At 49.8% G+C, this 71456-nt stretch overlaps 1 protein-coding gene across 1 annotated transcript; it reads right to left on the reverse strand.

Moving 5' to 3' along the window:
* Positions 1-3521: 3521 nt before the first annotated feature.
* On the reverse strand, positions 3522-28521 carry LOC111151191 (LEM domain containing 1). The gene is given in 7 exon segments (XM_022508994.1): positions 3522-3717; positions 4876-4952; positions 22672-22712; positions 22715-22748; positions 24794-24864; positions 27486-27608; positions 28413-28521. Coding segments are annotated over 7 exon segments (624 nt in total). The 5' UTR covers positions 28495-28521.
* Positions 28522-71456: the final 42935 nt, after the last annotated feature.

Consider the following 71456-nt stretch of genomic DNA (forward strand, 5'->3'; position numbering starts at 1 on the left):
CTTGAGAACAGGAACTATACTTTATATAGATTTTATTGATTTTATTTGATTAATCTGATTTATTTGATTTGAATATCTGATTTGATTTGATTTGAATTAAATCATTTGATGAATATTTGATTTGAAAATCTGATTTATTTGATTACATCAAAAATATTGATTTTATTTGCTCTTCTTTTGAGAGTGTGCAGGAGGTATTAAATAATTTATTGGATGAATGAATAGTGAAACATTCCTGGAATCAAACCTGTATGATTGTCTCTTCCTTTTAGATGTGTTTTTCCCAAAGGGGGACCCTTTCTGCAGAGTTCATAGACTCCGGATGGACCTACCCCATTGGTCCTCTGGCCTGACTCTTAGGGTCAGCCTGGCTGAGGCTTGAGCTAGGACTCTCCCTACATAAGCATCTGATGGTGGTGGGCTGCTCAGGGCTTTTTAAACCTTAGTATGTGTGGACATCCTGGGGTCCCGTGAAAGGCAGGTTCCAGCCTAGTCGATGAGGGTAGGTCCTGAGATGTTAATGCTGCTGGCTGGGGGCTCACACTTGGAGTGGAAAGGCACTGACCAGGTGCCTTATGCAATCGCTTTCACTGATTCCAAGATTCCAATTTACAAAAATTAATTGGCAAAAGTAGAAAGTACTGAAGCAGCCTTTCTAGGAGACACTTGGGTTTTTCAATGCTTAATTATATTAAGAACAGAAGTGTCCTTTTTAAAAAACATGTAATCATCACTGTAGGTTGCTTCCTCCTATTCTTATACCCAACCTTCTTCTCCCTTGTCTGTCTCAGACAGAGATTGCTAAAGCGCAAATGCTCACATCCCCAGCCTCCCTTACTGTTCTTTTTTTTTTTTTTTGAAGATTTTATTTATTTTGACAGAGAGAGAGAGCACAAGCAGGGGGAGCAGCAGAGGGAGAGGGAGAAGCAGGCTCTCTGATGAGCAGGGAGCCTAATGCGGGGCTCAATCCCAGGACTCTGGGATTACGACCCGAGCCAAAGGCAGACGCTTAACCGAAGCGCCCCTCTCCCTTACTGTTCTTGTGGAGAGGGATGTGGTTAGCCCTTGTGTTCTGCCTTAAATGCTAATGTGCTAGCCTGAGCTGCAGCACTAATTTCAGCAGTTCAAAGATAACAGGCTAGTCTTTGTGATTCTCTCAGCCTTTCTCATGTGCTTTTTACCTCATGGTCACAGAATAGCTGCTGCTGCTCACTAAGATCTAACATCCCTCTCTCTCCTTTTAAGGAATCTCTACACCCAGTCTGGGGCTCGAACTCATGACCCTAAGATCAAGGGTCACATGGTCTACCATCTGAGCCAACCAGGCAGCCTCCAACATCTCTTATTATCACTGAAATCTAGTCCAGATATTTTTTATCTTAATTTTTTCTACAGTTGACTTACTTGAATCAGAATCATATTATGTTTGGTTATTTTTACCAATGTTATATGTCTTAACCTCCAAATTTCTTATGAGATAAAAATAAATTCTTACTTGTTTAAGTTCCCTTATCAGAGTTTTATGTTTTTGCAGTCGAACTGTAATACAGTATTACCATTTTAAATATTAAAACGTATTCTCTCTCATTAGCAAATTAACATACCCTGCTTATAGAAATCTTTAAAAATGTGGAAAAGTAGGAACAAGGAAAAGAAAATTAGGGAATCCCATCATGGAAGTACTGTTAACATTTTTGTGTATTTTCTTCTGGTGTTGTTTGTACAGTTGGGATAACATATTTTAAAAATACCATTTTTGGGGCTTCTGGGTGGCTCAGTGGGTTAAAGCCTCTGCCTTCGCCTCGGGTCATGATCCCAGGGTCCTGCGCATCGGGATCTCTGCTCGGCAGGGAGCCTGCTTCCTCCTCTCTCTCTCTGCCTGCCTCTCTGCCTACCTGTGATCTCTGTCTGTCAAATAAATAAATAAAGTCTTTAAAAAAAATACCATTTTTTAAAAAGTAAGTTTAAAAAAAATTAAAAAATTTTAAAGTAAATTAGCGGTGGGGGCACCTGGCTGGCTGAATTAATAGACTGTGCAACTCTGAATGTTGGGGTCGTGAGTTTGGGCACTATGTTGCATGTAGAGTTTACTTCAAAGAAAGAAAGAGAATTCCCAGAGCACCTGTGTGGCTCAGTCATTAAGCATCTGCCTTCGGCTCAGGGGCTCAGGTCATGATCCCAGGGTCCTGGGATCAGGTCCTGGGATCAAGTCCCCCATCAGGTTCCCTGCTCAGCGGGGAGGCTCCTTCTCCCTCACCCACTCTCCCTGCCTGTGTTCCCTCTCTCACTGTTTCTCTCACTGTGAAATAAGTAAAAAAAATCTTTAGGGGGAAAAAAAAGGACTTCTCACTTTTAACTATAGAGAACAAACTGCTGGTTACCAGAAGGGAGTTGGGTGGGGGGATGGGTTGAACAGGAGATGGGGATTAAAGAGGGCACTAACTGTGATGAATGGGTGTTGTATAAAGCATTGAGTCACTATATTGTACACCCCAAATTAATATTGCACTGTATGTTAACTAACTGGAATTTAAATAAAAACTTTAAAAAGCAGGTGGGGGGGTTGTGCAGGGGAGGAAGACTTCTCTGTATCTAGAATTAGGTCCTCCAGGAAGTAGAAATATTGTGGTGAAGTGTAACACTGCTTGAGTATTTCTTGAACGCTTACTACCCATCAGGTGGGGACCAAGCTAAGTACTTTGCATGGATTATTTCTTCAAATTCTTCAGCCCCTAAGAGGTCTATTCTATCTCTAATTTTCAGAAGTTGAAACTGACACACAGAGAACTAGGAACCCCCCCAAAGTCCGAGGAGCCAGGCGCCTCCCCAGCTCCGCCTGCTCCCAGAGTCCACGATGCCAACATTCCCTCATCAAGCACTAATTTATTCAAACCTTCTAGTTTCAATGGCGAAATTGCTATCTTGCTCTGACTTGCTTCCCTTTCACGACTGGTGATGCTGGATATGGCTTTGTGTTTGCTGAGCTAGACACGTTCCTTTTTTGTTAATTACCGGTCAGGGGCCTTTCCCATAGTTGACTCTACCACTGGAAGAGTGAATAAAGTGGGACCTACGGGCTTAGCCCTGTAGTTCAAAAGAAAAACGCAAGGCACGGTTTTCTTTTTGGAAGTATGCTCAAATGTGGCGGCGGTTTTATTGATGGCCAGCACGACCCAGGGGACTCATGCCCAAGCTCCTCGACAGGAGTGCCCCGTTCTGTCCCTCGTTCCCACAACAGTGGATGCTGGTTTTCGTTCATTTCGACTTTTGGCATTGTCCTCTACCTCCCCGGCCTAGTTCCTTATCCTGAAACACGAGTGGTGAACCAGACAGCACGTAAGGCCCCCTCGGCTTTGAAATCCTGAGCCTGGGTACGGATTTGTGAGAGCAGCAGCACAGTGGAAAGCGACCTGGCTGTGGGGCTGGGTGACCCCGTTGGAGCAGTCTTTCTGTTCTTTCCTGCAGCTGGAGGGCTTGGACCCGCGCTCAGCTGCTCCCTCCCTGCTCTGTTCCTAAAGCACTTAGCCAAAGAACGGCTTCCTTTCCACCGTTATGTAGACAAAGACGACAATGATGAAGATACCAAGCACAGCGAGCTTCAAGCCCATGGGAAGAATTTCTAGGTTCCCGTACCCAAAACTCCTGTTCAAGGGGCAGTCGGTGGTCTCTCGGGTGCTCCGTCCTCTGCATCTGGTGTTTGATGCTCTCGTGGGTAACCTGTGAAAACATTAGTGGCTCCTAGGGCTGTGGACAGCTATGACTTGAGCACCCCTTTAACGTATGTGGGCCTTGGGCCCCAAGGGAGCAACCGTCGTGGGGCTACAAATTAGCGAGCAGCCCTCTACTTGTTTAAAACCTATGCTGATTTCAACAAGTGAGACTAACGAGGTATCACAGGGATGTGAGATCCCTAAAATCCCCAAAGGCATTTTTTAGTAGTACCACCCGTTTGCACAACGTCTCCCTATGTTGGCCCAAGGCCTGCCGCAGGGACCCGCAGACCCGTCAGCCCCCACTGGAAACGGGTCCAGGTGGACAGGGGATGCCAGGACCCACGCTCTCTCCTTTCTCTCTCCACATGTGTAAGGACTGCCTCTCAGGGGTAGGATGAGAAGTGCTTTCGAAATCTGCTAATGTTGATTTAAAAGGACAAGTGGGTACGTTCTGAAATCTCTTAGTGAGAGTTTATGTATGGACCCACTTGTCTAATCCTGGAAATCTGCCTAACTTTATTCAGACGTTCTGGAATTTTCCGGGAAGACTTTTCTTTCTGAACAACAAATAAAATGGCCTGTCTTGAGCTCTTATTTCAACTACCTGCTCCTTTTTTTTTTTTTTTTCCTCTCTCCCTATTTTCTAGGACATAAATAGGAATAAATGTCTTCAAAGACTACAGATCAAGACACGTGGATTCTGGTCTCAGTTTGTGGTGACTTTCGGTATCCGGCCTCTTTGGCCTATTTCCTTATCTCCAAACTTAAGTGGTGAACTAGATAGTTCTTGCAAAGTCCTTTCAGTTTTGAAATGATGAGCTATGGGGATGCCTGGGTGGCTCAGTGGGTTAAAGCCTCTGCCTTCAGCTCAGGTCATGATCCTGGGGTCCTGGGATCGAGCCCCACATCAGGATCCTTGCTTAGTGGGGAGCCTGCTTCTCCCTCCGCCTACTGCTTTCCTGCTCGTGCTCTCTTTCTCCCCCTCTCTGACAAATACATCAAAACTTAAAAAAGAAAAAGAAATGATGAGATACTACGAATCTTTTCTTTCTCAACAGATTCTTTTCAGCCTCAAGCCCTTCACAGAAATTTGAATAACAAATTTGTCCCCAGGAGTTGTATAAGACAACAGTATCCTCTCACATGCTAAGAAAAGCATTACCTTATTCCCTCAGAATGCTTATAAGCCAGGCAGTTGATATCTAGGGCTTTTGGTTTGGTGATGGAAGTCTCGAGTCTCTAATGAACAGAAAGAAAAGAATTTATTGTTTCCCAGGTCTGGTACAAAGGACTTTATTTTTTTTTATTCTAGAAAAAGCCATATACTCTGAGGACTGATCAATGTTTCTGGTACATCAGGTCTTTAGCCACCTCATAACACAAACTTCCAGTCTGCCTTTATTCAATAATTAGCAAAAACATTCCCATGCCGTGGAGTAATATTTTACTGCAGTGACTCATGCCTTAACAATAGACACTCTGGTAACGAACTCTTTATTTTGCTCTTCTTTGTGCCTTATTGCTTGGAGTTTTTTGTTTTTTTGTTTTTTTGTTTTTTTGTTTTTTTTTTTTTATGAGCAGGCATTTGTATATAAAGAATAATGTTATTGCTCAGTCAGTTGAGCGACCGACCCTTGGTTTTGGTTCAGGTCATGGTCTCAGGGTCGTGAGATCGAGCCCCGCGTGGGGCTCCATGCTCAGCGGGGAATCTGCTTGAGGATTCCCTGTCCCTTTCCCTCGGCACCCACCCCCACCCCAATTTGCACACTCATGTGCACCCTCTCTCTCTCTCTCACTCTCAAGAAATAAAGAACTCTTTTTAAAAATTAAATAAATTAATTAAAAATAAAAATAAAATGAAAAGCAAGCTGGCCATGGACAAAAACTGGAAAGTATGGGGTGCCTGGGTGGCTCAGTCATTAAGCATCTGCCTTGGGCTCAGGTCATGATCCCAGGGTCCTGGGATTGAGCCCCGCATCAGGCTCCCTGCTCAGTGGAAGCTGCCTCTCCTTCTGACTCCCCCCCCCCACCCCCACCCCCAACCCGCTTGTGTTCCCTCTCTCTCTCCCTCTGTCTCTCTCTGTCAAATAAATAAATAAAATCTTAAAAAACAAAACAAAACAGGAAAGTAATTTCAGAAAATGAAAATGCTGTCCTGTAAAAGGTATAGAAGTCAGGACAATCACATTTTCTGTTCTTTTCCCAAAACTTCCTTTCGTTTTGTTATTTTTCCAATAAAGTGAAAAGGTACAGCTCTCTATGCCTTTGTTTCCTTCCTGTGAAATAGAGTTGTAAAGATGGAGTGACTTACCACATGCAAAGTGAGGGGCGCCTGGGTGGCTCAATCAGTTAAGCAACTGCCTTCAGCTCAGGTCATGATCCCAGGGTCCTGGGATCGAGCCCCACATTGGGCTCCCTGCTTAGTAGGGAGTGTGCTTCTCCCTCTACCCCTCCCCCTGCTCATGTGTGCTCTTTCTCTCTCCTCTTTCTCGCTGAAATAAAGTCTAAAAAGAAAAAAAAAAAAAATATATATATATATATATATATGCAAAATGATTAAAACATCTCCTGGCCCATAGTCAGCATTCAATGCACGTTAGCAATAATGATTATTATTAGCAATAATGATTATGATTCTGATCATTATTATTAATTGCATGTTGCTGTTTTTCCTCATGTGTCTAGTTCAGCTGACTGTCCACTCATGGTTATGATGCGGGCCTCATCATCCTCAAACAATGTCCCGGGCAGGTGTTGTGTCTGCAGGACCGATGGTCTCAGCCCAAGGTGGGCTGGGGAGAGAGTATGGCGTGGTGTACCATCATTTATGACTGGTCACCCCCTTCCCGGTACTGGCCACGGATGCCCAAGCAGCTACGGCCTCCACCTCTCACCTCCACTCCCTTGCCTTGCCTTCTTAAAGAAGATGTTCTCTTTTTCTTTTTTTTTTTTTTTTAATTTGACAGACAGAGATCACATGTAGGCAGAGAGGCAAACAGAGAGAGAGGAAGGGAAGCAGGCTCCCCGCTGAGCAGAGAGCCCAATGTGGGGCTTGATCCCAGGACCCTGGGATCATGACCTGAGCTGAAGGCAGAGGCTTTAACCCACTGAGCCACCCAGGCGCACCAGAGATGTTCTTAACAATAGCTTAGTGATACCCAAGCCAGGCCTCTGCTGATGATGGGAAGCTATGCCCAGCACAGGAAGGCCACATCAAGAAAGCAGCCCAGTGCAGACACTACACACGTGCACACCTCTATGATTTCCCAGAAGAGGGGGACAATTGCAGAAAATGGACTTTGAAAATTCTCAAGGATCCACGTGGGCTTCTGGTGATTTGCTTACCAAGAGATGCTTCAAACTATTTCCAAGGGTGTAGGAAAAATCGTTTATAAGCACATTTTTTTTCAACCTTTTTAATTACAGAAAGTTTCAAACAGACACAAAAGTAGACAACAGGATAATGAGCCTCCACGTACCCATCACATGCAACTTCTTTTAAATTCTCCTACATGCAAAAATAGGTCTGTTCAACAAAACATTGGGGGTAGAAGTCTTTTGCAAAATCAAATTATAGGATTTCACAGCTCTTAGGCAATCCAATACTCCCTCCCTTCTCTTCCCTCCTGCCACAAGGAGGTTTAGGTCTTTGATTGCCTCTCCTTTTATCATTTCTGTCCTTGACTATCATTCACACGTAGAGTTCCCCCTATAGCATATGAAATGTGGACATTTGGGTTTTCAAAAAAGGAGTAATTATGGCTTATCAGCTTGACTGTTCATCAATAATAATAATAATAATGATTATAAAGTCAGGGTTATTGATCATGGCAAACAGAGAAGAGAATTATACGCGCATAGTGATGACGACCGGCTAAACTTACACCACGCCGTGCCCATAAACAACAACTAGAGGGAAATAGAAACAATGAAATGGTTTTTGTGTCAGGTGGCGTGTTTAGAGTTGATTCATTTTTCATTTAAAAAAAAATTCCTTTAATGTTGTTAAAATACGGTTTTCACTATAAATGCCATTTGCAATGGAACTAAAAAATATTGGTGTTCATTAAAGCAATGGTTTAGTGAGGATGAAATCGCCCCCCTGGGGGAGTGTAATGCTCCTTTCTCCCTATGCCCGGAGCTAGAATTTGAAAAAAAAAAAAAAAAGGAAAAAAAGTCTGGCTGTTTTCAAAGCATTCACAGCTAAGGTTGTGGCCGCCTCTGCTTCCCCACCCTCTTCATTAACCCCCTGGCATTCAAGTCAGAAAATGTCACCCATCCACATGTTATTGATCACTGCTGTAGTGACAGACGTAATAATCCTGAGATATGCCAATTCGATAAACAAGTGTCTTAATATAATCTTGACAGCTATGTAGTTATTTCCTGTGTACCAAGCACCACTCTAAGCATCTTACATAAATAAATCCATTTAATTCTCAATACCACCCTGTGAGGAAGGTGCTTTTATGGCGCCCATTTCACAGACGACAAAACCGAGGCATGGAGAGTTTAAATCACGTGCCCTTGGCCACACAGCTCGTGAGATGGCAGAGCCAGGAGTCAACCCAGGTGGCGTAGTCTCAGAGCCCCTGCTCATGCTCACTCTACTATCCTGCAGAAGGTGGATAATGAGGCTTTACTAGAAGAGAATTAGAAATATCATGTTCTGAGCATCTGTTGTCTTGGGCATTCAACATGCCCCCAGCCACATATTCTTTCTAATAACTCTGTAGTGACCATTTTATTTTATTTTATCTTATCTTATTTTAAAGATTACATTTATTTATTTGACAGAGAGACAGCCAGAGAGGAAACACAAGTGGGGAGTGGGAGAGGGAGAAGCAGGCTTCCCGCAGGAAGCCCTATGCAGGCCTTAATCCCGAGACCCTGGGATCACGACCTGAGCCGAAGGCAGATGCATAGTGACTGAGCCACCCAGACACCCTATGTAGTGGCCATTTTATAAATGAGAAAATTGAGGTTTATAGGAGTGAAACTATTTGCCTGGGTTACATGATTAGGAGAAAGCACAACTGTAAACAAACCCCCATATTCTGGACCCAGTGCTTTGTGTTCTTGTTTTGTAATATTTCTATTGGGGAAACTCATCATGAGAAACAGAGCAGAACATGTTTGTAAAAACCGTTCTCACTAACTGATAAATGATCAAATCATTAATTCATTTCCCATAGAAATGACACTTGTAGCCATCTGATTTCTTCTTATCTTCGATGAACTGTTCTTTTTTTTAGGAAGATTTTTCTAGATAAACTAATTCTGTGCTAATTCTGGCTTACTTAGTATATCCATGGAATCAGCAACCAGAGTGTGTATGAGATATTATGCCCTACTGTATTATAGGGAACTACAAAACCCTGGGCTAATATCCAGAACCAGACAAAAAAGAATCATTTTGTTTTCTCATTCAATCCTTACTCATCAAAAAATGTATTTGATTTTTGAAAATGATCTACTTTGACTTAAAACAATTCATTTTGGGGAATGAGGAAATAGAAGTATGTTTGCATATCCACGAGACATGTATTTGACAAGGTAGACCCCCCAAACCTAGCCAGAGATGTCATAGCCTGACCCGTGCAGTTACAGGCAATCAAGAGAGGGGGTGTCGGGCACCATGCCGAACGGTGCTAACTTCTTGCCCGCTCCTTTCTCTTCTCTCCCAGGACGACGACGACTACTACTACTTCTTTTTAAGATTTTATTTATTCATTTATCAGAGTGAGAGAGAGAGAGCACAAGCAGGGGGAGAGGCAGGCAGAGGGAGAAGCAGACTCCCCGCTGAGCGAGGAGCCCAGTGTGGGACTCGATTGCAGGACCCTGAGATCATGACCTGAGCTGAAAGGCAGATGCTCAACCGAACGAGCCCCCCAGGCGCCCTTTACCCAGGATTTCTTACTGCTGGCCTCTGGGCGTATCAGGAGGCAGTGCTGTTCCAGGGGTCGGGGATGCAACCCTTTCCTAACTACAACGTGTTACACTTTCCAATCACGCTAGTTCATGGATGCGGTTTTTCAAAAACAGCTTATACTATAGAAACGTTTTCACCAATAGCTTGACAAACTGGCCGTTGTGAACCTGCTCCCAGGCAGGAAAAATCCTTTTGATTTAGAGCTCTTTAATATTGAGTTAACCTCCAAGTCCTTTATTGACTAAAAATGATTCCATTAATAACAGATCCTACAGTAATTTCAGACTTTTACCTCATTGTTTTTACCTCAGCCCTGATTTAATAAAGCTCTCATTTTCAACATTGTGCTCTGTTAACCTAAGTCATGATTTTGAATTAATTAAAAGCCTTCTAAAATAATCTCTACCACATTAACAAAAGGAAGGTTGAAAACATTATGATCGTCACGATTCCTGGTTTGTTTATTTTTTTAATCTCCTAGCAAACCAGGAATAGAACAGGAACTTCTTTAACTTGACAAAAAGTGTCTTCCAATACCTACACCAAAAATCATCTCAAAGGCAATTGCTAAATGTATTTCCTTTAAAATCAGAACCAAGGAAATAATTCTTATTACCATTCTTATTTAATGATGTAACAAAGGAGACTTAACCAGTCCAGTAAAACAAACAAAAAAACAAAGAAAGATATACAAACTGCGCTAAAAAAAAATCTACAGAAAAATTATTATAATTGCAGAGGGTCATTGTTATAAGATCAATATGCAAAAGTCAATTCTATTTCTATATACTAGCAACAAACCATTTAAACATGATTTTTAAAAGATACTATCCCCAAGAGCAACAAAAATTAAAAACCTAACACAGCTACCTGCTAAATCTAATAAAAGATGAACATGATCTACACTGAGAAAATTATAAAATCCTACTGCAGGACATTAAAGAAAATTTAAATTAATGTAAAGTACATGAACAGGAAGAGTCAATGAACAGAATAAAGATTTTGCTCTTTCCAAATTAATTCATAAAGTCAATAAAATTTCAATCAAAATTCTAGTCCGAATTTTTCATGGAACGTGATAAGCTTATTCTAAAATCTATATGGAAGGACAAAAGGACAAGTCAAATAGAGAATCTATTTTAAAACAAAAAGGAGGATGGGGGGCTTGTTAAGGTAATTAAAACATTCTGCTGTTGGCACAGGCCAGACCTACTGGTCAGAATAGAGACCGTGTTGAATTAATCACGGCTTTTGTTATCTGTGGTTTATGATGCTTTGACATCTTGAATCTTGCTAATCCTAGAGAGAAGGCACATGAGCAAGCCTATCAGAGTCAAGTCAACCAACCCCAAACCCATATCCCCAACTACCTCCTTTACCTCTCATACACCAAGCCAATATTTCCCCTGCTGTAATTCAGCCCGGGGCCAGATACTGGCCAATTAGGAACCAGTCCTGTGGCCTGGAGTCCACTGAAATTGTTAAAACTAGCCAATTCTAAAATGCTTACCTTGCCTGACCAATTTCTTCCTACAAAAACCACGATGAATTTGGTGCCCATATCTTTCTCTCACCGCCCCTGGCCGCCCCCACCCCCGCCCCACCGCATCCATTGACCCTGATACTTCCCCACGTGGCCCTGTGTGCCACGAACTCTTTCAGTGGCCGCTCTCTCCACATCTGTCCCCTTGCCATACGTGGTTAAAACAAATCCTGGGTACATTTTGAAACAACCATATATGTATGGAAATTTGATATAGGACAAAAGCTAACAGTGCAGATCAGAAGAAAAAGGACAGACTTCAGAAATGGGATTGGAAACAAGATGGGATAGATACGCTTCTCTCAATTTCTTCTACTGAGTATTGCTCCAAAACCTGGACATTACATATAAAGCAAATATAAGAAGATGCTGAAAGGTGGAGAGAAGCAGAGGGACTAGGGACCTTGGCACCCAGAAATGACACATGGTGAGTGTCCTGGGTCGTGCTTTTATCCCCAGAGGGAGTGCTGGAGAAGGGCAACCTGAAAACCATAATGGGTGCAAATGGAAAAAGCCCCCAGAAAAGCCAAAGGACAGGAAAGGAGAAAGGGGCAACCAAGCATGATGGAAGACTTTTTGACAATCACTGTCGTACCCCAGCCACAGAGCCCACCCCCGTCCCCACCAGGCAAGGTGCAGGGGGGAAGCTTGGACCACCAGCCCCAGGTGTCAAATCCTCCCCCTCCCCACAGGGGTGGAGTCAATGGAGGCCACACAGGAGCCCCCACCCCAATAGTAGCCCAGCAACAAGGTGCCCCACACCCAGACCAGGGTGGCACTGGAGGCCCGGAGGGGAACCTGGACTTCTTTTTTTTTTTTTTTCCCCAAAGATTCCGTTCATCCATTTGACAGACAGAGATCACAAGCAAGCAGAGGCAGGCAGAGAGAGATGAGGAAGCAGGCTCCCCGCCGAGCAGAGAGCCCGTTGCGGGGCTCGATCCCAGGACCCTGAGATCATGACCTGAGCTGAAGGCAGAGGCTTTAACCTGCTGAGCCACCCAGGCACCCCGGGACCTGGACTCCTATCCCCACCTGACAGCAAAGAGCTGAGGCCCCTCTTCCCCCGCTTCCCCACAGTTCCTCAGTGTGGAGTCTGAGGAGGCCTGCTGAAACAAAAGATTTAACTGAGATCCGGAGTCTCATAAACATCAGCCAATGGAGATGACACAGATGTTGGAATTATCTGACCAGGATTTTAAAGCGACAACCATAAAATGCTTTTCATAGGCAATATGAGCAATATGAAATGTTTTGTAACAAAAAAAATTAACTCCTCACAGAAAAGTAGAATATATATACAGAAGAGCCCCATGTAAATTTAGAAGTGAAAAAAAAATGCAACCACCGAAATTAAAAACTCACTAGATGGGCTTGACAGAAGAATGGGGAACACAGAGGAAAGAATCAATCTATGCGAAGATAGAACTGTATAAATCATCCACAACAAAACACAGAGAGAAAACAGGAAAAGAAATAAAAGCCCACACACACACACACACACACACACACACAAACCCAGATAAAGAGATTCTAGGGGGATTACTATAGAAGACTGAGCATTTGTGTCATCAGAGTCCCTGAAGGAGAGGAGAATGAGGTCAGGCTGAAAAAGATATTTGAAGAAATAATGGCTGAAAATGTCCCAAATTTGGCCAAAGACATAAATGTACAGATTCAAGAAACTCAGTGAATTTCTGAGGACAGAACAGACACAAAGAAATCTATACCAAATACTCATCATAATCAAACTTCTGAAGACCTTTAAGACATCACCAAGAAAGTAAAAAGGCAACCCACAAAATGAGAAAAAATATTTGCAAATCTTTTCTCTGATAACAGTCTGGCTTTCAGAATATATAGGAACTCTTATAACTCAACAATAAAAAGACAAGCAACCTAATTAAAAAACGGACAAAGGGCTGGACTAGACATTTATCCGAAGAAGATATATGAATGGCCAATAAGCACGTGAAAAGATGCTCAACATCATTAGTCATTAGGAAAATGCAAATCCAAACTCACTGAGATACCATTTCACATCCTCCAGGACGGCTGCTAAAAACAAGTTGGCATAGAACCACAGGTGTTGTGAAGGGTATGGTAACCCTGGGTCCTCAGATATTAGTGTGAAGGTAAAATGCTGCAGCTAATGTGGAAACTGATTTAGCCACTACTAAAAATGTTAAACACAGAAATACCACATGACCCAGCAATTCCACTCCTAGGTGTATATCTGAAAGAATTGAAAACAGAATTTGAATGGAAATTCAAATTCTTGTCCTTGAATTTTTACAGTATCACTTTCCCCAAGAGGTGGAAGAGGTGGGAACGACCTAAATGTCCATCAACAGACGAATGAGTAGGCAAACTGTGGTCTATTCATGTAATGGAACGTTATTCTCTCAGGCGCTGATACGAATGCAGGCTGTGATGTGGATGAACCTTGCAAACCGTTGGGTGGGTGAAAGAAGCCAGTTGCAAAATGTCACAGACTGACTATTCCGTTCATATGAAATATCTAGAAGAAGGAAATCCACTGAAACAGAAAGCAGGTTGGTAGTAGCCAAGAACCTGTTGGGAAGGACCTGCTTAACGAGTATTGTTTTATTTTGAGGTCATGAAAACCTTTTGAAACTAGGTAGAGGTGATGGTTTCACAGCACTATGAATGCCCCCAAATGTCAGTGAATTGTGCACTTTAAAGTAGTAAATTTTATGTCCATTTAATCCTAGTAGAAAAATTTCTGGGGCATCTGGGTGGCTCAGTCAGTTAAGCATCTGCCTTCGGCTCAGGTCATGATCCCAGGGTCCTGGGATGGAACCCCGTAGCATCCTCCCTGCTCAGTGGGGAGTCGGCTTCTCCCTCTTCTCTCTGCCTGCTGCTCCCTCTTCCTGTGCTCTCTCGCTCCTGCTCACTCTTGAATAAATAAAATCTTTAGAAAAAAAGAAAAATTTCTGATTCTTGTCACTGTAGTGTGAATATCTTTATGTCTTCAGTCTAAGGAAATACACACCGAAGTTTTGGGGATGGCGTAAAAGATCATGATGTTTACAATTTAGTCCAAGAAAAGAATAGATAAAATGATAAAACAAATATGGCAAAATGTTAAAAACCAGTAAACCTGGGTGAAGACCATAGAAGAATTATTTATTAGAAACTTTTTAAAGTTGAAATTATTTTTTTCATTACTTTTTTTTTTTAAGTCACTGAGGAAAGAGTGAAAAAACAGGGCCCAGGTGGGGGATGGTAAAAGGAAAGACTATGCATGTATGGGAGCAGGGAGTAGATAAGAAATCTCTGCACCTTCCTTTCAATTTTGCTGTGAACCCAAAACTCCTTTAAAAAAAAAAGATAAGCACAGACTACTAGAAGATACGTGCTACACTTATGTCTGACAACGGATTAGTATCCAAAATATACAAAGAGATCCTGTACCTTAACAAGAAAAAGTTAACCTAATAGAAAAATGGGCAAAAGACACGAACCGGCACTTCATAGATGAGAAAACACAAGTGATCACAAACATGTAAGATGCTCAACCTTATAAGTAATAATAAGCAAATTATCATTATAATGAAATACAATCTTATACCCACTACTTTGATAAACATTAAGTGTGGCGATACGAAATTTTGAAGAAGATTAAGAATGACAGAGCTCTTCATATATTGCTGGTAGAAATGGAAAATGATGCAAGTCACTTTGTAGGGTTATTTAACATATCTCTAGAGTTGCAGAGGTCTGTGTCCCTGGTTATGCAGTAATTCCACTCCTAGGTGTTTTCATTCAATCAGAAAATTCTTGCCCATGTATACAATGAGTCACATATCACAATGTTTGTAGCACCATTGTTCGTATTAGAAAAACCTGGAAACAATCCAAATGTCCAATAAATAAGGAATGGATAATATATTTTTACAATAACTATATAGCAGTACAAATGAATGAACCAGCACTATAAATATTGGAAGAAGCCCATAGCATAATGCTGAATGATAACTGGAAGTTATAGAAAATATTTATATGATGGTGTTATTTATTTATTGAGTGAGTGAGTGAGTGAGTGAGTGAGAGAAGGTGGGGAGGAGCAGAGGGAAAGAGACAGAGAATCCCAAGCAGGCTCCACGCCTTGTGTGGAACGTGACTCAGGGCTCGATCTCATGATCCTGAGATCATGACCTGAGCCTAAATCAAGAGTGGGACTCCTGATCAAATGAGCCACCCAGGTGCCCTATGATGATGTCATTTAAATAAAATCTAAAATCAGGAGAAAATAAAGTTTGTGGGTACTATAAAGGAAAGGAAAAGAAGGAAAAGTAGCAAATTCTGGATAGTGGTTACCTTGCAGGGAAGGAAGGAAGAGGAAGGAATATGATCAAGAAGGGCTCCATTGGTAGTCAACAGAACGGATTTATTTTTTTAATCTCTGGGGTGGGAATCTACCTGCTCATTATAGAATTCTTTATACCTTTTTTAGATGCCTAAGATCTATCATCATAAAACGTCAAAAATATTTTCAGGTTTGAATTTTTTTTCTGTCCCCTTGGGCAAATTCCAGCTGCCTATCTGCATATATGTCAGCCCATTTGAACAGTGCTCATTTCTGTACCAGGGCTTCTGCGTGTGAATGGAAGGAGCACAGAAGAATGCCTCCTAAGGGCTCTCATTACAAAGCGATCTCCAGACCAGAAGCCCCCGCTTCCACAAGAGAACTCCTGTCCAGGAAGCCTTCTGCGATATCATGGAAAGAGACACTGGGGGGAGCTGTTTCACTACTCAGGTGCCTGGTTGTCCTTCCTCCCCTTTTGGCAACCTGATCTAAAGGAAAGGGCAATAGAATGGAAATTAGGAGGCTGGAAATCTATTTCTGATTCTTCTGCTACCTCTCCGTGTGGTCTTGGGTAAGTCATAATCCCTCTCGGCCTCTTTCCTCATCCTTCATCTGAAAGAGGCCACAGAGCCTCCTTCAAGAAGCCTTTCAAATAGGAAATTCCATGATCAATAATGACCAAAAAATCACGCCTGAACTTATGAATGGTGATGAACAGGGTCTGCTGCTTACAAAACCTTAAGAAGTCCCAAGAGAGCAATATAATCTGGGGTTCTCATATAGGAGGTACAATGGGGAAACTCCTCTCCCTAAAGTGATACATGGAGCCATAGACCCGTAATGCAGAGGATAAATTAGCCAAAGTCAGGTTATATTTGGGGGTGAAAGGGAGAAGCTGAGTTTTCTAAATAAATTCATCTTTTTCTGTAGGAAGAGAACACCGCTACTCATAATTCAGTTTTACGAAAATAATTTTACCTTTATTAACATGTTATCACTGTAATCAGAGTTTGGTTTCACTATCTCTTCCTGCTGCGCTTGTATTTCAAAAACTGGGTTCTATTACACAGAAAGAATCAGCATGTCATCAATAAGATAAAGACATATTGATCATTAAGCATATTTAAATATATCTGCCAGGAGGTTAGTATTTTTGTAGGGAGAATGTTAAATTACATTCCTTGTAAAGACAGTATTTAGCTCCCATTAGCACATTACAGGTAAGAAGAGAGGGCTTATTAAGTAGTTATAGAATATGTAATTTAGTCTTCACTTTGACCCAAGTGGAATATACAACTACTACTGGGAATAAGGATGTTTTTCAATTGATTAAGAAACGGTTACAGCGATGTTTAACATGGGGTCTCCTAAAACCTTTTCATGCAACTCAGCTCAAACTGCATACTTAAGTAGTCCTTTAACACATACTCCCTTGGCACATTGGGCCTCCAGAGGGCAGCATTCAAGGTAGTCAACACACGTGTTAATTACAGGCCAACATGGTAACTTATCATCAGTAATAGGAGAGTAAAAATCCTATTAGAGTTTTGGCACAAAGATATGGAAAAAGACCTCAGAATCAGAAGAAAAAAGAGACATGAAGCTTTCTTTCCCTTCCTTTCCTTCCCCTGGGAGTCAGTGTGGGAAGAGGGGACATGGGTGCTGAAGGTCAGCGTGTCCAGAGGCCAAAGAGATGGAGGGCAGGGGGCTGTGTATATGGAGGGGGACATTGGGGCCCCTCATGGTTGAAGAAGGAGAGGAAGGGACAGCACGAAGGCATTAGTGTGCCGTGTCCAAGGAAGAGGGATGGTGAGAGAATGGCCACGTGGAGGGGTTGGCACGTCCAGTGGCAGAGGAGGGGGTCATGGGAGTTTTGTAGAAGAGGCAGTAGCTGTTATGGTGGGAGACTTGTTACACTGACAAAAATTTTTAAATTGACCAAACATATATTGGGTATAACAGAAGCCAGGTTTCTCACTGTCGTAGGAAGGGGAAAGGGTAGAAGGAACATTGAAATATTGGATTGGAACTGGAGATCAACATGGACTCATGGCTTTTAACTATAGGTAGAGAGAGAGACAAAATCGTTACAGATGTTTAGGTGTATGTGTACGTATGCAGACATTTATTTTTTAGCTCTATTCACTGAGAGGGCCTGGAAGCCACGACTCCCCAGGAGCAATGAGCTTCCTAAATGCCTCGATTTTGGTTTCCAAAACCCACCCTGCAATGAAAGGAACCAAGGCTCCCAGGGCAGGGAAAGCATAAGAAGGGACTGAAACTTCTTGCGCCGGAAATTAAGAAAATCCTCAAGGAATAATGAGGACTTGTTAAAAGGACACAGTACACGTTTTGAAGGGGGCTCCCACAGGCCAAAATGAAACAATTTGAGCATTAAAATGATATCAATGAATACAACCTATGGGTCAAAAGGAATCAACGAGCCCATGCTAATATACACGAACGAATGAATGAGAAGGGGAGCTCTTCTTTATGGTAGAATGTCAACTAAAAAATACAGAAGGAAGGATAGAAAGAGAAAATCTTTTTATCCTTATTTTTAATTTTTTTTTTTTTTTGGGGGGGTAATCTCTCTGCCTGCCATGGGGCTTGAACTCACAACCCCGAGGTCAAGAGTCACATGTTTTACCAACTGAACCAGCCAGGTGCCCCTAGACATAACAAATCTTAATGGGCCATCATCATAATGGAGGCGGAATCAGGCAGTCATCCATGGGTGCTGGGGACAATGGATGAGGTTTGATGAGAAACACTATGTTGGTATCATTTCAGAATAATTCCCCACAAAAGCCGGATCGGTTACCAGGGGGAAAATGACGTTTTATGGAGAAATCTGACAGACGCCAACTTTCCCAGGTGATTTAGGTTGCCGTCACCGGCAGTGGGACAGGATGACATTGTTCCCTGGTGTGATGCTCTGAGAAGAGCACAGCACCCCGTCTGAGGTATTTCTGCCCAGAATGCAAAGCCTCTCTGAATAGTCAAAAGGAAAAATCAGACAGAATGAAAGGCCTGTACTTTCTAAAACAGTCAAGGATAAGGATGACAGGGAAAGATTGAGGCACTGTTCCTCCAGACTGAAGAAGGCTGCTGAGAGGCAAAGTGTGCCCCTGGACTGGTCGTGGACCAGAAAGCAGAAAGACATTTCGAGGACAACTGGTGAAATCTGAGTGGGGTCTGATTATTAGACAGCAGCATTGAATCCGTGTGAATGTCTCTCTTCGGAGCACCACATGGTGGTTACGGAGGATGGTGTCCTTTGGGGGTAGCAGAAGACGTGCAGGGGAGCTGAGAGGCTTCCTGTCTACAGTGGACCCTCGAACGGTTCAAAGACAATGGTAGGGCGTGTGTGGACACGTACATGTACGTGCGTGCACACGCGCACAGAGTGAAGGTGGTAAAAGCTAACCCCTGGATAATCTGGGGGAGAGCAATCTAGGATTTCTTTCTACCAATCCTGCCACTGTCCCTCAGTTTGAAATCCTTTCAAAAATAAATTATTTTTTCGGGCGCCTGGGTGGCTCAGTGGGTTAACCTCGGCCTTCGGCTCAGGTCATGATCTCAGGGTCCTGGGATCGAGTCCCGCATCGGGCTCTCTGCTCCGCAGGGAGTCTTTTTCTCCCTCTCACTCTGTCTGCCTCTCTGCCTACTTGTGATCTCTCTGTCAAATAAATAAAATAAAATCTTTTAAAAGTAAATAAATTATTTTTTCAATGTTTCAAAAAGCAGGGGAAGGATTTAGCATAGATTAAGAAGGCGTCCTTATATACAAGGAGGACACATATGACTTTTTTTTCAAAGGTTGTTCTGCCCCATTCAACACACAGCACTGATATAGAGAATAATCTTTAATTACATCTGTATATTTAATTCGATAAATATACCTGTGGGCACGCTGAAAAACCCTTCTCTGTAGCACTTAGGAGTTCAATACTGACGTTCAGTTGCCATCATATTATTTCCACTAAGTAGTTTGCTTTATTTTGTAGATAATTAAATATCATGTTTTTTCTATGATCGTACTGATGATAATACTAGCTATTATTGTACCTATGTGGCTCTTACTGTGTGGCATCTCTACTCTGTTTCACATATTTTAACTTCATTCTCGCGACACGCTATGACGTTGAGACCATTTATGAGCCTGATTTATAGATGAGGAAATGAAGACAGGGAGGTCAGGTGTCCTGTCTAGGTCAGTGGCAGAGCTGGGATTTGAATCCAGGCAGTCTGGCTCTAGAGTCCAGATTTTTAATACACACATTCTTTGTTTCCAGAGCTCGTTTTTAAGCTCCTCCAGGGCACCTTGAGCACCTATTCTCTTCCTCAGAAAGTTCTAGCACAATGCCCAGTATAGGTAAATAGCTGTTAATTCACAGGCTGAGACCCAGGGGTGGAAAATCTGTTGCAACCATTCCTTGGGTGGTCATCAATTCACAGGGCCCTAAGCATTGTGCCTCAGGAGAAAACGTTAAGGTATGTCTAAGAGACAAAAGAGATGGTACAGAATGGGAAGTCAGAGAAAGGGAGATGGTCCACACCAATATAGAGAAAAGGTTTCCTTGGGTTCAGCCAACAAAGACTGAGTAGCTCAAAGACTGAGTAGCTCCCTCCCCCTCTCCCCGTAGGCCTGGCACCGGGTTCAATGCAGAGCATTCAAAGACTGTAGGTTTCCATGGTCGGGGTTTTACAACCTGAAGCCAAAGCTCTTAGGCAGAGGGTGGGAGTCGGGGAGGACAGAAAGGCAGACTGCGAGGCCCAGACTCATGGAACTCATTTTTAGAAGTTCCCAGTGGAATGTGTAGCATAGGTGGCAAGACTGAGCAGAGAGTTTTCTGCGCTGGGAGAACAGTGAACCGGGATGCTGGCAGCACTGAGCATGCGTGTCTGGGAGGGAACAAGGAGACACAGAAGGGGCCAGGAGCGCTGCAGAGCACACAGCTCCCGGGCCCAGCAGCCCTCTGGGGGTTGGACAAGCAGCTGTCCAGAGTTGGGAGTACATGTGTAGACACCCCCCCCCGACCCCTGGAACCACTCCTAAGCCCAGGGTGCCCAGATGCCCTGGTTTGCCAGGACCGTCCTGCTGGATTCCCGTTATTCCAGCGTCCCTTCTAGAAGTGTCCCCTTTCGTCTCAAAAGCATCCTGTGCGGGGTGTAAATGACAGGGTCACCTTACTCCGAGGCCACTCTAGGCAGCCTGATGTGGCAGATCATTCTGCTTCCCCAGCACCCCAAATCCCATTTCGCCCTCTTTGGTGGGCGGGACTTAGAGCTTGCGTTACACACATTGGCTTTCCTGCCTTCTCCATTACAGGAGGCACCCGCTGTGCCCCGAGTTCATGTGATGAAAAAAATCCTCAATATGGACCACATCTTCCTTATCCATTTGTCCATTGAAGGGCATCTTGGTTCTTTCCACAGTTTGGCGACTGTGGCCATTGCTGCTATAAACATTGGGGTACAGATGGCCCTTCTTTTCACTACATCTGTATCTTTGGGGTAAATACCCAGTAGTGCAATTGCAGGGTCATAGGGAAGCTCTATTTTTAATTTCCTGAGGAATCTCCACACTGTTCTCCAAAGTGGCTGCACCAACTTGCATTCCCACCAATAGTGTAAGAGGGTTTTCCCCTTTCTCCACATCCCCTCCAACACAGGTTGTTTCCTGTCTTGCTAATTTCGGCCATTCTAACTGTGTAAGGTGGTATCTCAGTGTGGTTTTAATTTGAATCTCCCTGATGGCTAGTGATGATGGACATTTTTTCATGTGTCTGATAGCCATTTGTATGTCTTCATTGGAGAAGTGTCTGTTCATATCTTCTGCCCATTTTTTGATATGATTGTCTGTTTTGTGCCCTTCAATGGACGAATGGATAAGGAAGATGTGGTCCATATACACTATGGAGTATGATGCCTCCATCAGAAAGGATGAATACCCAACTTTTGTAGCAACATGGACGGGACTGGAAGAGATTATGCTGAGTGAAATAAGTCAAGCAGAGAGAGTCAATTATCATATGGTTTCACTTATTTTGGGGCATAACAAATAGCATGGAGGACAAGGGGAGTTAGAGAGGAGAAGGGAGTTGGGGGAAATTGGAAGGGGAGGTGAACCATGAGAGACTATGGACTCTGAAAAACAATCTGAGGGGTTTGAAGCGGCAGGGGTTGGGAGGTTGGGGGAACCAGGTGGTGGGTATTAGAGAGGGCACGGATTGCATGGAGCACTGGGTGTGGTGCAAAAACAAGGAATACTGTTATGCTGAAAATTAAAAAAAAAATCCCCAATAAAAAGATACATTGGCCTGACTTTCTGAGGGGTCTTAATCGCCAAAGCAGGGGGCTGCGCATGTGGTTTCTTAAAACACAGGCACGTGCGGGGTTACAAAGCGTCCGGAAAGGGACATAAGCCAAATTTCAAAGTGGTTTGTATCCGCTGGAAACCCTACTAGGATAAGAGAGAAACAGGTGCTTGTTGGTGTTTCAAAACAGCGCAAATTCTGCCTCTCCAGCTACTCACAGGACAGTTAGGTACACACCACTGCTCTTACGTCGTTGAAGTCTATAGTGTTAGACAAGGGACTCCATAAACTCACTTTTTACCACCTTTTACATGGAAATTTAAATGCTTATTTACATTTACTTCAGAATTTAAAGTTGAACAGATGTCTTGAGGCCCTTCTGAGAATCAGAATGGCTTCTATATATCCTTCAGATCCAAACATTTGGGGCCTCACAAACTTTCTATTGAGTTCTCTTGCCAATTCAAAGTATTGATGTGGTTTTATTTCAGGTTTACGGAAGGCAAAGACCCAAGGGCTCCGGTCCCATCCCCATGCACTGCAAATACTCAGGTTGGTTTTTTTTCTCCCCTCTGTGTCTGCGCAGGAACTAGACAAAGGGGTGTTCTGCCAACAGGTTTTCTGAATGGGAAGGATCCCTCTGATGAGCCATTTGGAAGATTTTAAAAATTCTTTTAGAATGTTTGATAAGCTATCAGAATTACTTCATCAGATTCAAATTCTTTCCTAATGGGAAACCAAAGCTACAGGAATGTGTACTTCACGTTTCCTTCTCATTTACTGAAACTCAGCGAGGAGTACTCAGTACTGGGCTATGCTGGCAAACTAACCTGTTTGTCTCTAGAGCTGTTTGGTAGATGCACTGGGGTGACTCTGGGCTCCTACTCTGTGCAAGGGCCCGTGACAGCTGTTGAAGGAGATGGATGGCAATTTTAAGGGAATGCACAGGCATGGCCTTGGAGTCGGGTCCTTAAACAATCACAAGATTTTAACCAGAAGAAAAATGGGCAGGGGATGGAGTAGGGGGTTGGAGGCTGAAAAGAATGCCAGGCATAAGGAACAGTTGAGGCAAAAGCACATGGGGAGGAAGTGAGAGAGGTGGGAAAGCAGGGAAGAATTTGGAGGATGTGGGAGATACTGGGGTCTCCTCGTGCTGTATGGTAAGTTTGTACCTTGTTTCCAGATGAGTGAATGAGACGGCCCAAACCCTGCTCATATGTGTCAAATGGAATCAGGGAACGTTAGAGGCGGAGGTCAGTTAGGAGGATATTACAATTGTTCCAATAAAATTAAAACGTGTAATATGGGGGCACCTGGGTGGCTCAGTCGGTTAAGCGTCAGACTTGATCTCAGCTCAGGTCTTGATCTCAGGGTCATGAGTAATATGGATGCAAACTAGGAGAGCAGAAAGGAGGCATGGATTTTTAAAAATCATAATTCAAATCCACTGGCAACTCTTTATATGTGAGGGGCAATCGGTGTTCCAAAATAACTCTGAGACCTTGAGCCCGGACCGCCGGAAGGTGGTGAGAGCATCAAGGTGAACAGAGGCCACAAATGCAGGTTTGGGGTGAGTGAAAATGAGCATGGTCCTAGATGTCCTCTGTGGGAGGAGCTGGGAGATAGAGCTCACCCTGGGGAGAGGAATAAATACGCTTTGTATAATCTATGAAGTCTATGAAATCTATCACCATTATAAGTAACATTTGCTGCATGAATGCAGGAAGGAGGGGATGAAGGAAAGAAAGACGAGGAAAGCAAAGGAAAGAGCTCTCCGGGAAGTGGCTGGATGTGAAGGCCTCTGCCTCGGGGGACAGGGCCCATGTGGAGGCTTCTGTGTGGAAAGAGGACAGGAGGCAAAGGGAAGGAGGTGGGCAATGGAAATGATGCAGAGCAGGAGGAGAGGGGGCCTGAGACAGATCTCCCTGAGGGGCCTGAAGATAGTCAGAATGGAAACTGTCAGAAGGGCAGAATCAGGAACCAAGCCACCACTGTGTCCTCAAAATGGAAAGAGACAGGCGTCTCTAAATACGGAGGGACAGTGGTCAGAAGACTGGAAAAATCCTTGGGGTTGGCATCTTGGAGTTCATTATGTGAACTAATTACGTGCCTCATTCTAGAGCTTTCCCTTCGCCCCACGCTATGAAGTAGGTCCAGCTATCAAGCCGTATGAGGAGTTGACATCTGTTAAGTGACTTCCCTGAAGCCCCAGGACGAAGCCGGGGGAAGAAGGACTCTAAGCCAGTGAGACCTCATGACAAAACCTCTGACCTTCACATACTTGGCCGTGAACTTCAACACGGCATTGAGGATAGAAGCCAGAGCTCAGTGTCTGGAAAAGAGACGGAAGCAGGGGGACGCCCGGGTGGCTCAGTCGGTTAAGCGGCTGCCTTTGGCTCAGGTCATAATCCCAGGGTCCTGGGACTGAGTCCCCATCGGGCTCCTTGCTTTTGTTGGGGAGCCTGCTTCTCTCTCGCCCTCTGCCTGCCATTCTGCCTGCTTGTGCTCTCTGTCAAATAAATAAATAAAATCTTTAAAAAAGAATCCTTTAAAAAAAAAAGAGAGAGAGAGAGAGAGAAGGAAGCAGGAACTCACATTGATTTTCTGCTCAAGGTGGGTGCCCAGGGCTCCCTGCAAATGTGGACCCTGGGGCAGGGAAAGGGGCGGGGGTGGGAGTGGGGGTGGGGAATGGCGGTCGGAGGGCAAAGCAGGGCAGCCACAAACTCAGGGAGGGACAGGAGGACGGTGACTCTGGGTCTTGAGCCAGAACATGGCAATAGTTTCACAAGACAGAAACCTGCATTACAGTGAACTATTGTAAACTAGGATTTTCCCGCTGGAACAGAATGTAGTCATTTTTGCTATTTCCTTTCTTAATACATAGGAGGAGTGCTATTTCCTATGTTTAATATAGTATGGGTAAAAGTATTCATGCATTAGAATTGTACATACTTTTTTGGGTCCCTTGTTTTTTTCTGATGAGAGAATGATATTTCCTTTCAAAATGATAGTGGCATTAAGCTCTGGATCATGAAAAACAAAAGGAGAATAGGCCATGAGAACATACGAGCTAGAGAAGGAAATAAACACCAGTCATCGGGGTGCATTCTCCCAATTGTAGGGCAGAAGAATTTCATGAGGGGAAGAAAATTCACTTTGCTCTACTGAGGCCAAAGGGCATTTCTGCAGTGGCCTTTGTGCAAAGCTCTGCGGCCTTCCCCTGGGGATACAGGGAGGGCTCCTAACAGGAAGGTTGTCATGTCTGTATGACTCCAGGAGCTCACAGCCTGCCGCGCCTCTGGGTGGCTGTTTTCAGTCTAGTTACTGACCTTTTGAACCAGCTGCAAGCCTCACCAGTCCCTGAATGTCAAGGTCGGCGGGAGGACTTTCTCCTTCCAGGTCGGAAGAAGCCCCCAGAGGCGGGAAGGTCAGACCTGCCCTAAAGGACTTTACCATCGGGGATACTGCCAGGGGCAGGAAAGGTGGTCGTTCATCAACCCTTGGCCTCAGCCCGTGGAGAAGCATTTTGATAAACTTGCAGCAATCATGACTGTTGCATACGGAGCAGAGCCGCTGGAGGGGATTTTAAAGGAGCCCTCCAACTCAGAAATATCTGGGAAGCTGGAGAAGAGTTTCGACCGTAAAAGCTTTGTCCACTTGGTGCCAAAACAATGAGTGAAAATGAGAAAAAAATCAAATCCACCCGTTGTCTGGGTTACCTACTGCTTCGCCTCTGAACTGGCCCCTGCCACACGTTCCCCACCGTGACCCCCCCACCCAGGATGAGGTGTTTCTGGGAATCTCCCCAGGACTTTATCAGTCCTGTGGCAACCCCTTCATTTTAATGGCACTGGGGTCTCTGAGGCTCCTCCAATGAGCAGATTTAAATGTCTGATTCAAACCTGACCCGGAGAAAGCAGTCGTTGCGTACCCGACCTAAGCACTGTCCACTGGCACCGCAGAATTGCATGACAAGGGAGGGACTGACCCAGAGCTTTCACCTCTGACCTAACTGCCTGCACGTGTCTGGCATCAGGTGGACACAGTCTGTAAGGTAATGGCAAAGCTTACAAACGGAAGGACCCATTTTTTTCGAAGCCTGGGCATGCGTGCCCCTCTGTGGAGGGCTGCGTGCTGGGAAGCAGGAGAGCTTGGTCTGGGACCACCACAGCTTGGCTGTGCAGCTCTGACTCACCGTCGTGGGCAGCTGTGAGCAGTAAGGACACAAGCCTTCCTCTCTGGAACCTTCTAGCCTGGCCCTCCATTTCATCAGAGAACTGGTCTAGTCCCTTCAGCTCCTGTCTAGGGCAGGAAACACCCGCAGTCCCAGGTCTGGGACAGGACTCTGAACATATCCCCCTTGCAGAAAGGGCCTGGGGTATGCTCAGGAGCCCATGGGGTCCGGTCCCCCAGCCCTGCTGCTCTTTCCAATGAGGCTGACCCCGCAGGACTTAGGGAAATCTCTCAGAACTGTGCTATGGCGATACCAGGCATCACCAGCAGATTTTTCAAAAGGCCCCAGGCACTTATCTTACTTGTTCAACTACTCCCTTGAGCTGTATGAAATTGCCGTTTTTTGGTAGGTCAAACACAGTCAAAAAGGTAATGTGTTCGTCCTCACAGTAGAGATCGTGAGAGCAGTGTAAGGCTTGTGCAAGAGCACAATGATGAGAACCAGACCTGGGTTCAAATCTCAGTTCGGTCACCCTCTTTCAACAAACACATCCTGCATTCCCACTCCGTGCCTGGGAATGTTCCAGGAGCTGGCTGTGTAATGGTGACGGAGACAACGGACCTTGCTGTTCATGGCACATTCTGGAGCTGTGTCCTAGCTATTCGATTTTTGGGTCGGTCACTCTGCCTATCGGAACGTCAGCTAAAAGTTTGTGAGAGTTAAATGAGATTTTGCACATTAGGCCAGAAGTGCACTGGGGGTGGGGGGGGCCTTCCAGGCATGGCAGTTCCTATTACTTTACCGTGCCTCTTAGAGGACTCCTAATAAATATTTACTGAATGAAACAGCCTTGGAATGGATTGTAGGAATCTCTGAGCCCACCCCCTACAGGAGAATGGTGCCCGTGGGGGGAGGGGCTAGTGGAACAGAAGCCCTCCCCCCCCCCCCGCCCCCCACCAGATCCCAGAGACCACAGCTCTGCACCTACCCTGGAGCTCGGAGGAGACGAGCTGTGGTCAGCTCCCATGAAGCCAGGAGGGCAGTAGGCATAGGACTTCTGGGAGGTACTGTTTGGTTCATCTTTCTGAATGGATTTGAAATCATTTAATCATAAGAAAATAATCGTCCCATTTATTGACTGAGGCAAAGCAGAGTTTGGGGCCTCAAAGGAGATGTGGAAAACGACCTGTAGGAACTCCCGGTTTTAGAAATCAAACACAGATTTGGCTCTGGCTAATAAGAGGACCTGCAAATTGATCAGTCCTTCCCCCTCTTTCCACCCAGTGGAGTTGTTGGCATGAACATAGCCATGGAATAATGGATTCCTTTTGTGGCCCAGGGGCCAATTCCCCAGGCCATAAGGCCAATTCATAGGTCACCCTGCATAGCATTTCCAGCTGCATAGAGCATCCCAGACCAGGTATGAATAAGCCCACACTTGTTATCAAACAGTACAGCTTCTGATCGTACCTTTACTGCCGTCATCATCCTGAGCTCCGTTCAGCCCCTCAGGTCCATTCATCACCGGTGGTGTACAGGGAGGTGAGACCAACAGCTGCACTAACTTTTTTTCATACACTTCTCTGGTGGAAGCTGAAGAAGGAGGTGGAGAACGGATTAAGCTATGCCGCTCCTGTAGGCGATCTCACTGCGCTCGCGGTATTTCAGGAAGGGATCCTTATTCTTGTACCTTTCATGGTTAATTGCGGTCTTTACAATCGGGTCCACCCCACAGCTACTCAACGCACTCCTTTCCTTCCACAAGCAATTAAGGTGAGGTCTCCATTGGATATATCCAAAAGTAAGACTGACAAAACTGCACTTCCTATCTACGGGGAATATTAACAATAAGTACATAAAGTTAACATAGTGCACAGACTAGAAATGAAAAAAAAAAAAAAAACAACAACAGGGTGATAGAACCAAGAGTAACCGGGTTTTCCTCGTTGGAAGAAACCAATCCTTTCTCTCGGGCAACCTACTTAGTGACCTGTGCACAGAATCTGGGTGTATTTCTCACTCCTTCCCTCTTTATGGTTTCCTGTGTTTTTTTTTTTAATTTATTTTTACTTATTTATTTACTTGACAGACAGAGATCACAAGTAGGCAGAGAGGCAGGCAGAAAGAGAGGAGGAAGCAGGCTCCCCGCTGAGCAGAGAGCCCGATGCAGGGCTCAATCCCAGGACCCTGGGATCATGACCTGAGCCCGAGGCAGAGGCTTAACCCACTGAGCCACCCAAGCGTCCTGGTTTTCTGCGTTTTAAGAAATTTTTTTTTCTATTTCCATGTTAATGTTTTTTAGTTGTGTACGTCCCTTCCGCTGTAAATAATTTTAAATCTTGGGAGGTAGTTTGTAAGTAATAAAGGACGAGTCTCTGATGTTTGCCTCATACGTACGGAGTATTGGTCCAGGTGAGAATCCGAGCTTACTAAGTTCATGCTGTAACTCATAGTCCCTCAGACACTTCACATCCACCATGGTGTGACGAGGAGCTGGGTCTCTTTCAGACAGTGGAATCTACGAAAGAGAAAAACAGTCAACTCATTAAAGCAGCCTTACAAAGAAGAACTAGAACTTTCCCAAAAGTCCACAGAAGGGCTTACAACCCAATCCCTCCACTTGTGGAGATGCGCAGGCAATAACACACCTCCCACCCCAAAACCACCATTCTCTACCATACATCTCCCTTGGGTTGAGGTTGCCTCCACGCAAAGCTTTGGGTGGGTGCTACTTTCCTCAGTGTCTCCAGGGTTGAATTATTTCTAACTTTTCTACCATCTCATGGGAGAAAAGTCTTCTGCCTCAAATGAACACGGGAACAAATACTTCTATGACAGCTTAGGAACTCTGAGTAAGACTCGGGCTCCGAGAAGATAAGAAGTTAATTAAATATGAAAGAGCTGAGAGAGATTTTCTAGTGAGTTAAATAAAAGTTATTTATCCCTGCCCTCCTTTTGATGAGAGTACAGAGAGTCAAGAGCATTCAGTTACTGCAAACACTAGTAGTTTTCACACTTGTAATTTAACTCTGAACATAAAGAGATGGTAGTTTTTAATTAACCGCCAGCAGACTTTGTAATTGCTGAATTGGCATTTGGAAAAAAAAATTCAGCTATTCATTCTCTGGCACATAAATTGATTTATATAAGCTTACAGCAGTCATGATTGGCTTACCCGTCCTACACCAGCCTCAAGTTCCATCAGATCTATGCACCAGATAAATGTATCCCCCCAAAAGGACCCCTCCACCTACTTAACAAAGTCTTGGAAAAGACCTGTTTGTCACACCTTTCAACGGAGATCTGTAATACAGAAGTGTCTGTGTTGTACCTCACTTCTATTATGTTTCCAGGTTTTTTAATATTGCTGTGAAAACCACTGCAAGACGATCACTCAGTGTAAGAGGGTCTGGACCAATTTTAAGTAATGACTTTGCCTTTATTGGTGATCAGTCAATGTCCAATTAGGAAGTACGTGGTATACAAGCTAGAAGAAGCTGTGAGTAGTCATGTATAACAGGGTTGTTGGAGAACGCCTCCCTTTACAGTTCTCCTCTTTAAAGCTGCACTTGCACCACAGTCACATTCTGGCGCACAGTAGGGGCTTAGTAAATGGAAGTTCCCTTCTTTTCTATGTGTTGGGGAAGCTGAATTAACATTTTTGGTCCTTAGGAAACAACCTAATATAGAAAGGAAAAGGACAATACACCTCAGATTTTTTTTTAAATTATTCTTATTATCATTAGAAGCTAGCTTGGGCACGCCCCATGACATTTGTTCTTGAGAACAGCTGTCTGTTGTTTTGCCGCCTTCCTCAAAATAACCTCCAAAAAGAACCCTCATCAATTTCAAGTGACACTAGGCAATTGCCTAGAGGGAACACACATACGGAAGAAAAAGATTCAAATGGAATCCAATGGGATGATTAATCCACTTACCCCTTTACATGGTTGTCTAAAGTCTATGCAGTTGGGTTGGTTACTAAAGCTGGGGGACTTTCACCCAAGGGTTTCTAGTAACAACCGGTGCCTCTTTGCCTATTAGATATTACGGTAATCATAATCCTGACAGTGTGACATCAGTAAACCCCATAGCAACAGACTGATGTGAAAGCCAGATGATTAATTTAACCTGAGTTCAGACGGAAGGAGACACTGGTTGACTTTAGAGGCAGTCTGCCATGATAAAATGTCAAGGGATGCAGAGAAGTTATCATTTATGCACAGGAAGTGAGGGGAAAGACCTGCTACCCAACCAAACAGTGCCAGGAAACTGGGAAGATAAAGGAAAAATCAAACAAACTCAAGGGTCTCGGCCATCTTCAAAAGACCCACAGTGTGTAAGGGCCTGCTTAGCCAGAGCGAGCCATTTTGTTGTTTATGCAGTAAACTTAGATTGACCCTGCCCCCCCCACCCAGAGGAACTTACTTAGAAACAAGTCTGGGGAACCAGTAAAATATGACTGACCAGCCCCTGATAACAGAGCCCATATACCAGGATGTGTCAGGTCAGAGGGAGGTAACAGAGCCCAGAATACAAGGATGAGCCAAGCCAGGTGGAGACATCCAATCAGGAAAGCACCTCCCTAACTACCCAAGAATGTGGGCCCTGCCTTTTGGGTGCTAATTCTGACCAGAGTGATAGGCTAGTTCAAATAACTACTATAGGGTGAATTGTAATTCAGTTGGCCACCTGTGTGTGGCCAGGCTCGACCACATGGCCTTTACTCTATAAAAGTTAGTCTGTGAGGCTGGGAGGGGTTGCCTCTTTGCAAGAGATGGCCCTGGCCGGTCAGTTTGATTCTTGATGCTTGGCGCAAAATAAAGCTTTGCTTGACCTTCGCTTTGTATCAGTCTCACTCCTTTGACCATGGACCCAACACAGTGGTAGGCGGGTAATTTGGCCTTGGACTCTAGGCAGAAGTGAGAAAAGAGAAGATAGCTATATTAACTTGTCAAGGAATTGCTCGTTTAAGAATAAGAAGATCCTTTAGGTGATCAGCTTGAGTCTTTTATAAAAAGAACGGCTGAGAATTTAGAAACAGTTATGCAAGACAAAACCTAAATATGGGAGAACACCTTGCCTTCATTAAATGCCGGGGATAGGAGGGAGTCACCTGAAAGGGTTAAGGGGACAGACAGTGAGCCAGCCCGCTTGGAGGCCATCCTAGCTCTATTTCTTAGCAGCTGGGTGACATCAGGAAGGTAAGTTACTAACCTGTGTCTCCTTTTCCTCCTCTGTAATGGGGATGACAATAGTACCTACCTTACAGGGCTGTTACTCGGTGGCAATATAATACACATGAAATGCTTGGTACTTAGTAAGCACTATATACATGTTTCCCATTATTCTAATTATTCGTGAGCCATATCCTCAGAGCCTCCACGTGTAGTTTCTTCCTAGAAGGCCCCATCCCATTCACACTTGTCCATGGGACTCGACCATTTCAACGCCACCCGGATTCTGGGAAAAGATTAAACATCTTTCTGTGTATCGTCAGGAGGCTCATTGACTGATTCCAGGCTGTGGTTTCAAGGGCTACAGCTCCAGAGTTTCTGAATAGAGCATCAGTTTCCAAACAAACATGTAAGGCAAACATTTGCCAACATCCAAACATTGGATTCCCCAAACAAAGACTTGGAAAATTGACACATTTGTTTCAATGAAAGCAAATAAATGATAGGCTTGGGTTATTAGGATGCATAAGCATTTTGTTTACATTTCCCAGAATTGCTTTCAACAAAAAAGCAGCCAGCAGGTGGAACTGCTTGCATTTAAACAGACTATTAGGATGAAACAGGCATTTCTAGAATATTTTCTGAGACCTCTGCGGTTTAAAGGAACTAGGCTGACAAAGGATTCTATCAGACCCTCTGACTGGGTTGAGCCTCCGATTATGTGCAAACTATTCCGTCTGAAATTATTTTCCGGAAGATCCCACCAGCCTATCTAGGATTCTGTTCCCAGCATTACTCTGTTTAAGAATTCCTATACTCTGCAGGACCCGGAAATACTTGATTTTGATGTTTGCAGCTCCCCTTTCCCTCGGTTTCATCTGTGCAGTCCTGGGCCCTCGTTTAGTTTTTGTTTCTTATTCCCTCCATGGTTGCAAAGATATTTTATTCCATTTCTTGAGGCAAGCAGGTTTTAATTGCCAATCGAGAAGGTATTCAACATGATAAGGTATCTAAACCCTGAGAGCTTCCTCTTTTCATTAAAATGTAGATCCAATTTCTTTTCCCTTAATGCCACATGCTGTTATTAAGCCGAAATAACGGAAATAGTAAAAGCCAGATGTCCCTTCGGTCTCAGGTTTGACGTGGGGCACAATTTCCTCTCCTCAAGTTTAATCTGCTGTTATTTACCAACCCCTTCCTTTGGAAGAATGCACAATTTAAATGTAAATGCAATTTACATAGGGGAGCAGATAGTAGATTTGCGGTTTCAATTGCCAATAACCGTTTGCAAAGGGGGAAATCAGCTGAAGCAAAAAGATCAGCAGTTGTCAGGCTGAAGTCTGCATCACTTGCCATTATCCCAGACTTTCCTTCTGAAGGCACCTGCCTCTGAGCCTCCGCGAGGCGGGCAAAAGGAAGTGGCGAAGTGAGGCATCTTCCCAGATATTTCGAACTGCATTGACTATTGACTAGGGGAGAGAAGAGGAAGTTCGGGTTTCAAATGGGCAAATTCAGTTGGCATCATCATTGGAGTCATTAACGGAACTCTAAGTCTTTCAACGAATATTTATTGATCGTCTCCTATGGGACAGACATCATGCTTGGCCTAAATTAGAGAGTGGTAGAGGAGAATCTGAAGATACAGTTCTCCCTTTAAGGGGCTCTTTGTCTCCTTTAAGAAAAAGAGAACAAATAATGATGGGGGAATCAGGTAAGCTGTTAACAGAGAGTTATTGGAGCCCAGATTCGGAAGCCTCGAAGTGTTGAAAGATTCATTTAGGCTGAGACTTCCGGAATGAGCTCTATAACGAGGGGGGTTGGGGAGAGCCATTGTAGGAGCATAGTGATAGAAGGGAAATGAGCTGCAGGACAGGTTGGCGCTGATTTGTGAAGGAGCCTGTGGGCCACGTGGAAGTTAACCCTTCACCTCTGGGCACATCTGGAAGTTTGGAAGTGGGATCTGGCAAGATTAAATTTCTCTTTTGCACTGGCTGGGGGTTCCATGTTCATGCATGTGATGTAATTTAGGTTTGGTTCTGAGTGGAGACTGAGTCAGTAATGCCAAGTCTGGAGGCTACTTGGGGAGTTGTGACAGCAGTCCGGAAAAGAGTTGATTCAGACTTGGACCAGGCCAGGGGCGCGGGGAGGACTGGAGAGGAAGATCCATGATTCGTGAATGATTTAAGAGCTGGAAGAGCCAGGACAGGATGTCTGATTGGATGTTTCCTCCTGACTTCACTGGGGCAGGCATGAGCTCCATCTAAATCTTTGGGTGATTTGGCTAAGCTTCTGCCTTCGGCTCAGGTCACGATTCAAGGGTCCTGGGAACCCCGGGCTCCGAGCTCAGCAGGAAGCCTGCTTCTCCCTCCCCCACTCTCCCTGCTTGTCTTCCTTCTTCCGCTGTGTCTCTCTCCGTCAAATGAATAAATAAAATCTTTTAAAATAAATAAATCAATCTTTTGTCTCCTTCATGAGTCGCCTTACAGAAGGAACCATACGGAGTGTGGTCTACACAGCACTGACACGGGAAGGCTTCCATTCTCGTCTAGTCAGCCCTGGATTACCCACACTACTTGAAGGCAGCAACGATGCAGATAATCCCTAACTCTCTCCTATTTGGCTTTGGAATTAATTACACCTTTTAGAGCAAATTTGCCTTCCTAATTAATCTTTCTTAGGCTAATATTAAAATTAACTAATATTCTCTGAGCCTGTAACAGCTGGGCAGGGGAGGGGGAGAGCAGGGTAGCTGCTCAGATTCCGGCTGAGTGGCAGGAGAAAGCCACTTCACGTTAAAATTCGGGGTGAATCATCCACGGGGGCCCTGAGCCAGGTCTAGCTCTCCAAGAGGCTGCATACAACCAGAGACTCAGATCCCCTGGGGGTTCAGTCGCTGAGCACCTACTACGCGCCGGACACCCGCGCATCCGGCTGAGCCTCCAGGCGAACCCCACAGGACCTCTGCTGCCTGTGTGACGGGGACAACGGAGGAGTAAACAGATCGTTTAATCAAATGCAGTCAGGCCTCTGGCAGAAGCGTCTTCTCAAGAGAATAAGGCATGAACAAGGTTAATGGAGAAAAAAACAAAACAAATGTGTGTGAAACAAAGGGGAGAAAGCCGCTTAATTGCTATTTTACAAAGACACCAGCAAATATGTTTTTAATAAAACGAGTGCATATAGTTTCCTCTTTCGGTAACTCCAGTTTGTAAATTCCTCTTATGTGAAGTAAAATGTGATCCCCACCCCCCATGATTTTTAAGCCATAATACTTTGACCCCAAGATTTCCTCTGAACTACCAAGGAGGGGTGCGGGCACAGAGCCGCCCCACTCAAGGGCAGCCAGAGGAACTCTACCCCTGTCTGGTTTCCATATTGAGCTCTTATGAAGACTGCTTCTATGTGATTGATTGATTGAGAGGGAGAGAGAGAGGGAGCAGGCACGCAAGTAGCAGGGGGCAAGTGGCAGAGGGGGAGAGAGAGAGAGGATCTTTAAGCAGTCTCCATGCCCTGAGCGGAGCCTGACTTGGGGCTTGATCTCATGACCCTGGGATCATGACCTGAGCTGAAATCAAGAGGAAGATGCTTAACCGACAGAGCCACCCCGGCACCCCTGAAGCCTGTATTTAAAGGAAGAATTTCACTGCTATACAAAGTTAGGAAGCCACTCATCTAGACCGTTTTCTGAACTGCTTCTTAAAACCAAAATGACATCTAGTCGTGATGTGAAGACAAACCAAACCTTAGATACTGACAAGTTATGGTCCTGAGGGCTTCCCTCCTAGTGTTCTGTAAGCCCTGCATATGGAGATTGATTGTGCATAAACCTGCAAGAAATTTTGGATAATCCACGGTGACAGATATCTAAAATGTGCTTTTTGTCCTCATAGGGATTATGTTCTAAATGGAGAAACCAAAAACACACCAGGAAAAGGTAAATCAAATTTCATAATCGAATACCAACACAGTGGTACCCATGGGTTCCACAGAAGTTCAAAAGCAGAAAAAAAAATCAGCACTGGTTGGGATGGTAAGTGTTCAGGGAAAGCTCCCCAGAGGAGACGGAATTCAGAGTGTGAGCTAAAGCACGGGCAAGGTCTGGATAGGCAGGAAGCAGGAGGGTGGGCATTCTAGGCAACGACACATCATGAACAAAGGAATGGAGTAGCTCCAGCAAAGGATCTGCTTAGAGAAACAGATGGATAAGGTTGAACCAGAGAGTCCTTGGATTTCCTATTAAAGTATAGGCCCCCACGACCATTCTGCCTCCAGGATCCTCCCCTTCCTGGGTGCTCTGATGGCAATGATGGGTCGCCCCTTGAGGCCACTGACAGAGGATGCCCGGTGATGAGAGCAAGGCCATCAGAAAGACCAGCCTGGCAGTGCAGGACAAGATGCATTTCAGAGGAAGAGATACCACTGGGGAGACGCCATGGGTTCCTGACCCTAGTCTCCCCTTGAAATGGTCATGAACAGTCGTGGAGGGAATGCAAAGAGGCTTTGGCCTGCCAGAGCCTTGAGATGCAAATGCAGAGTGGTCAGGAGCACAAACTCTCAGGTCAGACTGCCTCTGTGTGTATCATGGACCTGTCACTTCCTATAAGTTCTGTGTCCCCAGGTCCTGGCTTTTACAGCTCTACAATGGAAACATAATTGTACATTCTTCATGGAATTACTGACAACCGAATAATGTATCTTAAGTGCTTAAAACACTTAAAAATATATATTTTATTGGGGCGCCTGGGTGGCTCGGTGCGTTAAGCCTCTGCCTTCGGCTCAGGTCATGATCTTAGGGTCCTGGGATCAAGCCCCGCATCGGCTTCTCTGCTCAGTGGGGAGCCTGCTTCCCCCTCTCTCTCTGCCTGCCTCTTTGCTTGCTTGTGATCTCTCTCTCTGTCAAATAAATAAAATCTTTTTTTAAAAAAGAGACTTCAGGGGCACGTAGGTGGCTCAGTGGGTTAAAGCCTCTGCCTTCGGCTCAGGTCATGATCCCAGGGTCCTGGGATCAAGCCCCACATTGGGCTCTCTGCTCAGCAGGGAGCCTGCTTCCTCCTCTCTCTCTGCCTGCCTCTCTGCTACTTGTGATCTCTGTCTGTCAAATAAATAAAATATTTTTTAAAAGATACATATATATATATATATATATATTATTAACTTATTTGACAGAGTATGAGAGAGCACAAGTGGGCAGAGAGGCAGGTAGAGGGAGAAGCAGGCTCCCCACTGAGCAGAGAGCCCAGATGTGGTGCTCAATCCCAGGACCCTGGGATCGTGACCAGAACCAAAGGCAGACACATAACCCACTGAGCCACCCAGGTGCCCCTAAAACACTATTTCCAGGAAGTGCCCACAGATAAGTGCTCAAAGGTGTGAGTTGTTAGGAAAGCCTCGTGGCATTAGGGACATATCCGAGGGGTGTCTGTGGGGAGGTGATACAGGTGTGACAGCGGCATCTCTTGACCTCAACCCCACTTTTCCTCCTGAAGCCAGGGAAACCAAAAGTAGCTTGTCCTTCTATAAAGAACTATAAAGCTATTACTCCAAGGAACATTGAGAGAGAGGGCCCGCCCTGGGGGGCTGGGCCTCCAGTGCAGTCAAGGGAGGGTGTTGGCTCAGCACCAGGGACACTCAGAACGCTCACTAAGAAGCGGCCACATTTGAGAGAAGACTAGACAAAGCAGAGGGAGAGGGCGTGATGGGAGATCCAGTCCTGTCCCGAAAACCCAGGAGAGGTCAATTCTCATGGTGTGAAGGAGACTCTGCAAGAGTTTGGGACAGCCACGGAAAGATAATCAAGGTGGAAGCAAAAGAAGGAAGACCGAGTAGGAACAGGAAACAGAGCCAAGAATGAGCTGAGTGAGAAGGAAACCCTAATGGCCCATATACACGGTTACTGTATTTGCCGGAGGATTTCCAATTTGACTTAGCTTTCCAACAACCATACAAAAACCTAGTCCATTCTATACTCATAAAATAAAAACAAAACTGTTCCAGAGAATTCTGTCTGTTCCTGGTAATAAGGAGTGTGGATGTTTCCTGGGGAATCCTCTGAGTGTGCAGAGCAATGGGGTGACAGCTAAGGGGCAACACTGATGGTGGTGGGTTGGGGGTGGGGGGCAGTGCTGGAAGCATAAGGAGCTCTCGACTTTATCCTGAGGAGAGTAGGGGACATTTTTTATTTCCATAATTTTTTAAGATTTTTTTTTTTAATTTTTAAGTAATCTCTACACCCAACATGGAACTCAAACTCACAACCCCGAAATTAGGAGTTGCGTGTTCCACTGACTGAGCCAGCCAGGCGCACCTCCATAATTTTTTAAAAAATATTTTATTTATTTATTCGACACAGATATCACAAGTAGGCAGAGAGGCAGGCAGAGAGAGAAAGGGGGAAGCAGGCTCCCCGGTGAGCAGAGAGCCCGATGTGGGGCTCAATCCCAGGAACCTGGGATCATGACCTGAGCCAAAGGCAGAGGCTTAACCCACTGAGCCACCCAGGCGCCCCTCACTTCCGTAATTTTTAAACCCAATTAGCTTTAAACAGTTTCAAGCAGGGGCGCCTGGGTGGCTCAGTGGGTTAAGCACCTGCCTTTGGCTCAGGTCATGATTGAGTCCTGCATTGAGCTCCCGCTCTTCGGGGAGCTTGCTTCTCCCTATCCCTCTCCCTCTCCCTCAGCAGCTCCCCCTGATTGTGCTCTCTCTTTCTGTCAAATGAAAATAAAAAGTTTCAAGCAGAAGGAAATTATAAGCAAGTAAAGTGAAAGTTTAATGAAACTCACACATACCCTTCACTCTGCTTCCACGGTTGTGAACATTTTGTCTGTCAGCAAAGGGCTATGAGCAAAGGAGTGACCTGATGACATTTGCGTCTGAGAGGGATGCCTCTAGATGCTTCAGAGAGAATGGTAGGAGTGGTGCACGACTGGACACAGGGTATCATTAGGTTACAGCAAGCCATTCGTTCATTCATTCATTCATTCATTCATCCATTCAACAAATAATTCCTGAGTTCTACCACGAGCCTGACACTGTTCTTAGTGCCGCGAATTTAAGGGCAAAATAATGGGGCTCCTGTCCTCCTAGAGCTTGTGTCCTAGGAGGGGAAAGCGGACAAATGAGCAAATGAAGTGAACAAAAAACAATTTCAGAGTGTGACAGCGAGACAGTCTGATGTGACAGTGAAGGACTCGGGGGGGCAGGGGGCTCATTCAGATTGGGTGGTCAGGGAGGGTCTAGCTTGAGTGCCCAGAACAAGAAGCCCAGGGGTCCTCAACGGCATCAGCAAGAGCAAGGGAGAGAGGAGACCAGAGAAACAAGGCAGGAAGAGGTGATGGCTTGGACTGAGGTGAAGGCGGTGGAGAAGCAGGTAAGCGTATCTGGGGGAGATGTAGGAGGGAGAGCCAACAGGATTTAGGGATGGATCAAATGTCCGGTGGAGAATGGGGTGTCAAGAATGGCTCTCCAGCTTGAATGGAAGGAAGATTTCTGGCTCCAACATCTAGGGGGACAAGGATGCCCTTTACTGAGACAAGAGGGATAATGAGCAGAGCTCAGAGCCCCAGGGCCCCCCCCTCACAGGCCCTTTCAAAATGAAGACCTGGCAAAATGAAACCACTTCTACCCCCAGCTCCAGTCAAGAAACCAATGACCTACGTAGCTCCTTGGATCAGACAGTTGCCTGAGGAAATTCCAACCACCACCATCACCGAAACCCTCCAAAGCTGGTACTAACCCACTCCACTTCCAATCACATAGAGAGTACGGAAGGATGCTTCTGGGTCCAGCTTAATTTGCTTGGGCTGTGGAGGAGATGAAGGACATGCCACAGTCTCTTGGGGAGGGTGAGAGCATTAAGCTGAATCAGAGGAATATGGTCTCCATGGTGATGTTTTTATCATCATAGCAGGGGTCCTCTGAAGCCATGTCTGTGTCTCATGCCATTTTGGGGCTTGGCTTATCTCAATGTCCTCTGTCCCCATAGTCATGACGGCTGAAATTCAAAAGGAGTGGGATTTGGCTGGGAAGCAATATGCAGATCTGGCTAGAGGGAAGCCTCGCATTAGAATTTCAATCCTGTGGCTTTTGCGCGGTATACAAATTAGGGGGGACATAAAAGGTGGCCTGTGAAGACAGGTGGGGTAGGGAGGAAAAAAGTGCCCCCAAATGCAGTCTAGACAGAAGACCACGGTGGCTAGGCAGGTGTCTGTTTCTGAAAATGACACCTCCAACTCTCCTTCCCCCGATTTTCATCAGTCCTTGCATTCTGCCCTAGAAGGGCATCCCCCGGCCCAGCTGTCTATTTTGAGGGGGAGGGCAGGGACGGGCATTCAGAGTCATTGTCTGGGAATGAATCCTGGACAGCAGGAGGCTGCTGCTCTCACTCCTCGTCCCCATCATCTGTCACCCAGCGAGGGCCTCCGGCAGCCAGGCTGCGGACTTCCTAATGAAGACAGAGAGGTGGTTCCGGCTGTGCACAGGTGCCATTTCCCCATTAACAGAGGTGACATTCCGAAACACGACTCATTACAGAGCAGACATTGGACAGGGCTGGGACACATATTGATGGCAGCCGGGCCAGCCAGCGTCTGTCTCAAATCCCACTGCCCCTGAGACAGCAAGCAAGAGCGCCAGAAAGAAGCGTCATAAGGGTCGAACCCACTGGCCCCTCACTTTGCAGAGAAAAATGAATGCTCGCCACTCCGCGGACATTTAGGGCTAAGTCATTCTCGCCCCTGCCCGCACACCCAAGGGTCCTTATCTTCAGGCTACACACCCCCTCCCCCCACCCAACGCTGACCCGCTCCCAAAGAATCCTTCAATTCTTCCTTCCTGGGAAGGGCTTTCGGGGCGGATGGCTGGGTGTGTGGGTGGGGAGGCCGGTCCTCAAAATGGGACGTGGATCTGGACTGGGCCCACGGTGTAGCTTAGAGCTACGGAGCTAGGCTAAGAACTTGCAGACTGAGGGCGATCAGGGACGGGGCACGTGGAGAACCACAGTCGTGGCAGATGCTTTCCACCGGACAGGGAGGAGTGGACAGAGCTCCACCTCGGCCAGGATGGGCCTCCGTTCCGCTCGAGCCTGGACCACCAGGAACTGCAGAGCCAGCCGCGGCCGCGAGCAAACAGGCCAAGACCCAGGGCTCAGGCTCCCCGCGGCCAGGACACCCCCGCGGCCGGGAACCCCGGAGCCCCCACGGCACCCCCCACGGCACCCCTCACGGGACCCCCCACGGCACACCCCACCCACGGCGGGCGCGCAAGCACGCTCTGCCCCACCGCCCGCCCCCCTCGCGCCGCCGCGGGGCGCCCCCGCCCCCACCCCGCCCGCTTCCCAACCCGCAGCAGACGGAACTCGACTTAAAAATAACTATTTTGACAGTTCAGATGTAAATATGTGAGCTACGCGTGGGGCTGTTTTTCCTCCACACTTCCCCTCTCCCCCCGCTCCCTACCCCAGCCCCTACTCTGCCGACGCTGAGATGATGGGAGAGCGCCGCCTGCAGGACGCGCCCCCGCACGGAGCTGGGGGAAGTGCGGGTCCGAGAAGGTTCGGCTCCTGGCGCGGGGTGGGAGACGCAGGGAGGGGGGTGGAGAATGCGAAGTTAGACGATTCCGAGCTCGCTTCCCCCACGCCACAGGGCGCAGCACTTAGGGGCCAGCCCATCTATGCACCATTTCTTATCTATTACCGGAGAAAGGAGACGTGGTCTAGGACACCTTTGAGCTTACTTAGTAACTCCTGACCTATCCCTAAGCGTCTTCAATTCAGTTTGACCTGTGTTTACTGACTCCCTGTCGCATACCCAACACTGTGCCGGAGGCAGTACAAGAGGAGAGATATGCAAAATCTTTTGCCCTGTGTAACTCTTCTTTCTTTTTTTTTTATTAAGATTTTATTTATCCATTTGCAGGCAGATCACAAGCAGTCAGAGAGGCAGGCAGAGAGAGAGGGAAGGGGAAGCAGGCTCCCTGCCTAGCAGAGAGCCCAACGCAGGGCTCCATCCCAGGACCCTGGGACCATGACCTGAGCCGAAGGCAGAGGCCCCAACCCACTGAGCCACCCAGGCGCCCCTGTAACTCTTCTTTCAAATGACCGTGTCGGGTAACTCGTCTTTAGCCCCTGAGCTAAGGAAGCATTTAAGCACGCGCTATCTTATTTGATAAGATGGGGGGGGGGGGGGGCTGGGCATTATCACCTGCATTTTACATAGGCAAAACAGAGGTTTGGGGAGATTAAGTGAGTTCTCCCGACTGCCACAGCTAATGAGGAGAACAGATCAGAGCGCAAGTCTGGTACTCTTTCCTCCATAGCCAATTCAGAGGAAGGGAGTTGGAGGCAGAGACTCACCCATTCTACAAGTAGGGAAGCTGAGGTCCAGACAGACAAAGACACTGGCTGTCTGACCACCTCCAAGCATCTTAGCTGGAGCAGAGCCAGGATAAAAACACTGTGGGGGGGGGGGTGGCTTTAGGACTGCCGGCTCCCGCCTCTGTCCTCAACTTCTGGACGCAGGCAGTGCGCTGGGACTTGATGGAACATCATATGATGTCTTTGAGGTTTTCTGACGGTCTCTTTGGAAGGAAGGTAGAGGAAAAGGTAGTTGGTGAGAAAAAGAAGGGGAAGGGAAGAGGTGGGAGGAGGTCTGGAGAATGGAGGAGCAGAAGCAGGCACAGGCGTGCATAGCCCCCTCTGGGTAGAACGAGGAGGTAGAGGTAGTTCCTTGTCACACCTCCCAGCTACACTTTTCTTTGTCCCCTTTTCCCCACCACGTCATCCCCAGCCAGATGCCCATTGATGCTATCACGCTTTTCCCCTCGTCCTAGTGAAACCCGCTTCTGGAGGGCATCTGATGTAGCTGGTGATGCCTGACAATCGACCCCTGTTTGCCTCCCTCCTGGATTACAAACCCAAGGGGACCAAAGCCTGGAGCAAAAGAGAGGAAGCACTAATGAAATTTCAGATTTCAGACTCTTTGGGGGAGGAGAGGAATTTGAGAACAATAGGGCCCACCTGCAATGGAAGAGGCTATGTACAACACCTGGTTGCAAGGTTCTGGCTGGCTCCGGCTGGACATCTGACCACAGGCAGATGTCTGTAGACTGGCGAGGAGGAGAGAGGGTCCCAGGATCTGCGCTTTGAATGTTCTATCCTCTTCATCCTTCAAGGCTCAGCTGAAATTCACCTCCTCTGTGACGCCTTCCCTGATTCCTCCCCATTTTCCAAACAGTTCTGCTCTCTCAGACCCCTGCAGCTTTAAAACACTTTGCTATATACTCTACCTAAGGCATCTTGCATCCTTCAAGCCCTGGCATGTTGCCTTTTTTTTTTTTTTTTTTTAAATTGTGAGTTCCGCAAGGGGAAGAGCAATGTCTGATTTCCCTGTTTTTCCTGCAGCTCCTCCCACAGAACTTTGCACAGAGTAAGAACTCAAGATCTTGATTGAAGGGCTTGAGCTGACAGCAGTACAGTGCACACCTTCCCCACACAGGGAGGTGAGGACCGGTACTGACAGGCTAAGGGCTAAAGGCGACGTCCCCGGCTGACTCCCGAAGACTGAAAGTTGGAAGGCACTGACCTGCCGCAGACCATTTAAAGACTCACTGAGGGGCAGCTGGGTGGCTCAGCCTGATAAGCACCTGACTCTTGATTTCAGCTCAGGTCATGATCTCCAGGTCTTGGGATTGGCCAGTGTGGGACTCCCCACTTAGCAGAGAGTCTATCTGGGATTCTCTCTCCCTCTGCCCCTACTCCTGCTCACGTTCCCTGTCTCTAAATAAATGGATAAATAAATCCTTAAGAAAAAACAAACACTGAGTGCTTCTGTGCTAGGCAGCATGGTGGCTGGAGCAGGAGAAGCAGGGAATCCACTATTCTAAACCTTAGTTTAGTCTTGTCCTGTCCCAAAACACTCCATGCCTACTGGATGCTGGCTTTGGGGTTAGAACTTACGGCTCTAGCCTCTCAAACTCCTCTCAGGTCCCCCTGTTTCAGGGGTAATTTGGAATCTCTGTCCCTCTGATCAAAGTGGAGTCATGATATAATAATTCTTTTTTTTTTTTTAAAGATTTTATGTTTAAGTAATTTCTACACCCAACGTGAGGCTTGAACTCAAGACACCGAGATCAAGAGTCCCATGTTCTACTGACTGAGCCGGCAGGCATCCCAAAGAATTCTTTCAAAAAATACTTTTATTGATATGCAATTAACATACCACATAATAATTCTTATCCTGAATATTATGCCATCTTGTAGCATCTTGCTCTCCTTGTAAGTTTGGAAATTCCCATTTGTTCTATCAACAGTCCTGAGAAGCCCGACTTAAAGGTCTTTATTCTTTCTGTAAAAAACGAAAGCACTTTTCAGCTTATGCGATTGTATTATAATCTTAAACAACCTTCCCCGCTTCCCAGCCCACCTCCTCCAGCCAGCTTGGTCCCACTGTTTCTCTGGGACTCCGAGGAGGTAGGAGGCCTGCCTTCCCTCAATGTATTATAGGTAGCACAAGGGAAGCTCACAGCTCTAGGGGCTCAGTTCATGTCCCAGAGCCTCCTTCTAAGCCCTATCACCTCACTTTATGTCCACGCTCCTGACTTCCTCCTGCTCTCCATGCCCCTTTCTCTCCCCAGCAGAGCTGGTGGAAATAAACGTTGAGCTTCTGCTGCCAGAGCGTATCACAGTGCGAAATAAACACGGATACCCCATCTACCCTGACAACATAATTCATTTACTGCAAAGGGATATAATAAAGTCTGTTTATTACAGCAATTAACAGAGAAGCATTTGCCGGCATGCTTTTCAGAGGCAACCAGAAAAGTGCTTACTCCAGGTGCATGGATTCGGGAAACTGTGCAACTTGAGCCAAAATGAAACCAATTAGAGGCTTAGTACATGCATCCCAGCCACCCTAGACAACTGAACCATCCCCGAGTCAGTTCAGCTGAGGCGAACCTCACTGTAAGAGCCCAACACAGTATGATTGCCACTTTGTTGAGTTAAGACCTGGACCTGTCTCCAGGGTCATGGTCTTGAGGATGTGCCTGAGGGGCTCCCCCCAGCCCAGCTGCCCCAGCTGCTGGGTTCAAATCTAACTGACCATCAGAGTATATAGGTGGGGACCGTTAGCACCATTGACTCTCAGCGTACCACTGTGGGGGAGGTGGGGACATAGGGGGAGGACCAGCGGCTGGGCCAGGCGAAGGGACAGAGTAGAATCAGCCCTAAGAAATCCTTTCATTGGGGCGGCTAGGTGGCTCAGTGGGTTAAGCCTCTGCCTTCAGCTCAGGTCGTGATCTCGGGGTCCTGAGATCGAGCCCTGCATCGGGCTCTCTGCTCAGCAGGGAGCCTGCCTCTCTGCCCCCCGCCCCGCCACCTGGTGCTCTGCCTACTTGTGATCTCTTTCTCTCTCTATTCAATAAATAAAATATTTTTTAAAAAATCCTTTCATTAAACCCTGACTTTAGAGGTATTGTCAAAGTTTAAGACCTCGGGGCACCTGGGTGGCTCAGTGGGTTAAAGCCTCTGTCTTCGGCTCGGGTCATGATTCCAGGGTCCTGGGATCGAGCCCCACATCGGGCTCCTTGCTCAATGGGGAGCCTCCTTCCTCCTCTCTCTCTCTGCCTGCCTCTCTGCCTACTTGTGATCTCTGTCAAATAAATAAATAAAATCATTTAAAAAAAAAGTTTAAGACCTCAATCCCGGGGTGAAGAAACATGGTGGTATGGGGGAGGGCGAGGGTAGGAAGGAGAGGAACTCAGCCTGGAGGATATGTGCTAACTTGCTTTGTGCATAAAGCCTGGATGAAGACACGAAACCCAATTGCTCTAGTTCTTGGGTGGAGGGGCAGAGGAAAGAAGGGAGATACTGGTTTAGAGTTCCCAGGGATGTTAAGTGTATCTGATTGCTAATTAATCAGACTTTTGTTCTCCGTCCCCTTTCAAGGGGCCAAGGCTTGGCTTGTACCAATAAGACATTCTGCAGAACGAGGTCTGACTTTCCCAAGAGGAGCAGCAGCTAACCCCTCACTTCCCCCGAACAACCACCACCAGTGTCACAGCCCTGTGGAAAAGACATCCAGAGTAGCTGCTCTTCCTTTCTTCTCTGGAGCAGCCTCTTGGGGAGAACGTGGGGAGTTTTGATCTCCTTGAAAATATGAAACGGAGTGCCTAAACCAGCTCAAAAACCAAAGGCTCAAAAGTGCAGAGGCGAACCACCGCCAGACAGTTCCTCTAGTTGAGGCAAGACCAACGGTTCCCCCTTTCCTCCATTACTCTTTCTCCTTCTCAGGCCTCTGGGAGAAGGATGAGGGCAGAAGCCCGCCTGGCCTCTCTGGAACAGAGAAAGTCAGAGCTTTGAGCATCATGAACAACGGGATAAAAATAGCAGCGTTGCCACGGCGACGAAGGCTGGGGAGAGTCCTGAGGACCAGGCTGGGTCCTGCTGTCTTCGCCTGCAGCCTTCCTCCCACCTCTGCCTCTCGGATGGAATGAGATGAGGGTGGGGGGAAGGCTGCCTAAGGATGGGGAGACAGAGCAGTACCCACGAAGAAACCCTTGAGCTTCAGAGCCTGGAGCTGGGGCTGCCCGCTTTGGGGGGATTTCTGGCTTTTGGATCTCCTTCCTCAGTATCGCAAGTTCCTCCAGGGATGCCCGGGGTAGCTCCCCAACCTCACCCTCCTGCGGGATGGTCCTGATCTCCTGGCTCCCCTGTGGAGAGCCAAGGTTTCCGTGTCCTCTTTTGTGATCTGTAGCTCTGATCCCACAGGAATTTACAGAAGGGAGCCCAGGCTGGACTGGCCACAACAGCCCGACGCAGTAGGCACTGACCTGGGCGTGTGGCGGGGGGGACGGTGGGGGATAGAGGATTTACTCGGGCCAGCCAGCCACCGGGACCCTGGATTGTCTAGCCACGGTCCAGCGTGCTGTTTGCACTGGGGACAGGGTGATGTTGATGACAGCCACAGCTCATGCTCTTGCTTTTGTGCCAGAGGGATGGAGGGTTCATTCTTTGGGAACAGATTCTGGTTCTTGGTTCTGATAGTGTTGTCAGTCCCATCCCATGCTGGGCACAGCGGCCACCTTCAGAGTGAACACTGGGCTTTCTGGACCAGCCTACGAGGAACCCACCAAATGCAGCCGTGAGATTTCCTTTGCTGGTGGAAGCCCACCTTCATAATGGTAAACCAAGTATTGTCTCCAAAAGTACAAGCCACACCGAGGCACCTCTGATAGCATCAGTGCCCTTGTAACCCGTGCCTTCCTGCGAGGTAGGGAGGAAATGGATCTTGTCACCACCTTTTACAGAGTCTGGGAGAAAGGAAGCAAGTGGCTGAGGTCAGGAGGCAGCCTCCGCGGAGTGCTGGGAACCTGGCGGCTGCAGCTCTCCATCCAGACACGGTCCATCTGTCATCAGCCCATCCCACCGCCCACACTCCCAAACCAGTGGGCAAACTGCACATTCCTTCAGGAGACGGGGCAGACAGCAGCCCAAGGCCCCTCCCCTTGCAGAAGGCAAGGTGATGAGGAGGGATGGGTCAGGCAGCCTCTGCTGAGATCCCATCCTACCTGCAAGGGCTGGTGTGTGTTGTAGGGTGTGGGGGAGGTGTGCAGGAGGGGACACCTGGGGTGCAGAGACAGGCCTGGCTGTTGGAGGCAGGAGAGGCGGGACTCCGTGGAGCACTGGCACAGGATTCCAGTGGCAGCTCTGGGAGCCTGGGAGTCCCTCTCACCACTCCCACCCGTTCTCAGATCTCCCATATCCCTTCCATCCACCCTGCCAGCACATGCGCTGCAGGCCAGGAGTGTGGGACACCTGCGACCCTCCTCTTCCACCGCCAGAGCCCAGCTGAGGCTCAATGTCCCAGGGCCACACACAGAGCCCTGGCCTCCGGAGGGGGCTCCTTAAAGGACGTTCTCGGGAAGAGACCGAGTCCCAGAAGTCAGACAGGATGATGAGGCTCAGGTCACACTGTCATCGGTGTTGAAGCAAGGCTAGAACCTGGGAGAGCCGGTTCCCAGCCCAACACCCTTTGCATCCCGCTGCGCTACCTCATGCACATTTCAGTTAAATGATTGTTCTTTTTATTTCTTTTTTTTCTTTTTCAAAAATAACACTCTTATATATTTCTTTCTTTCTTTTTTTTTTTTACACTCTTATATATTTCTATGGACTCCTGTGCGACACCCAGAAAGCCCTTCCCTGGGAATGAAAAAGAAAATGACATTCTAATTAAAATGCCCTGAGACAAGAACCCCTGAGGGCCAGGCTCCCAGACAACATTCGAGGCACAAGCACCCCTCCCATTTCTTTATCCCCTACTCGGTGGCCCGCAGCACAACAGGGGGAAACTGAGGCCCAGGGAGGCCAAGGCCTCCTGCCCTCATACAAGGACTTAGGGCGACGCAGCGAGAACGAGAGGCCTGAGCCCTCCCAGAATCATCTACTCTCGTGCCCCTTGCTCCCACCCAGGAGCTCCCAGCCCCCTCCTCAACGTGGAGTCTGGGAGAGAACCGTGGCGTGGAGGGAATCAGAAACAGGGAAGGCAACATGGTCCCACCTGTCCTCTGCGAAGGAGCCTCAATGCAGGGCAGGAAACGAGGTGGCCAGACCTCACTCCCCCGAAGGGAACAGAAGGAAGAGAAGCCTGGTCTACAAGTCAGAGGCCTGGGGTCCATGGTCTGGGGACAGTGGGGCTGCTTCTGCCCTTTTGGATTAAACCTCTCGCCTGGGCTCACCCAGGGGCAGAGAGAGAGGGGCGCAGGTGTCCAGACTGGTTCTCAAGAGGCTGAGAAGAGCAAAGTTGCCATTTCCCTGAGAAGGAAGCTGAGGGACAACAGAATGTGGGTGGTGTCTGGCTCAGAGCTGCTGCTGTCCTCCTACTTCCACATTTCAGCACAGGCCCCAGCCTTCACCCTGATGAAGAAGGGGCCACTGGCTTGGGGGCCCAGGGCTGCCGTCTGCAGGCATAACTGGGCCTCCACTCAGAGAGGCCTTGACCTTGGGACCGCTCCCATGTTCCCATAGCAGGGGCTCCGATATCCAGTATCCCTCTGGAGCCAAAGGAGTTCTCCCCAGGGGGGCAAGAAGCTCTCTGAACAGGCTCACCGCCAAACCCCTGCAGCTGAAATTCCTGCCAAGCCCTGAGAGGTGCGCAGGGGCAGAACTCTCCTTCACCTCCCCTCCTGACCTCTCCTCGGGCTGAGCCTCTGTGGTCAGGGCCTAACACCCAATCCCTCTGAGGCTCCGGGGGATTCAGTTTCATCCTCCACCGCAAGAGTGACTTCTCTGGGGCTGCAGCCTCACAGGCGACCGCTAGGGACACACATGCCCTCCAGGCGGGCTCCCCTGCGGCAGGATCAAGGTACCCTTGAAAGCCTTTCCACCCATCTCTGTGCCTCATCCAAGTCCTCTGCTGTGTAAGAGCCCAAAGAATCGGGGAGTTTTTCTTCCATCCCTTGTGACCCCACTGGCCTTTATTGCTGTTTCCTCGAGGGAAGGACTTCTGTTTATAATTCTTTGGATATAAAAGGAACTAACAGATTGCACAAGGCTGGGACTGGATGGTAGAGGCCAAGGAGGGGGTTGGAGGATGGGAGGAAAGAAATCATAAGCTGTGCTCCGGCTTCACAAGGATGACCTGGATCCCACCAGATCTGCCCCAAACTCTGGAAATCTCCCTGAGCATGGGGCATGAGCTGGACAGACGAAGGTTGCCAGGATAGAATGTGCCTTTGCTTCTTCCAGGTTCTGGATGAACCGGCGGAAGAGGACTTCTGCCCTCCCAGACTGCCCAGAGAGGCACATTCCAAGGGAAAGGGCACCCAGCCCCCTCCTTCTGTCCTGGGGCCCTGACCTTCTCTACCCAGGCCACCTGTTAACTCTCAGAAAGGTTATTCTGTCCCTAGATACTGCAGGGGATCTGACTTTGTTCCTGGGCTGACCTGCTCCCTAGTGAAGTAGAGGGGGGATTTGCTAAAGCTACAGAGTCTGCTGGAAGCGTCTCTGCCACGGGCCTGCTGTCCGTGTGACCCTCTAGCACCTGAGCAGTTCAGGCACAGTGACAGAAGGTAAGTTATAGCAAATGGGAGGAGGGAGGAAGGAAGGAGATAGGTTTTGGTTTGCTTCCTACTGGCTGGAAATAAGCTGGCTGAGGGGAAGAGACTGACCCTGGAAGACTGACTGAGGGGGCCAGAGAGATGAGGGGAAAAGTCAAGGCAAGTCCTTGAGGGCTCCCTCTGCCCGGTTTCCCCTAAAGGCACAACAACATGCAAGCCTTTCCCTCCCTATGGCTTCTGAGAAGAGAAAGAGGAGGCGATGGGAGAATAAAGGGAGGGACACGGTCTAGTCCAGGAAAGGGGTCCCACAGTCTGGCCCTGGAAGACAGTTCCTGAGAAGGGGAGTCAGGGCCTGGGGAACGGGCCCCCACATGTGGGCTGCTGCAAGGAGGCCTGGTGGGAGTGAGAGGGTCCTGGAGGCCACGGCTGGAAGGAAAGTGGCTTTCCGGTGTGCGGGGGAGAGCCGCTCCAAGGGGACACGCAGCCGGCTTCCTTCCACGAGGATACTGCCTGCCTCTCACTGTCCCGACTCTGCCGTCCGATTCAAGAGCAGGCTGCCCACCTTGGGCCCAGCTGCACCCGGCCCAAGAGGACTTGGGGAGGGGACAGGAAAAGACTCCTCTCTCGGGGGCGCTGCTCTGTAGAGGCTCCTGCCTCAGGTCCTGGAGTCCCAGGAGCGACTCCATCCCGGGCTTGGAGGGGCTTGTCTTAGCTTGCACCCTGCCTAGGCTGCCTGCATCCTCCTCCAGGGTCCAGGCTGCCGGGAGGTCCTCTGGCAGAAGAGACCCATTCCGATCCGGGAGCAGGGCTCCTAGCCCAAGGTGGTGCATCCCTCCCTCCGGGAGGAGTTGCCCTGAGCGGAGCACCTGGAGCCCTTGGGGGCCGAAAGCAGTTTCATGCCTCGGGCCGCCCCAGGGCTTCTCGATCTCTGGAGGGCTGGCCAGATCCTACCAGAAGTGGGTGCCCTCAGGTCTGGCACCTGCCAGAGCCGGCGGGTGACGGGGGCCCGGGTCCTGCTCATACTGCCGTTTCCCGCTGTCTGTGAACTTCCTCCTTCTTCCTCTTCATCTTGCAGAAGCCGTGGAGGCCACAGAAGCAGGCGAAAGTGAACTGGGGCATGCCCTAGGCCAGGCTGGGGGGAGCTCACCAGAGAAGATCTGCAGGGAAAGGCAAGGGAGGAAGAGGGACAGGAGGAAGACGGGAGAGAGAAGCAAGCTGGGGTTAACGTTCCCAGAGCCCTCCGGGGCTGACCGGTCACTGCCACTCCCCGAGGGTGCCCAGGTCACCGCCAACCCTCTCACCCGGGGCCGGGGGGAGGGGCCACCACACAACAGCCTCTGTGAAAGTCAGAGTGTCCTGATCTCTGGGGAGCTGATGTCATCCCTCTGATCGGAGCCTGGGAGAGTCTACGGTAGGCAGGAGAAAGCCACAGCGCCTGCTGCCTCTGTTCCCCTCCTGCCTCCTCTGCCAGCTCCTCACCGCACACCTGTGCTTGGGGGACAGGAAGGAGGAAGCTCAGAGTAAGCTCTGTGCCACCTTACAGGGGTTGGGGGGGGTCCACTCGCCCCTTTAGGTCACACAGTCCGGTGATCCCAAGGTGGGACTTCGTGGACCTGTATCCAACACAGCCCTGACCTAGGTACCTGGAGCCGAGTCCCGGGAATGATGGGGGGGTCCCCCCCTTTCCTAGCAGGCTCGGTTTATCTGATACCCTTAGGGAAATCTGTAGAGAACAGAATGGACTTTGACGGCTTAGAGCAACACAATTTGCGGTTCTCCTCATGCAGAGAACAGACAGTAGAGTTCTTTCAGCCAACAGGCTATTTTATTGAGCACCTACACTGGGCCAAGAGGTTGGGAGGTAAAGGGTAAAGAGAAGAGCCTCTTCCCTGGCACAAAATTCAGTTGAGGCTGGATTTGCCCCAGCTGAGCATGTCATTACCCCCCCACCCCCGCCCCACTTGCACAGCTCTGAGCCCCCAAGGCAGGGCCCCTTTGTGGCAGCTGGGGCCCTCTGGCTAAGGGTGGGAGGGGGCTGCAGGGGACCCGCACTCAGTCTGCAGATCCCTCCGGCTCACTTAGCTGCCCCGGCCTGCCTGGGAGGGTGCACATGTGTGTTCAAGCCGGCTCAGCCCTGCAGCCCGGCCCAAAGGGAGCACCTTGTACGGAGGTCAGGCCTGCCTCCGAGGCCTGCTTTGAATCCCATCTCCCTCTAGAATGGAGACAAGGGGTACAGCCCAAATGCCGAGAGGAAGGAGGGAGGTGCGGGGCAAGGCTGAAGTCTGGACCAAGGAAGCACGAGGCCTGACTGTCGTCCAGCCTCTTGGGCGGGATCGCTTCAGATGGCCCCGGCCCCAAAGGCTAACCACACCTCCGAGGGGTTCCATTGCGTTTGAGGAACTTGGCCAGCCCCAGGTGCTGGCCCTCTGAACAGTTCCACAGGTCTGGCCAACCTTGCACCTTTGGACAAACGGCATGTTTCTCCAGGCAGAGCAGAGGCCCAGCTGGCAGGTTCTCGTTGAGCCCAGTGCACCCAGCGGGGCCGGGTCCTGTCGGGATCCTACCCTCCTGTCCCCTCCAAGTGTCCTGTTAATACAGCTGGTGACTGTAGTGACTGTAATTAATAGGTGCGATGCATTTGCAGCGGCGAGCTGGGTGGGCAGGAGGCCCAGCTTGAGTCAGCACGGGCAGGTAGACAGGTTATTCAATCGCCCACTTTCCAGCAACCTCCATACACCCACTCTCCTGGAGAATCTAGAGAGAGCAGAGAGCCATCTCCGGGATATATATAGACAGAACCGAGACACAACTACTATATTTCTAGATCTATCCATGGCAGCTATCTCTGGATCCCTCCTGTGACAAACCTAGAGAGACTAAACTGGGGCCTCGATGGCCTGGGTTCTATTCTTGGCTCTGACACTGGCATGCTGTGTCACCCTGGCAAGTGGCTGTCCCTCTCTGGGCTTTCATTTCCTCATTTCAGGGTACCACGAGGTGAATCAAGGCTTAACGGCCTCCAAACCTAAGGGGCTAGCAGGGCCCTGGGGATCCTCGGCTGATCAGGGAGAAAGGAGGGAGGACAGGTGGGCTTCCTTGTAATCGGTAATTTTAACACCTACACTTTCGTGGCTGGGGGATGCCTATCGAGTACTATCAACAAAGCATTTCCACGATTACAGGAAAAAGACATGGGGGGAAATCGGGAGGCACAACAAAGCTGATCTGGGAAAGGAACTCATAATCAAAACAAGCCAGGAAAAAAAAAAACAAAAAACAAAAACAAAACAACAAACCAGGCCAAGTACCTCTGGCCATGACCCTCTCACCCCAAGCTTAGGTCTAGGAGCAGCTCGGCGTCTCTGGTCCCCCAGGTGTATAGATCCTCTTCCCTCTCCATCCTACTTCCCCTCCAATGTGCCTGTTCTACAAAAACAGCAAAGCATGCCCCCTGGCGTAAATATTCATCCCCAGGGTCCTTTAGGAAAGACGAGACCATCTGGGCTTTTTTGCTCACTGTGGAAAGTGTGGGGGGCAGAGTTTGGAGGCACCAGGACTTTCACTTCAGAGTTTCAGGAAGGTCGAATCAAACCGCCCCAGGGCTAGGGGGTGCCTGGGTGGCTCAGTTGGTTAAGCGGCTGCCTTCAGCCCCAGGTCATGATCCTGGGGTCCTGGGATCCAGCCCCACATCGGGCTCCCTGCTCAGCAAGGAGCTGCTTCTCCCTCTCCCTCTCCCTCTGCCCACAACTCCTGTGCTTGTGTTTTCCCTCTCTGTCAAAAAAAAAAAAAAGAAATCTTTAAAAATAAATAAATAAATGGCTCAAGAGCTAGGCTGGAAGCTACAACCTATTTCCCGAGAGCTATCCAGGGAGCCAACCATCTCCCGGAGATTCCTGGGTCCTGGGTCCTTGCTCCTCGGGCAGAGTCTTGTCTCTGATATAAAGTGCAGGTTTGTGCCCCACCCCCTTCCCTACCAAGGCCTGGAAGCAGTCTGGGTCCTGTGTGTGAGGCAGGTCCCTGGGCCAGCCCCTGAAGTGGGGACCTGTGGAGCAGAGAACCCCTTCCCATTTCAGGGCCCCTCCTGTCCTGGGTCCCGCGCATCCTTCAGAATCCCTCTGCCAGTGTGGTGCCTCCGCTCCTCTCTCTGTGCTGCCCCCTCCCCTTCATCCCGTCATCCTTTGCAGTGTTCCAGCACCAACTGGAGGGCTCCCTGGATGTCAGGTCCTGGTGAACCTGCTCTTGGTAGGTCTACTCAAAGAGAAAGGGGTTCGAATGTTCAAAACGATGGAGTCCAGAATTTCCAGAAAGCAAGTGGACCAGCGCGTGGGAGGGACCCCTCCACTTATCTGTGTTCATGATGGAAACGTCCCCTCCCACCCTGCAGCTTCCCCTCTGACCTCAGCTTTCATGCCTCCAGCCCAGGAGGGGCTAAGGGATAGAAAGCTGGGCCCCAAAAACTCAGAGCAGGAAGGAAAGGAAGGTGGACACTGGACGGAACCCTGCTGTCTCACAGTCGGCTGCATCTGACTGCAAAGCTGCTGGCCCAGATTTCTTCCCCGCCCTCCTCTCTGGCCTTTCCCCGGCTCAGGGCTGAGGTGACCTGGGGTCTGGGGGCGAGAGTCTCCACTTAGCCAGCTTTGTGGGAGCCCAAGCAGAAGAGCCGTCAACCCACAGCTCATCACCCCCAACCGCCAGGGGGTTCCCGGCCTCTCTGGCCTCAACCCCGCTTCTCCAATCTATCCCAGGAACCCTCCCAGGGCCCCCCAGCCCGGGTACCTCCAGACAAAATGGGGCAGTGGGTCAGAGACCGCTTAAACACATGGAGGGATCAAGAGGAACTGGGCTAGAAATTAAGAGAGGGGCCAGCCAGGGCTCCACGCTGGCAGACCACAAGCTCTGGGGAGCCTCAAGTTTTGGTAGTGCCCTCCATCAAAGTGGAGGGCAGTGGGGGGCTGAAGGGTGGGGAGGTATTTACAAGTGTTGGGACTTGCCCGGAATCCTCTAACAAACAAAAAAGGGGGTATTTTTCCCTCCCACCCACCCACCCCCCCCACCTCCCAAAGCAGCGGAGAACTTCCCATGAGGCGCCCCCCACCAGCCTCACTCTGCCCCACCCCCACCCCAGGTAAAGGGCAAAAGAGAAGTGATCCAGTGAGGAGGGGCCCCTCACGCCTCCAGAACAATGCTGAGCCCTCCGCCCCTCCCCAGCTCCCCTAAGCACCGCGCCTCAGTAATTAAAATATGAATTCACCTTCCCTCCCCGAGCCATTCATCACTGCGAAGGGAAGCAGCTGCGGCTTAGGAGACCGGATTTGGGGGATTAGCTCGGGCGGTGGAGCAGACACACCAGGAGAAAGAATTAAAAAGGAAGGGGGTGAATTGGGTTTTCGCTCCCCACCTCCTCCCTCTCCCTCCTGCTGCCACCGAGCCTCACACCCCACCCCTTCCCCCAAAGCCTGGCCTCTGCAGGTTTCTGGGAACTGTAGTCCCCACGACTGTGTTGACAAACAGGCAGGCCACGGGTGGGTGGTGACACAGACTACAGATCCCAGGACTTCTTCCTGGAGTTGGCAGCTGCAGAGCTGGGCACAGGCCTCCAGTCTGGAAGTAGCCCTCACTCTCCTTGGAGATTAACTCCTTCTTGGTCTGCTGGAGACTGACTTCCAAGGTCCTCTCTGCCTCTGCTGCTTCTAGGCCATTCCTGCTTATTTTCTCCTTGCCCACCTATGGACAAAGAGGGGACGTTCTTCCCACCTCTCAAGACTGCAAGGGCAAACAGGCAGTTAGCAGTGGTTCTGAGGGACTTGGAGGCCCCCAGGGACTGGAAAGGTCATTCCCCAGGGACCGGAAGGGTCAGATCGTGAAGAGTCTTGAAATGTCTTGACGTCCTGACCTCCAGGGCCTTCCAGGAGGCCCGCTGCTGGGCAGAGGCTGACCCACCTGAAGAGTCATCCTAAGTGTGTCTAGGGTGGTCAGCCTGACACGCTGGGAACACAGCGGTCCAGGTCCAGACCGCTGGGGCCAGAAGGGCTCCCAGGGGTCAAACGTTAGGGCCATTCCCTTCTAACAATGGGGCAGAGATCTTTTAGAATAGTCTTTGCATTTGAAAGGAGCACAGTTTCAGCAGAGAAACTCCACTTGCACTAAAAATATGGGACACGCACAACCAGAGAGATCCGCTTGAATCTCTGTGTTGCTCAACATGAGCCCGCTCTCTCAGGGGAGGCCATATACTGGGTATCTCTGAGCACTGTGACCAACACTGAGGTTCGGGGTCGTCTTTTAGGTCTCAGCTGTCTGCAGACAGGGACCAGGATAGACACAGGCTTCTGATCCGCGAATCCTCCAGGGAGAAAGGGCAGGAGGCCAGCTTGCCTATTCAATCCGGTTGAACAATTATGTGAAATATATAATTACGTACCTCCTCCAGGCCAGCAACACCGGCAGTGGCCAAGAGACAAAGAACAGAGAGAATCCACAACCTTGTAACCCCAGAGGCGCTCTGGGCCCAGGTCCAGCAAGGCCACCTTGGTCTGTGTCCCCCTTCTCCCGGCTCACAATTCATTTAACCAACATTTACCCAGCAACCCCCTGCTCAGAGCCTTGCCTTGCTGGAGTTTCAGAGAGGCAAAAGCTGGCCTGGTCGTCTGTTCTCTTCGTCCAGGCCCAGCCTGGGGCTGCGGGGGCCCTTCCCAGCAAACTGTGCACCGGGATTCCTGTTAGGGATCCCGCTGCAGAGGCAGGAAGGGGGCGCTGCTCCCACCGGACTTGTCAATGAGATCGGGGAGCAATGGGCAGTAAACCTGGATGTCCTCTGAGCAGAGACTCATTCTGCGCTGGGGGCAGCTGGACAAGGAGGGAGGTGGGGGAAGTTTCTAGCCACCTCTGAGCTCTGGGCAAGAGAACCCAAGGGGGAGATTGACAACACCTGGCAATTCTCATCCCTGTTCCTCACACCACCCAGGCTGGGGCAAGTTGGGGGGAGGGGCTTGGAGCAGCCCCAGCAGAAAGCAGCTGGCTGGCCCTTTCTTTGCTTCTTCATTGTTTTGATTTTTTTTTTGCCCCCCCCCCCTTTATTGCCTTCTTGCTGGAAAAGGAAAACCAGCGATGGACAAAGGGTGATTAGAGTTGGGCCATAGAGCCAGTTTGTGGACGTGCGTGCAGCAATTTCCAGCTTCCAGAGTGGTTCTCCATGGGCTGCCTTGTTGGCTTTCCCTGCACCAGCATGATGGGGCTTAAGAGCCCAGGTTTAAATCCCAGCTCTGTCCCTTACTAGCCATATGAACTTGTGCCAGTTTCTTCGTTCCCTTGTGCCTCAGATTTCCCAAAGTAAAAAGGGATAATAATAGTAATTTTTATCTTAGGGTTGTTTCCAGGATTAAATGGGTCAGATGCATAGAATCTTGTCCGCTACCTAGCAGACACCAGATAAATGTTGGTCAGGGAGATAAAGGGCTCGGAGACGTTGTAAGTAACTTGGCTTCTGATTCTCAATACCAAATATAGTACTCTCTGATTCTTCTTCAGTGGTCTGTCTTAGACAGACTGGGCACTGAAAGGAGAGGGGAGGGGAGGGTACTTCCTCTCCTGCTCCAGCCAGGCTGCCTGCCTTATTTCCATCTGCTGGAACATTCCAGGATGGCTGGGATGGAGTAAGGTAGATTTGCATGGGCTTGGACGGTAGGGCAGGAACGGGAGAGCGAGAGCGGGCACGGGCAGTCAGGCAAGATGAGTGGCAGGCAGTGGGAAATAAGAACAGGTCCCATTCATAGACCTGGGGAGAGGGAGACCAATGCCAGGGCAGGGTGGCCGACCAGGAGCTAGGAACCTCCCACTCCCCCTTGCAGCCCATAGCGGGAGGCTGTCTTCCGAGTTTCCCTCTGAGGAACTTCCCCTCCCTAAGTGGCCGGCCTGAGCTCTCCCATATCAGCCACTGACAAGTCCCGAGGTCTCTTACACAGAGAAGGCTGTGCATTCGAGCGGACCACAGAGAAGTGAGTGAGGCCAAGAAGCATGGACTGTCCTGGGGCCACTGAGGGAAGGCCCGAGTGCTGTGTGGCCCCAGGCCTCTGACTCCGGCCCCCAAACCTCTGAGCATGAGCCAATCCTCAGTAACTTGGCAAGGGGTAGGAGACTTACAGACCTCAGCACCCCTCGAATGTGTCTCCATCCTCAGAGGGAACTCCCTCTGGAATCACCAGTACAGCCTCCTCATTTCAGAGCGAGGGCCCAGGCCCAGAGAGGGAGAGTGACTTGGCCAAGGTCACACAGCCTGGCCCCAGACCCTCCATTACCAGATCCCCTGGATAACCCCATCCCCAAGTGGAAGCTCCTCCCAATACCCCCTTTGTGGCTGGCTCCCAGCCTGGTCCTCTGGGGAGGGAAGTGCCGATCTCAGGAGAAGGAGTGCGCCCCTCACTGTAGCCCATGGCTTTTAGCCCTACATGAATTAGAAACAGCAATCACATAGGAATGAAAAGCCATAGGCCACAGCAGAGCTGAGGGGGTCCAGCGGTGGGAATCTCAAAAGGAAGCAGGGAGCCCTCCCCACCAACCCTCCCCACCCGCCCTGTCACCCTCGGGGTATGGGCCAGGTCACATTCTCCCACATCCCCCACCACCTGCCCTGGCTCCAGCATTAAAGCCTTCCCAGTAATGAGTTTCCAGTTCTGGCCCCACAAAGTCCCCACACAATGGGCCTCCCTCCTGGGTATGAGGAGGGGGGGCTTCCTGGCCATAAAGGACCTCCACTTATTCCCTTAATTAGCCTCCAGCCCCCTGCTCAGTGCCCTTACCCCCCCCCCCCCACCCACCAAGAGTAAGGCCGCTGTTTTCAATGGTGCCGCTGCCAGGGAGGGCCCAGGGCCGGGCCCCATATTAGCTGCTCTCCTTACAAAACTTAACCCTTCCTAGTCCAGCCACGGGAAGCAGAGGGCAAAGAAGGGTCTGGGTAAAGGAAGGCTGAGATGAGGGCCTGAGTGTGGGATTTTGGGGAGGGGGGCCTGGGGATGTGGACAAGGAGAACCGGAGGTCCTATTCTTGAGAGGAGTGAATGCGTTTCCGGAGCACCTCCTAGACTGTCAGGGGGCCGCCAGCTATAGACCAACTCTACCGGTGCTCCTGTGGTTTAGAGGAAAGCGGGACCTTGTTTTCAGCCCCAGGTGGAGTCAGGAAGGGGCCTGAGCTTGACATTCCCAGCTGAGGGCGGCCAACTTCGGACCCACCCCTGGGTGATGCTGTGGGAGGGGTGCTTGCTGCTCGCTCTCTGGCAGGGTGTGGTGGCTGACACAGGCATCTCTAGGATTCGGGGAGTTGCTGAGTGGAGGGGAACCAAGGTCTCAGAACCCTGGAAAAGATGTGTTCCAAACACAAGGACTGTCTCCTCCTCCCCTTTGCTGTGATGGGTCGCTTGTGGGCAAGCACCAGCCTCGGAGGACAGGAGTTCAGGGACCCCAGGTTGACAGAAGCCGCAGGGGCTGCGGACCCCGGCAGGAAAGCAAGAGACCTTCGGCCCAGACCAGGTCCCGTGTCTGCCAGGGAGCAGCGGCAGCCCTCACCTCAGGGCGCAGGCTCACTGGTTCTCTTCAGGACCCTGGCTGGACCGACCTCCCTAAACTGGGCTTCCCACACTGCAGGAACAACAGGGCATACACACCACACCCCCCCACCCCCCCCCACACACACGCGCACACACACACACATGCACGCGCGCGTCTTTCCCAACCTGCAGGCAAAATTGCTGGACATCTTCCAACTTCCCACCTGAACTTCTGGGCATCTGCCCCAACCCCAGCAGCCTCTGGTTCTCCCTTGGCTCCCTCTCCCGTGGGTCCCCATATCCCAGACTGAGGACCTGCAGAAACCCATGGCCTCCAAGCAGAACACCGTGGCCTCCAAGCAGAATTCCCTCAGTCCCCTTCCAAGGGACACTGGGGCCAGGGGCTGGGGTCCCAGGGAGGGCTCACCTGGTGGGCCCCCTGGCCCTGGAAGTCTCCTCAGAATTCCCGCAGAGCCACTTCCTGCCTTCCTGGCAGCCACTCACTCCCCCACTTACCCCCAGAAGCTCCACGCCCAGCAAGGGCAGGCCTCCTCCCTCTTCCCGTCCACCAGCCTGGTCTGAGCTGTGCCCAACTCAACTTGACTCATTGAGAAGCCCTGGCCTGCCCCTCCCCCAGCCCGGTGGCCGGTGGGGTGGGGGTGGGGGTGGGCTGGGCAGGCGGAGGAGGTCAGGTATTCCTTCAACCCTGACTTGGGCCTGGGTAACAAAGGTCTCATTGAGCCTCTGGCTGTCTGGTCGGTGAAGCACAAACCTCTTGTATCTATTCGCTTTTGATCTCACTCCCTCTGAACCAGCCGTGTGTTACTCACGTCCCCCTGCCGGGCTATTGGTGTGGAGGGGCTGTTCCTCCCCTCCCTTCCTCCCCATCGCCTTTCTCTCCTTCCTTCCCCTGCTGCTCCCCTCCAGCTTTTTTATGGTTCAATTTTTGGCAGACCTGAGGCGGCTCCCTAGAGGCCCCCTCTCCTGCCTGGCTGGCTCTCCCCATCTCTGTGCGCCCACCCTGTGTCCCTCCACGTCCTCTGCCCCTGCACTCGTCGATCCTTCTAGTTGGAAGAGCCACACACCAGTTAGATCTGGGCCCCCCATCCCCCCTCACCTGGTGGTTCCCTCAGATTCCTGGCCCCGGGCACAGGAAAACCCCTGCCCTGCCGGCCCCAGCCCACCTGACAAGCCCCAGGGAAGTGCCATAAAGAGCCATGTCCAAGGTGTTTCTGGGGCCAGAAACAGGGTGGGGGAGGGAACATCTGTCAGGCAATGGCTCATCCAGACCTCGCTGGCAGGTGGAGGAAGGGGACACAGGTCAGCTCTCTGCTTCCTCCAATCCTGAGAATCTGCTTTCTAGCGAAAGGTCACTACTTGGTGAGGGCCCTAAGGGCTCGCCCTCCTCAAGCTGGGGCCACCCCCACCACTCCTGTCTCTTCTGTGGTCACCCCCCGAACCTTCAGCAACTCTGCTGGGGCTGAAAGCTGGGGCCTGGGCTGCCCACTGGCACCTTCTTTCTATGGCCTCCCTGGCTCTGTCTCCACAGAGAAACAGTCACCTGTGAGCTCTGAGCTCTCCCCAGAAATGCCACCAGATGCTAAGAATCCATCCCCATGGTGGCCGGCTCCAGGGAGCTCTGCCAGCTTCCCCCTACCCCCCACCCGGTGCCTACCACCTGTGGCCTCTCCCCCCACCTCCACCCCCCACCCAGCCCTCAGGTACTCCCATTCAGCCAAGCTGAGGATTGGGGAAAGTTCTCTTGCCCCGACAGAGGCCCCATTCTTCCTGCTGCTGGCTCTCATTGTCCCTCATGACTCCACACATTCTTGGGCCTCTAATGAGAAGCCAAGACAGCCACCTTCCCGCCCTGTCTTGTCAGCACAGCCTGGGCCCTGCCACCGGCCAGGGGCAGGAGGTGGGGGAGGGGAGGGGCAACCAGGAGGCAGTGAAAGGAGATGGGGGACAAAACAGAGGGAGGGGCAGGAATGGACGGAACAGCAAATGCTGAAGGAAATCGTGAAAGGGGCAGATCAGTGATGTAAGAGGAAATTATAGAGGAGAAAGTGAAGGGGAGAAAGGGACAGAGACTAATATTTGAGGGAAAGATGTATGTCATGCGGGTGCTAGGACACTGTTGATTAATTATAACCATTCAGGAACGCAAACCCTAATATTCTTATTCCCATTTAGCAGATGAGAAAACGGAGGCTTACAGAGGTGGGTGGGTATGGCCAATGCCCATGTGCCCTTGCCATGTGCCTCCCTCTCCAGTGGTAGTGCCACTGAGCCCATGTGAACCGGAGAACGGAGGGTGAGCCTGGACACCGAAGCCTCTTCCCCCCCGAGAACAGGCTGCAGCAACTCCCTTTTTTAGGAGCCTCCGGTCCCACCATTCCCTGCAAGGGCACACAGTCACCCTGAACCACAGGCTCAGTCTGGTCTCACTGGGATTGGGGGCAGTTGGGAGCTGAGGATAAGCCAGATGGTGGAGCACTCCTCTACAAGAAGAGGAGTGAGGGTGTTTCTGGGGGGCTCAGTTGTTAACTGTCTGCCTTGGGCTCAGGTCATGATCCCAGGGTCCTGGGATGGAGCCCCGCATCGCATCGGGCTCCTTGCTTAGCGGGAAGTCTGCTACTCCCTCTCACACTCCCCCTGCTTGTGTTCCCTCTCTCACTGTTTCTCTCTGTCAAATAAATAAAATCTTAAAAGAGGAAGAAGAAGAAGAAGGGGAGGAGGTGTGAGGCTGTGGCTAGCAAGCCATTTACCCTGCCCTCCATTGGAGAGAAAGCCACAGATGGAGGGGGAGAGGAACCCAGAGATGGAAGGGGCAAGGGGCCCAGACTGGGCTCTTCTCTAGAAAGGAGCAGCAGAAGAGGACATAGAACGGCTCCAAAAGGAGCCACTGTGCTCCCTGCCTCCAGAGGAAGTCAAACACCGGATACACAACCACGTCTCAGATCCACTGCCAGGCACAAAGTAGGTGCCCAGTAAATGGTCTACTAGTGTAGAAGGGACCCTTGCACTTGGCAGGAGGCTAGATAGATCCAATCCAAGGTCCCATCAACTCCAAGATTTAATGAATCTACGTTGGAGCCGACTTCTCCTCTCAGAGCTTTTCATACTTATGTACCTTCTGGGGCAGCCTGGAGCCCGACAGCCCTGTATCTTTGCTGCTGGTGGGCAGGAAACCAGGCTGCTGGGAAAAATCTGAATAGGAGGAGGTTCTCACCCCCCCCACACACACTAACCTGGAAGGGATTAAGCTGGAAGTATATCAGATTCTTCTAAAGACGCAGGCTGAATGATGGAGGTATGCATTTGCCGAATGAATGAGTGTGGATGGCTGGCGAGCCTGGAAGGACGAGAGATCTAGGCTCTCCCATGTTCCAGGTTTAGTGTGTCTGGGGCTCCCCCATGCCTCCTCTCTCTGGGAGGAGTGTCCCTGTGCTGTATCCTGGCATCCGACTCCCCTCGCCGGGAGAAGCGAGGCACGTCTGAAACTTCAGAGGCGCCTCAGGGATTTGCCTCCGCTGCTTCTGCCCCAAACAGATGTCTGGCTTTGGAGTTGTAATCAGGATGATCAACGGGTACAGTCCTTGGCCCAGAACTGACCCAGGAGAAGACTAGTTCCAGATGGATCTGCCAGTCTCCCTTAAGTGGTCCTCCAGACCCGAACCAGACCAGCAGTGTGCTTGTCGCTAAAATAGGCCGAGTGCCTTATTTCTGAACCCTCCGGTAGCGTTCCCTGTGCCTCAGACTCCCACGATTCCTCCCTCCATCTCTACTCCAGAGCTTGGCCAGTTCAGGTCCCCTCTCGGTCCCTGGCTCCACCAAGTAAGAAAGCAGAAACGTCAGGCATGAATTTTCTTTTTCCCCAGGACTTTCGTGTTGTCTCAGGAGAGCTCAGCTCTGAGCCCTCCCAGACCAACATGGAGCTCCCAGCCCCTGGGCTCTCAGGGAAGGGGAGAGAAAGGAGACCTCGGGCGGTCTCAGGTAATCAAGGCAGAGAGAGACCAAGGGGAAGGAGAATGCAAAGACAGAAACTGGGGGGATGAGGGGGTGGGGGGGTGATCTTTCCAGCCTTGATACTTCCTGCCCCTGCATTTCTACAAAGCTCCAGAACTGGGGTCTGGGGGGGAGAAGAACCCAGGGAAGTGCTTGTGTCACCAGAATCCAGCCTCCCCAAACACAGGACCCAGGCCACAGTTCAGTCCTTCAGAGCAGTTACGCTGTTAAAGAAAAATACAATAACGGATCGTTGGCAAACTCAATGCATTTCAACCTGAGCAATTCATGAATACCAAAATATTCTGATGTTCTGCCCAGGCCTAATTCTTCCCCCACTCCTCTCCCCTGCGCCCCCAAACCCACAAAGGGCAGGCAAGGGCAGCCCAGTCTAAAGAATTACACAGCTGGGCTCTCCCAAGCCTTAAAGAGTGCCTCTCAGAGGAAGAAGCAGGTGGCAATCAGGGTGGGGAGAAGGCCCTCAGGGGCAGCCACTCACTTAGCAAACAAAGGTCACTGAGCACATACACTGGGACAGGCACAGTGCTAAGCACCGGGAGACAGCACTTGATAAGGCCTGACCACCAAGCAGGCAGTCCTGTGGGAAGATGGGCCCATGTAGCTATGACTGCATTCCAACCTGATCCCTCTCTCCCCCACCAGCTAAAGCCTCCACACCACCTCCTGGGGGTTACAATGAACTTGCTTCTCCCTATTTGAGGGTTCCTCCTTCCTCTTAATGCCTTTAGGAGCGGCCGCAGCTGGATATACACTTCTTCCTCTGTGTGTGTGTGTGCACGCACGGCCCATGTGTAAGAGATGTTCCTCTTTCTCCCGATTGTGATAGGCCCCGGCGGGGTGATGGGGAGCTGAAACAGAGTGACAGAAGCTGTTCCCAGTCCCAAGCCTCAGCTTTATCCTCCTAGAGGATGCAAACAGGGTTTTAAGGCCTCCAACCCCCCTCCCCAAAGGGGGCTTCTTAGAGGACAACCAATTCATAGCTCTGTGATCCCAGGACTCCCATCCCAGCCTCAAAAGAGCTGAATTTCCCTCTGAAGTTACCCCTTCTTAAGGCTTAAGGCTGGCCAAGTTGTTCACTGGCAGATGAAGGTATGCTGGAAAAATCACCAGGACAGAATAAAATCCGACCTGAAGAGGAATTTCTTAATGAGGGTTGAGGGAAGGAGGGCAGGATACTACACTTTCAAAGGGAGGCTGTGGAATGTCGGTCAGGAAGGGCGGGCTCTCCCTTGGGCACCCAGGCGCCCTCTCCTGACAGGTCTGGTAGAGCCAGGGGCTGGTAGCCAGCCCGGTTCCCTAGGGGCACCCTGTCATGGACCCTTTCTCAGCAAAGGGAGCAGCTCTTCTCTCCAGAGCGGCCTCCCCCGCCCCCACCCAGGCCAAGGCTCCAGCCCCCCGGGCGGGCCTTCAGCTCCAGCCCCTCTTCCGTGTGCGAGGGCGCCAGGGGCAAGGAGGGAGGTGGGCGGAGGACCCCGAGCCAAGAGTTGGTGGTTTTGCTTCTAGAAATGGCTTCTCTCGGTCTCCCCAGCTGGGGTCACCTGAAGACCCCTGTCCCAGGGGTACCGGACACCTCTGCTTTTCCCTTCTTAGTGCTAGACAAATGCACAGATGTCACAAAGTCCTGATCCTTGCCTCATTCATAGCCCCTTCCCCAACCCGCGCCACACCATGGGGTAAGGGAAAGGGGGGGGGCACCCAAAACGGGTTTCTCTCTAGCTCCCTCTCCTCCTCCCCCTTGAATCTTACCAGCTGCAAAAAACCTTTAAAAGGAACAAAGGCAATGGGGGCGGGGTGGGGGGTTTCCCTGTCGCGGACTTGGGGCTGCGGTTGACGCAGCCGGCTGCGGGTCAGCGCTGGCTTTCAGGTGAGTGCCCGAACCCGCAGCCCGGAGTCCGCCCCTGCCTCAAGGACCCATCATCGTCCAGCCAAACACCCCCCACCCCCGGCAAAGAGACGAGTCCTCCTCAGCTGCTCCCGGTCCTCAACCCGACCGAGGGGTCCCCGACTCGCAGCACTTTCTGCCTATTTGGTTTCGCTCAGTACTCACAGTTCGGATGCTAAGCCGTCTCCTCTCGCACTCACTTCCTTTGTCTCTTTCTCTCTGTCCCTCTCCAACCTCTCTCTCTCTCTTCCCTCCTTGTCTGATTCTCTGCTGTAGCTTCCAGTGGAGAAAAATAATTATTCTTCTCAATGGGTTCGCACGGGGCGCACGCACACACGCGCGCGCACACACAGACACCGCCGTGGTACCCAATCAATGCACAAATCTTCGGGGTCCCTTTAACCTCTGCGGATGACTCCGGGAGTTAATTATGAAGCCTATTTCGGCGCAGCATAAATATGCATTAAGGTATGAAATGACAACCGATGCGCTGAACTTCAGGGAATTGGCATTTAGACAGACTTCGTCTCGCCGCCCCCCGCTCCCCCCAGAGCCCCGCGAGCCACCTCCACAGCCTCGCGCCCTCCCGGGGCTGGCAGTGGCCCTAGCGAGCTCCTACCCGGGTGGAAGAGGGCCGCGTAGCGGTGTCCGCGCCGAGCTGAGAGCCCCGGAACGCCCCCTCGTGCGCCCCCTGCGGTCGGGGCAAACCTTGCGGGGGTGGGGGGGAATCCCCTCCCCCACGCCCGCGGGCCGGGGCCCAGGCCGCCACGCCGCATCCCCCTCCGCACGAGGCCCGTCGGTGAACAAACTCCGCGCTCAGGGCTCTGAAAAGCGGGAGGGGGCGGGACGGCTACCTGGCCGCACGCCCGAGTCCCGGGAGGAGCGCGAGAGACCCGGGACGCGGCTCCACTCGCATTCAGGCCACGCCACCCCGCGTCCTCGGATCCCGCCGCCCCCGGCCGGCCCCGACCCGCACACACAGGCACGCGTTTGCACACGCGCGCGCACACGCAGGCACGCACACGTATGTGTGCACACACAGGCACTCCCGCGCGCGCTCACGCCCGCACACACTCAGGGTTATAACAAAGGAAGAGGGGCCAGCGCTGCCTTACTTTTCTCTCTCTTCTCCTCTCTTTTGCAGCCCCCCAGCCCCGGGCCGGCGTGCCCGGCCCACCCCGCCCTCCGCGCCCGCCCGACGGCAGCGGCGGCCGGCGTTCCGGGGCAGCGCGTCGGGGCGGCAACTTCGCTCCCTGGCGCCCGCGCCTCGCAGCCCCGGGCGGGCGGGAGACAAAAGCTGCGGCGCCGCCGGATGCCGCGCGGCCAAGGTGTGCTCGCTAATTGTCAGGAAATGTGTGTGTGCGCGCCGGGAGCCCGCAGGGGCGGGGAGGGGGCGGCGGCGGGAGGGAGAGAGGGGACGAGGAGACCCACCCCCCCACCCTCCCAGTCCCCGCCGCTCGCCAGCGCCGGGCACCCGAACCGGGATTAGAGAATAAATTATCTGCTCTCTTCTCATTGGGCTGTGGCTGAGGACGCCGTCGGCGGCGCCGGGCTGGGAGCTCGCCCGGCTCTTTGCATTCACCGCACAGCTCCGGCTCGCCTCGCTTCTCGGGGCCGAGAGCTCGGGGCCTTGGCTCCAGACACCAGAGGACACCAGCCGGCTGCCCGCGCTGCCCCTCCCCCGCCGCCCGGCTCCGCCTGACCCCTCTCCCCTCCCGATTCTGGCTGGTGCCTTGGGGACCAAGGGACTGGGAAAGAGAAGCCCAGAGACTGGAAATCTCAGAGTCCCTCCCTCACCCCCCTCGTTTCACCCCTTCTGCAAGGAGAATGATGGGGGACAGCTGGGGTCGGTCTATCTGAGCCAAGCCCACCTCAGTCACAGAGGGCTTTGAGATCCCTGGGAGAGGATCCCTCCCAGAACCGAGTTCTCTCTTTTGGGGTCATCGCCTGTCGTCCACGCGGCAGCAGCAACGACAAAGAGGAGATGGCCCTCGGGCTCTTTGCTTTCTCCTCTCCAGCCCCACCAGCTCCAGCCCAATCGTGTTCCCCTCTTCTTGAGCCTTTCCGTGGCCCACCCGGGAAGATAGTTTATGAATTGACTGCAAAGGAAAACTCTCTAGTTCAAAGCAGCTCCCTGACAAGAATTCATTCATTCATTCATTCATTCATTCATTCATTCTGCAATAGGCAGGACCATTCCTGTGCCCTGACAAGGGCTAGGCACCAGGAATAGTGAAAATAGAAGAAAAGATTCAGATGACACAGTCATGTAAAAATAAAATAACAACTGTACAAGAGATGCTGTATCACACTATACAGGCAAGTTGGAACCCAGAGGCAGGAGTGACTAACTTCAGCCATTCATTCAACAAATACTTCAGCATGGCTTAAATGCCAGGCTCTGTGCTGAACCAGTGGGCTTGATGCCTGGAGCAGACAGTCTGGTGGACAAGATGGGCGCTGACTGGTGCGACAGGAGCTAATCAGAGGCATGGGGGCGGAGAGACTAGCAGGGGCTCCTTGTCTACTCTGGAGAACCCAGAAAGGCTTCTCTGAGGAAACGAGATCGAAGTCCAGCCTTAAAAGCCGAAAAGGAGATAGCTAGGTGAAGATGGGTTGGGGAGGGACAAGGGAAGAGTTCTGGACAGAAGGAACTTTTTAGAAAGGCCCTTGAGTTGCTGGTAACCGGCTCATTAGAAGGCAAGTCACTGGCCACCTTGCAGGGAGGGAGACGAGCCTGGGAAGAACTAGGAGAGCCGCCCAGAGTAGTATTTCCAGGTGTAACCCCGGGCCGACTTCTCCATGTCCTACACCCGAATGTTCTAGAAGAGGCTCACTTGTGTGTTCTGTCTTATTCTAGGCCAGCCCTATACCTACCCCCTTTTTACTTCTAGTCCCTGTTTTTTGCAACCAGACCAACTCTGTGCCTCCTAAAGACAACCTGAAAACAAAGAACATAGAGAAGGGCAATATTACTTCAATGTATCACTTCCCAGAAGCTTGGACCACAGTCTCCTCTGTCATTTAGTGATTCAGTGACCCTTGGCCCTCACACGGGGACGCTGTTCACAAGACTGGCCTGGTCGCCTTTCCATGTGTTGGGTTTGGATGCTTTCCAAGCGGTTCTGCATTTATAACCCCTATATTCTCATGACAGCCCTGTGAGTTATCTCCATCAGACAGATGAGGAAACTGAGAGTCAAAAAAAGGGGTCGCCTGCCTAGTGCCACCTACAAATGCTGTGGCCAAGCAGAGTTTGTGATTCCCTGTCTCCTCTCTACCAGACTTCAGGATTTCCCAGCCTCCCTGGCTCTTTGGTGAACCCTATGAAGGTAGGGCCTCAATGATCCCCTCCTCTACGAGAGCCTTCAGCACCTAGGACAGGGCCCTGCACACCCAGGGTCTGCAGCCAACCCTGTTGTGTGAGTGACTGCTGGGAGGGTGGTGGTGGGGCGGGAAGGGACGGGGCGGGCGCTGGGAGGTTCTTGCTGACACAGGAGATTGGGATAAAGTTATAGCAGAAACTGTATCGGTTTTGGACTTACACACACCTGAGTTGGAAATGCTACTGTTTTTAACACACTGTGTGTGCACTTAGCCTTTCTGAGCCATGGTTCCCCTGTCTTCCAAACAGGATTTATAATACCCACCTGAGAAGATCACTATGAAGATTAAGTGAAATTATGTGTGTGTGTGTGTGTGTGTGTGTGTGGCGTATCTCTGGAAAAAATACCCAAGACATTAGTAACAGCAATTACTTCTGGAAAGAGGATCCAAGTGGATGTGGCCCAGAAGTATAGAGAAATACCAACTTTCTGTGATTTACCCTCTAGTAGTTGTGACATACCATGTGCGTGTACTATCTGTTTAGTCAGAGTGAGTAATAAAATATTTTAATGAGAGAATATGCACAGCAACATAACAACAACAACAATAAGAACAATGCTCCATACACATTTGTTGAACTGAACTGAGTTTTGCTGTTTGAAACACTGGGATGTGTCTATGACTCTGGCTGGAATGTTTGCACGCTGCCCCGTCCGTCTCCAGGCAAAGGCAAAGATGTCTAACCAGGTGAGATATTTTCCAGCCCAGAAATTCTACAGTTTAAGCCTTTAGTCACAGGGGGAAACAGCATCCCAGCAGGTTCATTGTTCTGTTATGAGACTCAACTCCAGGGATGTAACAGGAGATGGAAGAGGGTGGAGCAGGGGGGACATGGAAGGGAAAGCTGAAGGGTACGGGCAGCCCCTCAGCAGGGACCACGCTGTCCAGAGAAGCTAGGGCAGGAAGGGATCCTGGACCTGTCCCTTTCAAGGCTTAGCCAGCAAGCTGTCTGCCCAGGTACCCTGTGGCCCCCAAGGAAAGCTGAGAGCAGCAGGTGCAAAGCCTAAGGAGGGGAGTGGGCTTTCTCCTGTTACCCTCCAGGCATTGAGGTCCTGGGGCAGGACAGGGCGGCCATTCATCAGCCAACACAAAGGGACACTTTCTCAGCCCCACAGAGACCAGGCCAGGTCACCTCAGACACTGGGGCATAACATCAGCGGGAACTCTAGAGGCCTCTTCAGAAAAGTTTTGGACTCCCACATCTAGTGGCATTGGGGGAGGGGTTGGGACAGGAAGGAAGCATGTCATGGGAGATTCTGGAGAGGAAAAGAAGTTTCTCCAGTGAGACAAAGGGAGGGCAAACAGAATCAGGAAAGCTAGAAAAATAGGAGTCAAAAGAAATGGAAATCATTTCTTCTGAAGGAGCAGCAGGTAAGGGAGAAAAGGAAGCAAAGTCAAAAGCCCAGGGCTAGAACAGCCATCTTTCCGCCTAAGGGAAGGACGTGGCTGTTCTCTTTTCTGTTGTGAGTTTCCGGAGAAGGGCCTGGGCTGAGCATCTGAGGTAGAGCACGGAGGATTTAAACAGGTCACTTTCCTGGTCCCTGCCTTTGCCTCCTAACGACCTCTTCCTAATAAAGGCAGAACACAACCACAGTTCAGTCCCTGTTCAGTCTTGAACACAGGAATGGTTTTCATCAGAAGGGACAAAGTGCTTATATATTAAGCAATCAAAGGCACTTAGAGATTTTCATCACCCCCAGGATTCTGGAAACCTGTTGTATATAGTGCAATAGGTTATGGCTTGTCCTCTTACAGTCACCAGAGCATCAATTATATGTAGGTTTTTTTAAAAATTAATTTTGGCTGTGGGGGGGAGCACACACAGAGGGGAGGGGCAGAGGGAGAGGGAGAGAATCTCAAGTAGGCTCCGCACCGACTGTGGAGCCCAACACGGGGCTTGATTCCAGGACCCTGAGATCATGACCTGACCCAAAATCGAGTTGGACGCTCAATCCAGGGAGCTACCCAGGTGCCCCAACTACATGAAGTTTTGATGGATGCACAAGCCCTGGGCCTGCCACAGCACTAGACTCAGGGATATGTGGATTAACATCATGTGTCCTTTTCCTCAGTAGAGTTCTCATATAGACCAGCTAAATACCCCAGACAATATGTACCTTTACCTGACCACCCACCTCCTTTAATGACTGTCAGGACATGCCCCATCGTGTCTCATAGCCCAGATCCTAGTCTCCCACATCATCCATAATCCCACAGACTAAAATCCCCTGACCACTCTGTGTACTGGCTGCCTGCACCCCATCTCCCACCTGTCTCCAATCCCCAAGTCTTGCCACTCTAGCCTCTGGAACTCAGTCTGCCACTGGCCAAAGAGCCTCCATCCTTGAACCCTCTCCTGAGCATTCTCTTCATTGTCTTACTCTACTGATGCCTGGCTGTCCCCCAAAGATACTGCCTCCCAACGGCCTTGTCTACAGGCAAGGGTGAAGGATAAAGAAAACAGGGAAGGTCCTTCTTTTCTCTGGTACCCCACATATCTCAAGGTCTAGAGAGGTGTTCCCAGCTACTTCTCCTCTTCCTCCTGCAAAAATGTCAGCGTGTGTGATGTGAATGGGGCTAGACCCCACCCTATGCTACCTTTCTGTTATCTTCTCTACCTTTTTCCGTGGTCATACCCTAATTCTTGCCCTCACCAATATGTTTACCTTCAATAATCCTACTTTTAGGCATCCCAGCTCCTAATGCCTCCTCTAGTTCCCATCAGCTTTCACTGAGACCTCCCTTCCATCTATTCTTTGATCCCATAGGGACCAGATACAGTGAGCAAGTTTTTATTGTCCCTGTGCCCTGCATGTGACCATCATCCCTTAACCAGCTTCATTGTCATGTTACTGCTGTGAGCTCTCTCTTACAAACACCCTCAGCTACTTTGCCTCGTCTCCTTGCCTCCATTGTACTTTTCTGGTAAAACCCTAATTCTGGTTAAACCCAGCTAGCCATGTACCCTTCACCTGTACCCAAGCAACTGAACATTACTGAGGATAATCATACAACCGTGCTCATCAACTGGTCTTGCTCTAAACTTGCTACTTTGAATCTCACGAGAGCACTGAGCTCTACCTTGCAAACCTTCTACACTCCCATGGTGTAGTCCCCTTCCCTCCCTCTCAAAGGACTATTTCATGCCTCCTCTCTCCTACTTCTCTTTTCAACCCTCCAGCACCACTGATTCACTGATATTATAAATACAAAGAAATGCAAACAAATGAGAGCTATTTCATCCTCCCACCAACCCATCTGCATCATTTGCTACTCATAGTCTGCCATCCTTGCAGATGAAGAGGCTCTGTTCTTCTCTGAGGTCAGTCTCCCCCCATTTGTGCACTGGACCCCAACCATTCTTACTTCTTCCATGA

Source organism: Enhydra lutris, unplaced genomic scaffold (genome assembly GCF_002288905.1).
Source record: "Enhydra lutris kenyoni isolate GAN:26980312 unplaced genomic scaffold, ASM228890v2 scaffoldscaffold25, whole genome shotgun sequence".
In the NCBI taxonomy this organism is placed as follows: Eukaryota; Metazoa; Chordata; class Mammalia; order Carnivora; family Mustelidae; genus Enhydra; species Enhydra lutris.